The 69,405-nt window shown below is 47.5% G+C and overlaps 4 protein-coding genes across 6 annotated transcripts; all 4 read left to right on the top strand.

Annotated features, from left to right (window-relative positions):
• The first annotated feature begins 1,015 nt into the window (after positions 1 to 1,015).
• On the top strand, positions 1,016 to 13,443 carry LOC108962547 (uncharacterized). 3 transcript variants are annotated; one of them, XM_018918051.3, is made up of 4 exons: positions 1,016 to 1,491; positions 11,129 to 11,272; positions 12,294 to 12,397; positions 13,288 to 13,443. In XM_018918051.3, the coding sequence occupies exons 1-3, from the start codon at positions 1,098 to 1,100 to the stop codon at positions 12,392 to 12,394; spliced, it is 639 nt and encodes a 212-aa protein (XP_018773596.2). In that variant the 5' UTR covers positions 1,016 to 1,097; the 3' UTR covers positions 12,395 to 12,397; positions 13,288 to 13,443. The 3 variants fall into 3 exon arrangements, with proteins under 3 accessions (XP_018773596.2, XP_018773595.2, XP_018773597.2); XM_018918050.3 differs by having other exon boundaries at positions 13,284 to 13,443; XM_018918052.3 differs by lacking the exons at positions 11,129 to 11,272; positions 12,294 to 12,397; positions 13,288 to 13,443 and adding an exon at positions 1,663 to 3,294 and having other exon boundaries at positions 1,017 to 1,491.
• Positions 13,444 to 29,717: 16,274 nt separating this feature from the next.
• Positions 29,718 to 40,614, top strand: LOC108962546 (D-beta-hydroxybutyrate dehydrogenase, mitochondrial-like). The gene is made up of 4 exons (XM_018918048.3): positions 29,718 to 30,073; positions 33,964 to 34,116; positions 36,831 to 36,961; positions 39,471 to 40,614. The coding sequence occupies exons 1-4, from the start codon at positions 29,734 to 29,736 to the stop codon at positions 39,816 to 39,818; spliced, it is 972 nt and encodes a 323-aa protein (XP_018773593.3). The 5' UTR covers positions 29,718 to 29,733; the 3' UTR covers positions 39,819 to 40,614.
• Positions 40,615 to 51,491: 10,877 nt separating this feature from the next.
• On the top strand, positions 51,492 to 62,716 carry ANKEF1 (ankyrin repeat and EF-hand domain containing 1). Its single transcript, XM_009093792.4, has 9 exons — positions 51,492 to 51,886; positions 52,311 to 52,510; positions 53,539 to 53,688; positions 54,157 to 54,280; positions 55,124 to 55,922; positions 58,455 to 58,681; positions 59,898 to 60,064; positions 61,252 to 61,389; positions 62,473 to 62,716. Exons 1-9 carry the CDS (start codon positions 51,541 to 51,543, stop codon positions 62,596 to 62,598), a joined length of 2,277 nt encoding a protein of 758 aa, XP_009092040.3. The 5' UTR covers positions 51,492 to 51,540; the 3' UTR covers positions 62,599 to 62,716.
• A 2,128-nt stretch (positions 62,717 to 64,844) lies between these two features.
• On the top strand, positions 64,845 to 68,721 carry LOC103819307 (tubulin monoglycylase TTLL3-like). The gene is made up of 13 exons (XM_050972701.1): positions 64,845 to 64,865; positions 64,920 to 65,069; positions 65,188 to 65,297; positions 65,343 to 65,538; positions 65,683 to 65,811; positions 65,890 to 66,004; positions 66,107 to 66,214; positions 66,417 to 66,582; positions 66,655 to 66,803; positions 66,874 to 67,120; positions 67,202 to 67,634; positions 67,707 to 67,879; positions 68,328 to 68,721. The coding sequence occupies exons 1-13, from the start codon at positions 64,845 to 64,847 to the stop codon at positions 68,719 to 68,721; spliced, it is 2,391 nt and encodes a 796-aa protein (XP_050828658.1).
• The last annotated feature ends 684 nt before the right edge of the window (positions 68,722 to 69,405 follow it).

Here is a 69,405-nt window from a genome sequence, read left to right as displayed (position 1 = left end):
AGACCCATGCTCCCAGAGCCTTTCCAGCTGGAACAGGGAATGAACACAACTCCCACCTGCAACACAACCACACCTTCTTTGGGGGGGCCCACAGCAAAAATAAATAATCATAAAAAATATTATTTATAGAGGAGGTTCTGATGCCGAGGGTTGAGTGGTGATTAGCAGCACTTCCACCATGACCAAGAAGAGACAGAAAGGCCTTGCCTCCAGCCTCGTGAGAAAGCACAGGAACTGGCAGCATCCCTCCTGCCTCTCTTCTGGAAGTCAGCTGAGTCTCGATGGTGCAGCATTCACCTTTGCTGGGCTCTCCCCAGCTCTGCAGAGGCTACAGCTGCAGCAGGGAGCCCTGCTCTGTGCCCAGCAGTCAGAGGTAACTACACCCTGTGCCATGGCACTGGCTCTGCCTGCCTGGGGAACAGTCGAACCCTCCCTTCAAACTGTTGTCATTACAAAAAGCTGTTTCTGCAGCACCCAGCTTGTTTCCTGTCTCTGAGGTGAGTGACCCCCCTGGACTGGCACAGTCCCTAGCCCAGCAGCACAGTGCTCCCAGGGTGGTTTGTTTTACAGCACAGCAGGAGCTGCTTACACAGGGCAGGGCTTCCACTCCTGTGCCCACTTGGATCCCTGCCCAGACTCACCGAAACCTCCTGCATTTCAGCAGTAGGAGAGAGGCAGATTTAAGAGGCTCAGAGTGCCAAGCAGATATGGGAGATTATTTCAACTTCATAGTTTCCCAGTGCTACACACACACTCCTTGAAGAAATCCCTTAAAACTGTCTGCTTCCAAATAACCTATACACATCACTGGCCCCAAAGAAGACCCATGATGAAAGGGCCTTACAAAACCAATCCTCACATTTCAGCCGGCCGAGCCAAGACAAACAGAGCACAGCTTTAGCCTGGGAGCGAGCGTGGCTCGCAGTGCCCATTGTTGCTCTATCCAGAGAGTGATTCACCCTCCCCAGGGCTGTGCCTTGCCTCCGCACGTTTCGCAAGGCTCTGCCTTTATAACAGCGTGGTGCTGCACGCAGCGACTCCTGGCAGATTGCTGGGCTGCCTGCAGAGCGGGGAGGCAGCAGCTAATCCTCCTAAGGATGATTTTCCTCTTGCAGTATTTCTTCCTGCTGGCCACAGACCTAGTGCTGGCCATGACCCTTTCCTGCCTCTTTTATGCCTTCGCGTGCGTGTCCATCGCGCTGCTGACCTGCTGCGTTATCGTCTTCTCCTTCGGCACCGCGGAGAGGAGCGCCCACGTGAAAGGGAGAGCAATTGTAATTCTTGTGTCCAACAGCTCCATTGGGAGGATGTTTGCGAGGAACCTGGACAGAGCAGGATTCGGGGTGTCTGCTGCACACTGGTCTGCTCCAGAGGAGAGGACAGTGACAGAAGAGTGCTCGTTGAACAAGGAGGTAGCCCAGCTGCACCTGACTGAAGATGAGTATCAGAAGACAGTGAAAACCTTCATAGAAAGCCACTTATCCCTGAAAGGTAACTTCTAGGGCAAACTTGTGGATTGTGCCTACTGTAGAAATTAAAATGCACAGGATTGTGAGATCGTAGTTTGGCAAATGAGGAAGGCAGGAACGCTTTAGCAAATGCTAATAACACTCTAACTGCAATGCATTTTGTTGTGCAAAACAAAAATTTTGCTTTTTCCAGAGGAAAGAGCCTGCTTTGGTGGCTGTGAAAGGCCCCAGCAGACCCCAGTCCCTGAAGGAAGGCAAAGTAGGCCAAGGAAGGAGGGGGAGAAGGTCCTATCAAGGCACAGAGGGCTGGACTTGCTGTGAGAAGAAAACACAGAAATGAACAATGGGGAGCAAAGCCCAGACAGTGACCTGAGGTGATGGAACGTGTCTGACCTTTAACCTCTTCTGGACTACAAAGGAACTCAACTGAGCTCCCTCTTGACTTCTTGGCTGCTGTGGGATTCCTAAGAGTCAGGCCAGAGCTTTGTGTGGCAGGCTGGGACAGTGTCCCTGAGCCATGCTGCCATTGTTTCTGTGGGAATACAGGCAGCCTGCAGAGCTCACCTGGGACAGCAGGGACAAGTGTCCTGCCCAGGGCAGGGCTGTAAGCACTGCTGGGCAATCTGCCCAGCCCTTCCCAGCTCAAGGTGCCAGTGGGAAGGCTGGCTCATGCCCTGCTGAGCATGAGGAGGGGATCCCAGCACACCCTGCTGGGATCCAGGAGTCCCTGTCCCCACAGCCATCCTTTTACACCTCTTGGGAGTGACAGAGAACTCAGCCTCAGCAATCAGGGCTGTACCCTCATTGCCCTCAGGGTTACAAGGGAAGAGGCCAACCCAAGGGCCCTCTGAGCTGCAAAGCTCTCTCCTTCCCCATACCGCCTCCCTCCTTCTCCATCTCCATCCCTCTCCTCCTTGCTCCCTCTCTGTGGTGTCTCCAAGGCTCCCTTTGGGCTCTCCCCAGGGCAGCCTCTGCTCGCTCACACCGAGCTGGGATCTCAGAGAGCACCCCATCTCCCCAGGCCAAGTGAGAGCCTTGGTACTGCTGCCCAGCACTGCAGAGGAAGGCCCCTGGCAGGTCAGAGCAGGCAGCAGGAAGCCTCCCACCCTGCGGACGCCCTCGGAGGGGCAGTAGGGACCCCCATGCTGTGCCTGCTGCTGCCTGCAGCTGCTCAGGACAGCTCCCTCACAGTGCCCTTCTCCTCAGAAGCACCCAGCACACCAGCAGTGCCTCTGCAACTCTGCACGGGCCAGGATGCATCCCCAAGTCACTGCCTGCCTGCAGGCTCCACAAGGGGCTCCCTGCACCCCAGCAGTGGCTTTCAGACCGAGTGCTCAGCTGCCTGCATGAGCATTTAGGCTCCTTTACCCCAGGAAAATTACTCTGGTGAAACCTTCTCGTGTGGACAAGGCCTAAAAGCTCCCCTAGCTGAGTATCAGCATAATCCTGCTCTGGAAATGAACAGCAGAGGCTTTCTTATCCAGTAATGATCTGTGGGAGCTGGTGATGTCTGTGGGCCTGTGCTGCTCTAATTGAATGAGGCTCCAGCACAGTGATACCTGTCTTTTTTTGCTCTTGACTAGTTTGCTCCCCCTGCTAGTTAAAGGCTTTTGCAGGTGTCATGTTGTTTTGGCAGGGTGATCTGTCATAGGATCCGTGAGGTTTTACATTTAGGATCTCCTGCATAATATTCACATCACAAATGTGGATGTTGAAATGTATTTCCCAAGTCCTGACCCAATTGCATGGCAGATCAAAGCAGTAAGTTGGGAGGGGAAAAATAAAGAAAAATAAGAGAAAAATAAAAAAGATAAAGAAAACCTCACTGTTTGCTTGGGTTTCTTTATTAACAGTTTTGAGTGAGTGCTGATATTCATTTTGCAAAATTTACTGTGGTATTTTTGGCATGGGTTAAGTGAACATGAACACTCACCACCAACTGACTAATAACAAAAGAATTTAAACCAAATCTAGAGCCTATATTGGTGGGTCCCCACATGCAGTTTGGTCAGCAGGATCTGGACAAGGGCAGGAGAAGAGTTAGTGCTGTAGGGCAGAACCATTTCACAATCATTGCTATTTAAAAACTTCTCGTATGCACTTTGTGTGTGCAATTTTTAGTTCCTAAAGAAAGGAACCTTTGCTAGTTTTTAAATCAATTTTGGTCTTTTTTTTTTTAATTACTTGGTCCCTATAGGACATTTCTACCATTGTATCTTTGCTATTGTTAATAAAAATATACTTGTTCTATATAATCAAATCTTTTGAAATTCATCCTAATTACCTTTCAAGGTAACACAGTGAAGACAAAATCCCCCAGTCATGGTTCCTTCTAGAATTAAAATACTTATGACAGCTAAGAAAATCTACTTTTCATTCTAGTACAGGCCCAGAACCCAAATTTTCAGGAAGGCTAGCACCTTTTTTTTTGCAGTGACTGTACAAGTTAATAAGATGCTACTGGGCCTAAGGAGAATGTAACAAAGACACAGAGAAATGCAAGCCAGCCCCCTTCCAAATTCTTCCTTTGCTGTGTGATAGCTTAGCTTGGTTCGTAGAAAGCCTTTGGTTCTTCTGGCTTTTAGCCTTTGGTGCCTTTAGATCAGATATTCAAACTTTCTCTGTGACCAAGAGGTCAAAGAGACAGAGGGAAAAAGATGAGAGAAGGAGTTTTATTGCTCACCTCCAGTAGCTGAGCCTGTACTATCAGATACTGCAAGAGCCCCTGGCATCATGTCCAAGTCCTCTGTGATCTGCTGCTTGAGAAACTGCTGTGCTGTGCTGCTCTTTGGGCAGGGTGCCTGGAATGCTGGCAATTGCCTCACCAATTTCAGCACTGACTGCAGGGAGGGTGGGGTAGGGCAAGGAGGAAAGAAAGTAGAGCCGGGCAAGACCCAACAGACAGCATCCTGACCTGACTCAGAGAGTTCAGGCAAGCAGAGTGCTCGCCTGTTACCTGCTGGAGCCCCTGCTGTCACAGCTCCTCGGGGTTCCCCTGGTCACACACAACAGTCACAGGGCTAGGCAAAACCAGCACTGGCTGTGCCACAGGATCACACAGCCCTTTGGCTTGGGAGGGGCCTTAAAGGCCAACCCCAATGGGCAGGGACGCCTTCCACTAGACCTGGCTGCTCCAAGCCCATCCAGCCTGGCCCTGAACACTTCCAGGGATGGGCATTGTCTGTAATCTCTCAGGGTCCTGCAGGAGACATGATCCTTGATGTGAGCAATGCCTCACACTGGAGCAGCCTCCTCAGTTCGTTCAGATCTCTGCCATGCTGTAGCTGCTTACAAGAGTTCTGTTGGTTTTCACTGGGTCAGAATTTAATTTCTTGTACCTGGATCTCAGATATGACCTGACAGCTGCTGGACTCTTTGGTGCTTACCACCTTCCCTCTGTCCCTTTCTCTCAAACAAGGACAATAACTTCTACACAAACAGAGAAATAACTGCTGCAAATTAATAACATTAATTCCTAAATCCCGTTAGGACCTGTGTCTGAAACACTCTCTCACCACCCCACTGCACCATGTAGTTTCAGACCAGTAGCAAATGCATGTTCCAAGCCTTGCTCTGCAGCCTCCAAAGGGCCTGGAAAGAGCTGCCTGAGCAGACAGCTAGGCCAGTGGGAGACACTGGACTGTCATCCTTGGCCATCTGCTCCCATCTCCATGTTGCTGTAGGCAAAGCAGCTCTCATGACCTCTCCCTAAGTGAGTGCAGATCACCTTATCATTGGATCAGTTTAAATAGGTGTGCTAAGCCGTGTTAATGCAGCTCATTACTCTCCTCTGTGCACCGTGGGACACTGAAGCCATCTCTGTGAGCAGGGCTGGGAGGGCAGGCACGCCAGCCTGGGCAGGCACAGCTGATCCTGGCCAGGAGGGTGCCAGCAGCTGCAGGGACCTGCTCAAGGACAGGCTGGCCCAGCTGATCCTGGCCAGGAGGGTGCCAGCAGCTGCTCAAGGACAGGCTGGGCCAGCTGATCCTGGCCAGGAGGGTGCCAGCAGCTGCAGGGACCTGCTCAAGGACAGGCTGGCACAGCTGATCCTGGCCAGGAGGGTGCCAGCAGCTGCTCAAGGACAGGCTGGCACAGCTGATCCTGGCCAGGAGGGTGCCAGCAGCTGCTCAAGGACAGGCTGGCACAGCTGATCCTGGCCAGGAGGGTGCCAGCAGCTGCTCAAGGACAGGCTGGCACAGCTGATCCTGGCCAGGAGGGTGCCAGCAGCTGCTCAAGGACAGGCTGGCCCAGCTGATCCTGGCCAGGAGGGTGCCAGCAGCTGCTCAAGAACAGGCTGGCACAGCTGCACGCAGCAGTGGCTGCTGAGGCTCCCATGCAGCTTCCACCTGTCCCAAAGGTCAGGCTGCTTTTGCACTTCTGCTGTGCAGCAGGTAGCAGTGGTAGATGCTCTCCAGGTACTTCCCCTTTCCTTGCACCTCTCCTTCAGCATTCCCAGGCTTTAGTTTGCCACAGTTTGGTCCAGGAAGGCTCTCTTGGGATAGGGACCCAGAAAGGAAGACCCTACAGTGAGCCTGAACAGGAGACAGAGGCATTGGCACTGCTGCCTTGTGTGGTGTTCACACTGTAGAAACTCTCCTGCTTCCTAAGGATGCCAGTGTGGTTGATCAGGTTATAGCATTAGAAGGTAACCCTTACACTGTCCATGCTGTGCTTTCCTTAGGATAAAGGCAAGGCTATTCCTACACTCAGAGCAGAGAGAAAGCTCAGCTTTGGAACAGCCTAGCTCAGTGCATGGCACGAGCAGCCGTTCCCACAGCTGCAGAGATGGATTGAACAGATGCAATAATCATTGGCTGCAATAAACTACAAGGGAGTAGGAATGAATAAAGCAAACAAAATCATACACTCATGCAATTTTAAAGAGTACTACATTATTTAACTTCACTCAGCTACAACAACTGCAGGCCACCTTGGATAAATCAGCCCATTTTCCAAGCTGTAAATGACCACGTTTGGACTTACAAATGAAATGAATAATTTTTGCAGCTCTGCTTTTGTACCTTTCATGGGGGTTATCCAGAAGTTTTTGAAAAACTGGCTTGCAATTATATTGCCTTCCTGTCTCTTGGGGATTTATCAAAACAAGAGAAGCACTTTGATACAGCAGCATCAGGGCTATGAAACAATCCAGAGAGAGAAAATAGAGCTCATTCTGAAACTATAGGCTGGGAGGAGTTATTTATTTTCAGACGAAGGGGAGCTCCCCAGTCAAAGCATCTTTTTAAAAATAGGAATCTGTGTCATCTAGAGTCAAGGTGTCTTTTTCTTTTTCCAAATGGAGCCCTGCATCCAGTAACTCTGGGCATTTTATGGGAGGCCAATTCTCACTTCCTAAAAGCAGTTTGTAATTCTCCTGTTCCAACAGACAAGTTCTCCAAGCAAGGATCACCCAGGCCATGCACATAGAACCTCCTGATTAAAGTGTTGCACAAGCCAGAAAAGCTGCAGCAACACTTCCCCTCTGTCCCCATCCCTCCCTCAGTGCCAGTGGGCAGAGCCCATTTGGGTTCCAAACCTCCATCCCAAAGCTTTGCTCCTTGGTGGCCAGAGGACCACTGCTTGCAAACCAAGACCTTTAAGCCATCCTTAGAAGTGCCTGCTGGTCTGCCCTGCGTTAAAAAGAGGGTTATTTGTCTGGGTGCATTCAGAACACACTGCCATGCTCACCACTTATGCCAGCCACGAGTACAATATGGAAAGAGGAGGAGGTGAAAGAGCCACGCACTGCCAAGGCCCTTTTTATCTTTCTTCCAAATTTTCTGTTTGCAGACAGGAACAGAAGGGGATCATTTCCCAAAAAGAAACCAAACAAAGCCCAGGCAGTTGGATACTTATGTTAGACTGGCTTCTAAATTCTGCCAGGAGCCATTTTTAGCATCCTAAAACAGCACCCTCTTCACACTGCCCCCGCTGAGCTCATGTGAATTTTAGTCCTAAACCATAAGTTTTTCTTACAACAACCCCTAGACAAGAGTTTGATTTCCAGGCTGCATCAATCATTAAACCACACAAGACTGAAGAGTATTTTTAGAGATTGCCAAAAAGATATCTATATTTATGATATGTCATTCTTTAAACAAGTGATCAACTGATTTTCTCACAACTGCAGTGGCAGGATTGGAGATCCTGCAAAGTAAAATAAACCCAAAAGTATCTGGGAAGCAATTTATTTATCACTTATGCATGATCCTAAGCTAATCTCTGATTCTGGAAGTCATTGGAAATCATCACAGGTGTAACATAACCTTTACACTGATTTAAGAACTTTCCAGACAAGAGCTTAGCTTTGCAGCTTGGAGATGTTATCTTTCATTAACCAGAGCTGGACAGCTTCTGACCAGAAAATGGTTTTGAAAAGTACCAGGACTGAAGCCCAAAGAGTTGGACAGATCTGTGTCTTTTCCAAATACTGCAGTTTGTCAAAGTGTGTGTGTGCACCTGGATGCTTTTACTCTACCTCAGTCCTTCTGAAAAGTTTTCTAGAGGTCTGTTTTAACAGGGAAAGGGAATCAAGGGAGAGAAAATATTTCTGCAGCTCTGCTTTCCCATATTACAGTGTTTGGAGACAGAAACCTGCTGAACAGTTCTTCCACATATGCTCAGAGATTTAATTTGAATTATGTGGTAAAACTGAATGTGCATAAAAATGGACCACTTCTGTATATGATAATTAAATACTTCCCTGATACAAATAAATTATCTTTGTGATTACACAATGTCTGAGTAGATTATTTATTTTAAATCTACTCTTTTCATATTGCCCATTTAACAGACTGTTTTCCCAACACTTATGCTGCAAACTCCAAGGTAACACACAAGGATTGGGTGGCATTTTCAGCAGGAAAAGGGGGACAAGAGCAAACTCTCATGTGGAGTTCTCCTTGCAGCAGGACAGAGCACTTGGCCAGGTCTATGGTCAGCTCAGCCCCTGGAGCTTTGCTTTGGCACTGCACGGATCCTCTGCTTTCCTGGGGAGGCCCGGAGGGGAAAAGTCTGCCAGGGACAGCCTGAGGCACTAAAGCTCTCAGAAATCCCAACACAGAGCTGAATTTGACCTCTTGGTAGGCTGACTTAGTAATACTGACTTCAAAAAACATGGCATCAGTTTAGGCCAGGCAACCATCTGCCGCCAGAGGATTAAAAATCAACCTGTTTTTCACATCTATTGAATTATAAATGCATGCGGTGAAAACATTTTAGACTGGATGCTTCATTATCATTAGTCAAATAATTTGTTCTATGTCATCAAAAAAAAAAAAAAAAAAAAAAAAAAAAAAAAAGGAGTACCTTCCTTCTGTTCTTAGGTGCTTTTTCCTGGTCTCTAGAACTATATTTATTCTTAAGTATTCACTCCTCTGGTTTGGTCAAATAGCTCAAAATCTATGAGCTGTCTGATAAGGAATTACCCTGCCACGCAGCACAAATTTCTAACCCCTGACTGGATGTGAGTAACTTTTAAAACCAACAGACTGAGGCACAACAAATAGTTATTTTCAATACTGAACAGTATTCATATTTCCCCCCATGAAAACACTTCTCACCAGAGAACCCTTCCAAGTGGTTAATCCATGCACCTGTATGTGTCTAGCACACCTGGCTGCTTCTCTCATTCACTTTTCCCTCTAGATCTCATCTGATTTCCATTCTGCCTGGTCCTCAGTGTAGACACTTAACAGACACCACAGAAGTCCATTTAAACCTTAGAGTAGAGCCAAAATAAAGTAGCCCAGAAAGTTTTTGATTTTTCTAATCTGTTCTGGATCTGAACTGCTCTTCTCCTGGGGGAGTCCAGGTACCTGTACTTCATTACAGCCTTGTTTTGCCCACTCCCATTTTAACTGGCCATTGTTATATTAACCGGGATGCCACCAATCTACAGCTAAAATTCCTTTCAGGTCACTTGCCTTCCCTTTGGCCACCTTTGTGGTTTCATGTTAAAAATACTAAAAATGCATTTTCTCTCTGTTGTTGCGACCCAAGACTTGCACAAAATCAGAAAGCTTTTAGTCCTCATCAGAGATTTGAATTTCCATCCTGTTTTAAATTATGGAGGGCACATTTTCCAATGAATAAACACACTGATGGAAAATTCCCAAGCATTTCCCATAACCATGCACACAGCATTAACTAATTTACCATGTATCAAACTACAAAGGGAGGGACCAGGTCCTTCTTATCCATCCATTCAAGGACAGCAGACTCCAGTGTTATTTAGATAAGGTCCAGAAAATAAAAATACAGGCAGAAAGATGAGAATAAATTACAACCTAAAAATAAAAAAAAAAGTCTACAACAATACAACAGAAGCCAAGCCCCCAGATGTTTGGGTGCCAGAAAGAGAGGTGACAGGAGGAACGCTCCCATCATCCCTTTGCTCTCAGCAGACCTTTATTCATGGCACCAGCTCCAGGGCACAGATCACGTCTGTGTGCGTCACTCGTGTGCACACTGATGCACAACAGGTCGATGCACTGACTCTGCCACTCAGCCATGGCAGCAGGTGACAGCAGACCTGACTCCCAGCTCTGCTTTCTGAGAGCAGCCAGGCCAAGTGCTGAGAAGGACAATCCTTGGCCAGGAAAAAGTCACCTGCAGCTTTTACTGGGCTCTTGCTAGAACACTAGGGAGGTGTTTTCCTTCACACCTAGTCCTGGCTCTCTCTCACAAGGCCTTTCCTCAAGCAGGAAGGCACTGTCTCCTCCAACAGCACCCAGCCTTCCCCCTCTCCCATGGATGCACTGTCTGGAGACAGCCTGGAGCAGCCACCAGGTTTTATAGAAATATGGCTCCTGGGCAGACACTGCATTCTTAGGGGTCAGAGCCCTGTGGCTTCTATTTTGAAGTTACACAAGCAAACAGAACAAAATCCGCTCTCAAACACTATTCACTACAGCACAGACAGAAATGCCCCAGTTCTGATTCATTTTGTTCTACAGAGTAAAAAACTTCTGTACCTGAATATGCCCCCATATGATATTTGGATGTAATGGCTTGGCATTACAAAGGGAGTAAGTGCCTTAAAGAGAACAGGTCTCATTCAGTGATGGTTTCTAATAAGTGAAATTCGATTTTTCCTCGTGCATATTTCTTGCAAAATACTTCCCTTGCTGTGCTTCTAAGAAAAGCAATTTGCTAACGTTTGTCTGATCATAAAATGGATTTGACCTTCTGCAAATACTCTGACTTCCCAGTGGGCTGCTGAGCTTTCTGAAGTGCATTAGGTTGTTCACAGAACACAGCTTTCTCTTATTCTGGATAGCCTCTTCGTATAACTGATGGAAACACTGCCAAAGCTTTTGCAAAAATAACTTCAAGGAGCTGATAAAAAAAAAAAATCTGAAATTCCAAGGGAATAGGTACTCCACATTTTAGTGGACACTAAAGGGAGGAATAGCTACCTTAGAACCAGCTCTGTTCCTAATGCTGGGAGTCTTGCACACTATGGCCCCTCCTTGCCAGCAGGGACTGCTGCTGCTGAGCTCGTTACCCACGGGTTTTTAATGAGAATGAGTTACAAGAGGCAAGATTCCATCTGTGGCTGCTGTGTCTTTGGAGAAACATGCCCAGGTAGCTGGGGAATGCTCTGGGTGAGCTGGCTGAGCTCACAGCCTGTTGGTCTGCTCTGGTTTGGTTGGCAGGCATGTACGGGAAGATGAGGAAGCCGTGCATCCTGCTCTGGGATGAAGGGGCTCCGGACACGCGCGGGGTGCCTGACACAGAACCCTCCTGGGAGGGCAGGAAGGCTCCCAAGGCTGCCCGCAGGAACTGCTTACTGCAGACAGGTACAGCTCACACCCTGCCCTTCACTGACAAGGTCTGCACCTGGGGAAAGCGTCTCTGTACAGCCTGTACAGGCCTTTTCTCTCAATATTCTTTCTAACATTTCAAAACAAAGCCCTTGATTGTGGCCACTTCCCACCAGACAGCTTAAAGTGTGGGTTTAAAGGTTTTAGCTAATATTCTGGAAAAGTGCTGCTCTTTCAGACTGGACTTTAAAACAAGACTACCTGGGTAGGACCGAGCCAACGTGTACGAAATGAGCTCTGCAAAGCTCCCAGTGTCCCAGGGACCAGCTGAGCTCCCTCCTCCTGACACAGCAAATAAAACCCTGTGGCTCCCATCAGCAAAATGCAGTTCAGTAACTGGCAGCACCGGGCCCTTATCAGATGGCAGAAATTCTCCTCTGGTTTGCTCCTCCTGTGGAAAATACTGCTGCTTTAGCATCCACTTGGAAGAGCTGTGTTGTCAGTTGTTTGCAGGAAGGAAGACTTCCTGATTAGAAATAACCCTCTAATTAAAGCATGGCTTTATTTATGTCATATTCATTTGTAGTTACTTATTCAGTTGTAAATGACAAGCAATAATATTTAATTTTAGCTGTGTGTGAAACCTCCTCTGTGAGACTGCCACCATTGAAAGGTGTTCTCCTGGCCTGTACAAGCCTCCACAACACAGGCAGGTTCTGGCCCTGGGGAAGGGATGGCTCTGGCTGTGGTGTCCCAATGCACTTCGTATAAGAGCAGTAACAAAAATAAAAATGTAAGAGCAGGCAGCTAAATACTCCTTCATGAAATAGCAGGAAAAAGTAGGCATCTCCTCCTTTCCCAATGATAAGTATTAGATGTGGAATATGTGCCAGAAAGATGAGGTAAACAATCAAGAAATACCCAAGTACCTCCAGGGTGGTCACTCTGGGAATCCAAAGCCCATAGAGGCTGTGCTAAAAAAGCTTTTTTTGATGCATTAATGTTATCTTTAGCTATTGAGTTAGTGATTGAAACATTGTCATTTTTCTATTTGCAGCCCTCTGCATCTCAGTCCTCTGTCACCCACTGACCTGTGCCCTGACGCTCCTGAAGAGGGGCCCACAGCTGCTGGTGCCTCTGCTCAAGTCCAAAAACTGACAGGTGAGGCAGCACCCTCCCAGCTCAGTTACCTGCCAGAGGGAAGCAGCACCTCCTGTACCTCTGCTGGGGCAGGGAGGGGGTCCCAGGTGGCGGGAGAGGAGGACAGCCCAGGAGCAGCCTTGGGCAGCACAGTGACACCCCAGGGACGCTGCCCCTCTGTGCCAGTGTGGCCCTGAGGAGTCCAGCCCTGGGCACAGCAGTACCCTCACATCAGCAGCAGACACAACACCAGCCAGCTCAGCCTCCAGCACCAAGAGCATTTACTGCTCTCCAGCACCTCCCTGGATTTTAGGATGCACAATGTCACCCTTAAAGGGCAACCCCCCAAATATCCTGAATCTGTGACTGCTGGATCATCTCTCCCCAGCTCCTGTATTCTCACTGCTGCAGGCTCTGAAGGCCCTTGAACTCCCTTTAATCCAGCACATGGCTGGAAGAGCAATCAAAATGGTGTTCCCCAACATCCCTGCTTGAAAGGAAGCACCCAGAGCACCCTATGATTCTCTGGCCCAGGCTTTAGGACAGGAGAGAAAACAGAAAAAAATTTAAAACCAGAAAATAAAAAGCTAGACAGTTCATGATATGACCTGCCAGTGTCCCCAGTGGGCACTCTAATCTTTTCTTGCTAGAGGCCAGGGGGTTCCTGGCTCTCCACCCAACACTGCTGCAGGTGCCTGGTTCTCAGTAGCATCTTTACCCTGCTGGGTGTTGGATCAGGGCCACGGAGCAGGCTCTGCTGCTGCAGGGGGCACAGAGCTGGGTGCAGCCTGTGTCACCCGTGCCCGCTGCAGCAGCTGGGCTGAGGCAGCACGTGCAGCAGCAGGAGAGAACCCAGGGAAATGAGCAAGCAGCACCAAAGAGCTAAAACTCTCCTGCTGTCTTCCAGCCAGCAAGGAAACCCACGGAGCACTACACACTGCCACTGTCACACCACATGGAAAAAGGAGCAGAGCTGGGATCAGAAGTGACAAACTCCTTGCAGCACGGGATTATGAGCAGTGACTTCAATCGCAAGCCAACAAAAAACCGTGGATGAAGACAGAAAACACCTTCAGAACCATGACCCAGGTCATGGTTCTCCCAACTCCCTTGCAAGTCTAATCTGTAAGGAAGAGAACCCCAAGACGCTGAAATTTTGGGTTGTTCTTTACAATGCCATACTGTGCACACAGAGGAAAAATCATCTGAGGTGCAAGGAAATAAAGGAAGAATTCTGCTGGGAAGCAAAATGCTAGGGCTTGGCTTTCATTATCTAAAGCCACAACTCAGAACTGCCTGACTGATGATAAGAGATGTCACCCTCCCAGGGAGCTGGATCCAGGGAGGAAAAGGAAAGCTTTCAAAACAGCTCCTGTAAGACATTAAACCAGCTTAATATCAAATCATACTGAAAATAAACATTTTAATTCTGTAACATCAAAGCACTGAGAGAGAACATGCTAAAGCAGAAAATTCCTGAATTATAAGCTGGAGGTTTTAGTCTTTACACATTTGGCAAATAACCAGTTACATGAATAATGCCAAACCCATATATTCTGCAGAACATCCCAGGAAATGTCTCCTTTAGTCAGAACCCTGCTTTGAGCCAGTGTTGTCAACTCCCTCAGTGCAAAATCCCATTCTGTGCACATACCCCTGTAAAATTGCAGCTGATAACCATTATTTTCTCCTCCAAAATATGGCAGGGGACATGTGTGGGCTGCTGCTTCTCTCCCAAAGTGACCTTCAGGCAGAGGATGCTGCCTGCTTGTGCACACTGCAGTACTCATGCTCTGAAACTAGAGACATTATGTGAGCAAAGCTCCTCAAGGCCTCACTGGAAGTTTTGCTGGCCTGAGGACTTGGGAATGGCCTACATCTGTTTATAAAGCTTTCCAGTCTGCTGGGATACAGGGAACTACTGTGTGCAAGCATAAAATTATCACTGTGAGGCAATACCACCATGAGATAAATTATAATATAACTGCCCTTAAAAGTATGTTTAACACCAATTAGTGATATCAAACCAACACCAAAGTTATAGACTGCTGAAGCTAAGGGATCTGAGTGCCCAGATACTTTTAATTTGAGTGGCAATGAGGGATTTCAATTCCTTAAATAGTGTTGAATGTCTCATTACTAATGTGTAACACAAAAACATGAAAGCAACTGGCTTTTCAAGCCTACAAACCTGGCCAAAAGATTCTGGCAACATCTTTTTAGACACATCTCCCCAAGCATACAGCCATTAAAATTAGAGATTCAGAAAATCCTGAAAGTATTCCAAGCCTTAATAAATGCTTTCAGGAAAAAACCCAACAATTCCAACATGTTTTTCAATAGATCACTTTTATAGCCCAATTGCATTTTTATTAAATGGATCAAAGTCTGCTAGCTTTAGCACCAAATCCCATGTCCTGCAACTCAGAACAGAAACAATGGACACCTAAGACCTGTCCTTTCACTTTAATCTCAACTGCAACACTTCCATTTTTTGAACCTTTTTAAGAAAGCACAGAATTGGACTTCAAATAGACCAGATTTTCCTGGGCAACACTGTAAAATTATTTCCCAACAGAACCTAAATGTTAGTGGTGATGGAGAACCAGAGGGAAGCTGGTTACACGATCACATCCTTTTACCACTTTAAATTATGTTAATAACTAATCTCCTGGCACTTTTATTCCTTTATAGATGTCTGCATGCCTGTCAAAGGATACTAAGAGAGCATCCCCTTGGGTTGAATCCTCTGCAGCACTGTGACTCCCCTAGTAACACTCTCTCTCTATTTTTGGGGACACTTTTCTCCTGACTTTCCTCTCCTGAGCAGGGGTCAGACACAGAAACAGCTCCACTGAAGCCAGAGCAGTATGCCCACCTCCACTCTGGATATTGGGAGCTGTTTCAGACTTCCTAAGGTGAAAAATTTCCCTTCATGTGTTTATTGTATCCAGGGCAGGACAAAGAGGGAGGAGAAGGCAGGGAAGCAAAATAATGATTAATGTAATGGGATTAGCTATTCTTGTTAATAGTTTAATCAATAGAAACATATACAGAACCCTCTGCCATGCTTGCCATGCTCAAGTGTCTCTATAATTAGCTCAACACTCAAGCCACGGTTTGTATCACCTGAATCTGCACTACTCACTTCAGCAACAACAAAAAAAAGGCAGGACTGGGATTTCCTGTGCCTAAACTCAGCCATGCCCAAGTGACCCTGCCGTGATGTGTCTTGGCTGTGTTGGATACTCCAGACACACAGTGTGGGTGGGAAAAGTCTCAGGACAGGTGGGACTTGCTCAGTCTGAGCAGGATAATCTCATGGGTGCCAGGCCCCGAGGCTCTGCTTGCACCAGACCTGCAGGTGCAGCCGCACGTGCCTCTCACCTGCCCTGCAGACAGCCCAGCCCCAAGGCTTTGCAGATCCTGTGCTGTCACACAGGGCTCCCCTGCACGAGTAAGTGAGCAGCAGCCCCTGGCTGGGGAGTTCATCAGGGAGGTGCTGAAGAGATGCAAAAGGTAGGGAAGCAGAGAGGCAGAGTAGGATGAGGCAGAACTGGGGCCGGGCTGGGACAGCACCAGGCCCATGGAGGTCACTGCAGAGAGGCTGGTGCTGCCACACAGGCTTTGCTGAGGGTTGCCCTGGAGAAGCTGTATTTGCAATTTGTACCTTGTCAATTATGGGATGCCACTGCTGGCATACCTCAGGACACAGCATGTGTTCTAAGGAGCCACAGGCATTCCTTACAATCCTTTACCTTGATTTTAGGCAGAGAGAAAGTTCGTGTTAACTTTTGCTTTCATCTCTCTAAATAGATAGTGCCGAAAGCATATATAAACACCCTATTGGTGTATCAGTATAAAGCTCATTTAAAAGGCTTAAAACTGACTTTGAAATAAGATGAGACAATCTCCAAACTGACAAGTGCAAGGCAGGGGGGAAATAATCTCTCGGAGCGGCAGATTTCCCTGAGGAGCAGCTTTCCCCACTGCCAAGCTGAAGGGGGGCACTCCTCCATCCCAATGCCTGTCCCCACAACCTCACGAGAGGGAACTTGTCCCATTGACAGCTGCTCATCTGTGAGCAAGCACAGCACTGAAAGAGTGACTGCCACAGGCAGCATCTGTGCAGAGAGCCTGGATTCCACCTCCCACAGCGCAGGAACTCCACACGTGAAGTCACAAGATTAGTTTGCTATAATGTGTCTAATTTATTTTGGCATTCCCTAGGGATGAAAAAAAAAGCCACAAAAAATAACTATGGGCAGTGCTGTTGTATCAGCTCTGGGAAGCATGAAAAACCACAACTGCAAACAGCAATGTCTTATGGGTAGGTGAGTTATTTTAGCCTTTTAAATATTTTTTTTAATAAAGAACAACTGACAAGTTTCCATTGTGCCACTTGGATGCACTTTGCACTGGACTGTGTCACAGGTCAGCCCAAGGCAGAGCCTGAAACACCATTCCCCACTGATAAGCTCCATGTGCTTCCAAGGAGACAGAATAACAACCCTCTCTTGCCTAGGGCCAGCAGGCCAAAGCTCAAACACCGACCAAACCCTTAAATACCCACTGCTGTGGCTGAATCCTTTTTCAGAAGGAGGCTCCCACTCCTCTGCCTCTTTTCCAATGGGTGTGAGAACCCGTCCTCCTGCACAGACAGGGCAGTGAAACTGATAGGAGCATTACAGAGTCTGACCTGGGGAAAAGAGAAAGCCAAGGGCTCTGGGGTCCTAACCCAGAGTTCCAGGAGCCATTTATATGCCAGACAGGATTTGGATAATGTGCTAACTGATCATCCCCCAACATGTGAACTTGAACATTTCTGTCAAAGAAACCTTAACATTTTTGAGAGCTTAGGTTTAGGACACTGAGATCAAGCCCATTAGACATTGGCTGCTCCACCAATTAGTTCTCCTAATGAGGAGAATTCAGTGAAATAGCTTTCTTGGCAGCTTGTTTAAAAAACAAAGCAAAAAATCCAATTACCTTGGTTATTCCCTATTTGTAGAACTACTTCTGCTGCTTGGAGAGCTGTCAGAAATCTGCTCTACATTACTGCTCTCTATCAGCCTCCAAAACCATCACTGAGGGGCTGAGGCAGAGTGGAACAAAATCAACGACTTGGACATCACTCACTAATTATCAAGGGAGTTTCAGGTTAGATATTGTGATTTCCTTGCTGCTGCATGCACCCTCCTACCCTGTCCTCCTCTGCACTCACACATTTAATACTTGCTACCCAAGTGAGTTACACTTACACATTCAATACTGCCAAAATGGAAAACCTCTGGGTAACTAAAGCTGCATTGCTGAGAAGACAAGGTTCCCTTTCCATTGAGATGGGATTACTGGCTCTGATTTAGTTAAGTCAACCTGGATTCATGCTGGTAGACTGGTGTGAATCAGCCCTAGAAGAACCAAAGGTCTAGAATGAATTTCCAGAGATTATTTCATCCACTGGCCTGGCTAGAGGAGGCCATGCATAGGCCATTCCTCACAGGGGGGGCAGATTTTTTTGAAGGACTCACAGACCTCTCCAGGAAATCTGCTCCAGCCTTCACACTCCCTTAGTACCAGATTAGTTACTGAAAACCAAGTGCCCTGATTTTCCCTGGAAGCAATTTAGCCCAAAGATTCTTGTCTCAACTGCCAGGGTCAGAAATACCAAATTATTGCCTTTTTCCTGCGCAGCAGCTGACAGTGTTTTGGGGAGAAATAGTCTTCCCCTCAGCCTCCCTCTCCTGAGGAGGAGACCCCCTCTACCTTCCCTAGCAAATCAAGCCTTTTGGACCTTGCATCAGTCTTCCTGCCTTCCTTTCCATACTCACCCCAGTCCAGCTCAGCTTGGAAGTGCCCTAGGCAAAAGCAAATGCTCCTGCTTGCTGGATTATTGCCTTTGCACAGGGGAACAGTCCTGCTCACACCCTTATTGTGCCTCTTCTGTAACAGCATGGTGCTGTTTATTGATGATCAGCTTGTGAGACATCCAAAGCTTTCATCCTCATTGAGAAGCCAGCTACACGTGTAGCTGTTGGTGCCAATCCTGTCATAGCTAGAGAATGACCTCTATGAAGAGTTTATTGCAACACATAAATCTGTATCAGCAGAGGGACAAAGCACAGTCCCAGCTGGATGGCAAGCTGATTTTGGTGGGGTTCTTACCACCCTTCCACTTGCGAGCATCACACTGAATTCTAACCCTGCCCAGCAGGCTCACAGCCTTTCCAAAGTGTGGCCAGCTGCAAGTTTAAGTTGCATGCTCTCTTGCCTCAGCCATTCCACAGGTGTAAACAAAAGACAGATGCAAACACATCCCTATCAATTTTCCAACCAGTTTAGCATTCAGATATTTTCAGCCATCTAATCATTATAAAGGCACACATGAAGCAGCTTCGGAACTCAAACCTTTGAGTATGTGTCTCAAAAAAAAAATTATGCTGCTCATCCCCTCAATTTCTTCTAGGTGCACTCCAATAGTTTGATTATTTGCTCCAGTGTTTTTCCAGGAACCAAAGCTAGGCTGACAGGTCTATAACTCTAGATGTGCTTGTTAGCACCACTTTTGGACCTGCAGCTCAAACCTGCACTACTGGTCTTTGCTCACAGTTAATTAAGAGGGAGAGGCATCTGTGGCTGTAGAGGGGCTGAGTCACATGCTTATTGCTACACATGTGCTTAGATGTTTGTCTAGTTCCTAAGAATAGATGCACATAAAAAAATCCAAACAAACAAAACCCAACAAGCCAAACCCAAGCAAAATGGAGATGTACTTTCATACAGTGCTTATGATTTTAAAAATGGAAATAGCAACAAATACTAAACACTGACTTTTCACTAATCCTAGGAGATCATTCTCCAATGCCCTGTGATCACTTCTTTTACTGCTGTGCTGCTTCACTCTCTTGTTTGGTTAGATTTTTCTCAAATCTCTCATAATACCGCCTACTTTATGCCTCCAGCACATTCTTCAGCCTTATTAGTCCTCCCTTTTAGGGAGATAATGAATTGATTAGCTGTCTCTTAGTCTGTCATGAACTGCTATTGACACCTCTTGCAGCAGCTTTCTGTACATTCCAAGGGTGTTTTTATGCTTCTGAAAGACAGAGCACTGACAGCTCTGGAGAGCAAGACTGATCTCACTCCCAGGCTAGCTCAAACCCACAGAGCTATTACATCTCCTGTAGCAATAGAAGGAAACAGCAGACAATGCTGGAACTCACCCAGACTCCTCTGCTGCTCCCCATCATCCCCTCCAAGTTTAGGAAGCCTATCCTGATCCCTGCCTCAGGCAGTTTGCTTAAATACAAGCCGACCTGCTGCTGCTTAGCAAATGAAGCCCTTACAGCTGAGGGGTGGGCTGGACTCCCCTGCTGGTAATCCCTCAGCCCTGCCAGCCCAGTGGATAACTGTCCCTGGAACAGTCACCTGGATCATCAGGTGCTGAGCCCCAGGCCCCAGCTCCCACCACTTCTGCTCTCAGGGCCTTCCCTGTTTCTGCTGCTGCTTCCAAGCCAGGATGGATGTGGTCAGTCAGGTTTTCTCCCACACCTCTCCCAATTTCTTCATTCTCTCCACATGAATCATTTCCCCAGATCAGCAAAGAGACCTCAAACACACTGCTTATTCCAGACTAAATTTATCTTATGCATACAGAACTGGGGAGGAATTCCAGCTACCAGAGCTCTCTTGCAAACTAATTATTCTTCAAAGAAGTTTAAGGCAGTCCCAGGGAGCATCTAACTATTGATTTTCTACTCTGTATAATTTCCCTGAAAAATGTAATCATTCTCCTCCTGTCTCACACTGTCACTTGTCTCTCAGAACAACCTGGGAACAATAAAATAGTGAGATAGAGGGCACCAAGAAGGGCACCATCAAAAAGATATATCTCTGTACAAGCAGAGTCCGTAAAAGCAAACCCAAGAAACGTCTGTAGACCTTGTTTAATATTCATCAGCCAGTGTAGGGTATAACTGAAACCCAAATGCAACTGTTATGAAAATTCAGGCTAGAAAGAAATCCAATGGAGACAGTGCTCTCAGTATGCTGCCATTTCAGAGTTTCTCATTTCTGGATTTCTAGCATAAATGTGCCACAGAGAGAAATGCTATCAAATACACGGTTGCTTACAAATGGCTACATTTTTATAGAAATTCTCTTATGGGGAAGGAAAAAAAAAGAGAAAATGATTTGGCAATTGGAGACTCTAAGAAACCGGCCTAGTATAAATCTATTCCTAACACACAATTTTATGGAACAACAAAATAAAAATGGAATTGAGACCAGCACATCTTAGAAACCCTGTTGTGCAATATTAAGCTGGGGGGTTGGGGTTTTTCCTCCATGTCCTTGCACAAGAAAGCCCTTGACACAATTAACTTAATGAACACTAAGAATGCCTTTTGGCCTGATTACAGGTGTATTTAAAGGTGCTCAGAAATGTAGCACCTTTAAATACACCTGTAATCAGAATTTTGAAGCAGACATTGAGTTCCCTGCTGCTGCTTTCCTCCTGTGTGTTTGCTGTAAGCTCCAGCCTACTTAAGGACACCATGGAGTCATGCCTTGGCACTGCCCAGTGAAGTGCCTGCTGAGGGACAGGCAGGCTCTGGAGGGGCCAGAACCACCTTTGTCATGATCAGACAACAGAGGCGGGGAGATCAGGGTTTGTGAGGAGGGAACAGGGAGAACAAGGTAGGGCAGTACGGCTTTGCCCTCGTCAGTGCTGCCAAGACTCTGTGATGTAATGCTAAGCCACTCCTGAGTGTTTGAACTGGGACAGAGCTGCACAAGGCCAGCTCCATGAGCTGCCTTTGGGTCTCTGCTGACCTTTGTAGGGATTTGCTCTTCCCTCCTGGTACGGCCACGACAGGGTACAGAACTGATTTTGATTTCTTCCACACCTGGGATTAAAACTTTGCAGAACGTGGGACCGATGTTGTTTCTGAGGCTGTGCCACCCAAACTCGAGCCTGGCTTAATCAGGTTTGGCCACCCCCTTTCCTCTAGATGTCAAACCACAATTCAGGAGGGGAAATGAAATGCTTTGGAAAGTAGAACACACAATTACCCTTTGAGGTAGGTTTTTTTTACTCATTTTTTTTCAGAGATTTCCACGTCTTTCCTGTTTCCCTTGGGAAAATAAATTCTTATCAGAAGCTATTTAATGACAGAAAAGGAAAAGCTATTATCAACTTAAAGAAAAAAAAAACCAGCTGAGCAAATTTAGGTAAACTGTGTCCTGCTGCTGCCAGGCTGAGAAGCTGGTGCTCAGAGCACAGCTCCTTTCGTATGCCAGCACTCAGCTGTGCATCCTGGCATTCATTATTAACCAGCCCCCATGTGACACAGGGCTCTCAGAAACAGGATATTCTCTAGCAACCCAGATAAGAACTCGGCCTCCAAATGTTCCCAGTGCTTCAGGAATGGCTTTGATTCTCAGAGGTCTGAATCACAACTGTGGCCATCCCTGTCCACTGCCAGAGCAACACCAGTGGGCTCTGCTCGAAAGGAGGGAACACCATCACAGAACCTGCTGCTCTGTGGCACATTGTCTGAACCTGAGTCAATTCCTGATCCCTGATTGTCTGGCACCCTTGGAAATATGCCAAAATTAAAAAGGAAGTGCAATACCATCAGAGGAAGGGAATGGCCAAAACCCACGTGCAAATTTTATCACGAAAACCTTAAATCCAAAGTTCCAAATATAGAGGCTTAAAGCTATGCTGTGAGCCCCCTGTGAGGAGCATTAAAAATGACCCAGTTTAGAGTGCTGCCAGGAGGCCTTGAACATGCCCTGTGCTTCTCCAAAGCATCTCTCTTCCATTTGGGGGTCATTCAAAAAGCAGGAATTTGCATGACAGCAAGATGTACCCTGGCAAGATCCCTTTAGGATTTAAAATACATTTATTTTCACTTTCCCAGCATTAACAAGAGCACTGCCTTCTACACCTTCAGGCATCTGCATGCCAAGAAATGAGGGCAAGATGCACAGATGCTGCAAGCCAAAGGAGAAGACAAGCTGGGAAGAAGCCAAGCTTCACCCAGGAGCAGAGTGACATTTCAGAACATTATGCTTGGGAAGGTGCCAGTCCAAATGATCTGCACACTGCCTGGGCTGGAAAAGCGAGCCCCCGTATTTCTGCAGTGGGGCAGTTGCAATTTCTTACCACTGAGGCAAAGGTTAGGGGAGGCAAGAATCCCAAGCCAGGGAAACTGCTCAGCTCAGGTGTATAGGAAAACACCAGCTGTAAAAAAATGGGTCCTGTACGTTCTCATAAAAGTAGGCCTGTATGAGGGGGCACCAAACAGTAACATTTCCATCCTGTTCTCCTCACAGAGGATCCCTGCCAGCCAGGTGCTCCCCCTCTGAGCCCAGCACTTGGCTGTCTGTGCTGTCCCAGTGCAGGCACAAGGAGTTAACCCCACGCAGGTGTTCAGAGATGTCAGGCTGGACAATGCTGCCGGCAGCTGGACCTGGAACTGTGTCAGAAAAGCCAAGCCTTCTTTCCTGTGGGCTTTCCAGGAAGAAACCAGACCTATGGCTTAATTCCTTTTGCATAATGTAAGTGAGGTTTGAGATCGGAGGCATCAGATGGGTGAGTGGTAGCTGCTGTCTTGAGTCACTCTTAAATTGCGTCAGTGAGCTCAGCAGCAAATTTCAGTATCTCTGTTTCTTCTATTCAAAGCCTCTCTGCTGTCTACGATACAGCTCCTCTCACCCCTCCAACTCTAAAATGGAGTTGGCTTTTGACTTCCAATTTAAAAAGTTTTATTTGACTTCTATTTTTAGAAATGAAAACCTTCACGTATCCTTTGGGCTTTTACATTTCTTTTTGAGGGGGCATCAGGGTATTATTCTTGTCCTACACACAGGACAAAACAGACTTGTAAATAAGGAAACCAGGCTTCTCTGTCACATTTGTCTCTGATTTGATCTGTTCTCTCAGACCACTTTTCCCAGACTTCCTTACCCATCCTTGCACCCTCACTACCAGCTGATACACTGCTAAGGAAAGGCAAATGATACTCTACAAAATTGCAGAGTAATTTCCAATACAAATGGGTGTCTTGGCTCCTCTAGCCTGGATCAACTGGCACATGATGTGCCACTCTCTGGGCTGTCCTTGCACACAAGGGCAGCAGGAATGTCAACCACCCAGCCTCTGATTTATACCCTTAGCTGGAGAGGGATGGCAGTAAAACCATCCACACCTTCCCCTGTGCCAGCATTTTGCAGGGTGACAGACCTGGGTGCTTTTCCAGCAGACTGCTGGCTGTGCTGGTTGTCACCTCAAAGCACAACCTGTCCTTCACGTGAATGTCACTTTACTCTAGAAACAGGCAGTGATCTGGGGTTATTCAGCAGCTGTATCCCCACGGGCTCTGTCCAGGATGAACACACACAAGCCTTCCTGAGGCCTGTGAGCTGATGGCACCACGGGGCAGGGAAGAGAGATGCTGCCTTGTGCTAAGAGAAAGAGCAGCACCCTCCTGTGCTCATCTATATTTATTGCACTGCAAACTCGGAGCTCTTTCGCTGCTCATCAGCACGAAGTAACTTTTGGCCATCAGCCTCCTGGGTCTCTCTCACTGCATCCCCCTCCAGACTGTGTCTGCAGGGATGGAACTTGCCCGCTATTCCTCTAAATCATCGGCCTGCCTGCTTTCCCCGGGTTTTTCCTGCCTGTCAGTGCCTCAGCTGCTGGCTGCCCGTGGGGTGCTGCGGTGCAGGTGAGGCTGGCCATGACCCGAGCCCCGAGCCCTGGAGCAGGGCAGAGGCAGCCTCTGCCCGCGCAGGGGAGGGGGAAGGTGTTCCGGACAATCCCTGCTCCTGCAGGTTTCTCCCGCACAGGCTGCCACCTCGTGGGCATCGACTGGCACTGGATTTTTCCTGGAAATACCAACTCCCAAGCACAAAGTAAGTACCCGTTACTGCCAATACTCTGCACTGATGAGCCAAGGAAACCGCAACCCCTCGGGTCCCTGGCTTGGGAAAATTGTACAAGTGCAGAGATGATAAAGTTGTTCAGCTTCTAACGTGCTTGGTGGGATAGATTTTCCATGAAAATAAGAGCTCTGACAGGCAAATCTACAGGTGCCACAGTGGAATGTTAGTTGGAACCAGCGAGATTGGCACACTTTGTACTCAAAAGCTACACCCCTGCTGGCTCTGTCACTCGTAGGAGCTCCTTGTATGAGTCAGATTTCACATTTCTGTCTCTTGCATGGTAAGAATCTGCAGTCAAATCAATGCAAATATGTCCTCTGCTTCTTCAGGCACTTCTTTTACAGCATTAATCTAAATTACCAAAAGCTAATTCTGGGCAGATCTGGAGTGGGGTATTTAAGGCCTGTGTAAACTTCTCTTAAAATCTGCTAATTCTGACACTGATCAGCTTATCATCATTGAACTGATTTTGTACCTACTCTGACACCTCTGGAATTTCCCAACAATCTTGCATTGCAAGGGCTTTTCATCATCTGGGAAGAGCCCCTGTGTTCAAACACATGCTGTTTCTCAAAAAAAAAATCACTTTTAACCAGAGATAAATCCTAATTTCATAATGTTGTGCTCCTTCTTCAGTAATCCTCAGGTTCAAAACTGTTTACCTGATGAATCTGTATCTGCACAGTGTGCCTAAGGTGAAAATATGTGCTGGAGGAGACCATTTGGATTTCAGCACTCTCCAAACCTGGTCACCAGGAAGGAGACTTGATCTGCCCTCATCCTTATCCTCCACCTCCAAATGAAGTTCTCAGTATGCTGAGGTAATCCTTCCATGACAGAAGTGGGTATTAGGCTGTGTGGAGGAGCGGCCCAAGCATTTTTACTCCCTTGGGATCATTTTGCAGTAGCCTTTGGAAGTCAGAATCATCCCACATTTGTCTTTCAAGTCAGAAATGAGACACAACAGCGTTTAATTTTTTGTTTGTTTTGGAATGTGCTGTTTGGAAGGTAGAGGGTGTCTTTTCACTTTCCACGCTGCCCCTGCATTTCCAGCTGAACCATCTGTCCCTGAGCCAGGGCTGTTCCAGTGGAAAAAGGATCAGTCACTTCAGGTTAGAAAAGACAGCAAATTTTTCGAGGAGAATTTTCTTTCCATCTCTCTCTTTTGCTTTGTTGCTACTCCAGTACTGCCAAAAAGGACTTAATCCTAGGGACTTACTAGAATAATTCCTGACAAATGGACAGCTTAATCTCTGGAATAGTCTGGACACCGTCTGCAGTGACAAGTATTTGAAAATGTTTCATGGATAGAGATATTCCTGCCTTGCTTTTTAAATAGAAGCAGCCTCCCTTTTTTTGACACACTGAGCAATACACATGGCGTCCTAAATCTGTTTTGTCAACTGAGTCCAGGCTTTTTAAAAATATGCAGCAAGATTTTAATACAGCTCATCCCATTATACACAACCAGACATCCTGCTTAGTCCTCAAAGGCTGGATATTCCCCATGCACAGCCCACATGCCACTGCTGCTGTCTAATTCCAAGGAATGACAGCCTCCCATGGGCTCCTTTCCTTTGACACCACAGCACAGCCTTCTCTGCCTGGATCCCAGGGGAGGACGTGCAGCTCACCAGCTCTAAAAACTGCAAGCCTTTCTGTTCACACTGTCTTTGCCTGTCCGGCTGCACCAAAACCCCACATTTTGATTTTCTTCCTGGAAAGCCACTTTTCCCAGTCCTGAAATGCTTGCCTGCAGATGCAAATTCAATGTCAGCTTTTTGGACAGTTGCAGCAAGCAGTGTCACTTGTGTGTTAGCATTAGAAGTAGGAGCCTAATTTCCTGAACTTCCAGATGGGCTGATCAAGATTAATTTAATGGGGTTTTTTGGTCAGATAAGCATAATTTTCACCAGCAGCCTGCTATGCTATTTACTGCACAATAACAAAAGGAGTGCTACATGGTCTGGGGGCTGAGCTGACAAGACATAATGGATGGCAAAGAAAAGTCACATTTGTTGGGAATTGTGTGATACAGCCAAAATCCTGATCCTGCACCCTGAAAATCATGAAATCTACAAAAGCTTAAGAATGTTAAAAAGAGGGGTCTGTATTTCTTGTTTGCTGGCTTATTTGGAACTTTTAGGAGGCACTGTCACATTCTCAGCATTTTTCTGAAGCTTTGACAAAGTGGTGCTCTGCACCAAAAGGGATTCATGTGAAACCAGGGATGGCTCTGCAGTTCCCTCAAAAGAAATCAGGGTTTCATCTTTGCTTTAGAATACAAAAATAACAATGGCTTGCACACCATGCTGGAGAGTTGAGCCTGTAAGAAAGACATCAAAGATCTCACTGCTCCTACCCACAGCTGAGAGTGGGCACCACTGAGCATGGCAGATGGCAAATGCTGAGACAGCTCCAGCGTGCACAAAGGCTGCCAGGAGGGGTAGAGGGCTGAGGGAACAGGACCAAGAGAATGGAGAAAATAAGCAAAGCTGAGTAGATATGAGAAGAGGGAAAAATGTAAGATGATTAAGAGCAGAGAAAAGCTACACTGCCCCCTCCCTTCCCTTGTACCTTCATTTCTGCTGGAGCTATGCTGAACAAAGATCTGTTCATATTATTTAAATATGAACTTAATATTAACATATCGACCACAGCAAGCTCTGCTACCCACAGCCACAGATCCTCCACTCAGGAATGAGGTCAAAAGGAGATCTGTCTTCCCTGAAATCAAACTGGAAGTCCCAGGGTGCAGTAGAGGAACACAGCCTATTCCAGCTCTCCTTTGTCCTGGTCCTTTACAGAAACTTGACAGTCCTTTAGAAAAGCAGTTTGTGTTTTTAGGGTAGGGACAACATGGCAACCCAATAACAAAAAAAATATTATGATGCCTTCCCAGAGCAACTTATTGTTTTACACTTGTCCTGGTTTGAGAAACACTGTAAAATTTACAGCAACACAGAATAAAGCTTTAAGCTCTGAAGCAAAAGCTTCAGACGTTGCTGTTGCCAGAAATGCTCTTAGGAAGAGTTGAAGGTCCCTGGGCATATTCTGGAAGCAGAACTGTCCAGATCCCCATCAGTATCAGGCTCTAAGTGTCTTCCTTTTCCTCATCTATTTCCTCAGAATCCAAGCCTTTACTTAGACTTGTTACAGTTAAACCACAACTAACTGGAATTGCATAAGGGGTAGAACTGATTGAGATAAAAACTTCATTTTTTAAATTAAGTCCTAAAGATGGAAAAGATTTCAGAAACTAGGCATTGCAGAGTCATAAATTAAAAGTACACACTACCATGTGAGCATGTGTACACATATGTGTATATATTTGAGTTAGGAACAGAATACTATAAACCAGAGGGAAATCATTCCAAGAAATAAATAAATTTTACTGCAAATGTGCTGCACTGGAGACCTAAGTGGCCTCATTTCCTGGACTAGGTAGTCATGAAGTTGTTTTTAAGTGTGAGGGACACAGTTGTAATCCATAATTTTCAGCCTAAATGATCGCATTGCTCTGACCACATACTGCTCTTGTTCTCAGCTGGAAGTGTGTCACATTTGTGTACCACCTTTTTAACACCTTTTTTTTTTTTTTTTTTTTTTTTGAACAGAGACAGCATAAAATCCAGAGGTTGGCTGGGTCACCTCTTAGTTTTCAAAAGAATGGCTTTGTCACTGCCTGTGATTCTTCTGTTATTAGCAGGACACAAAAGCTGAGAGGAGAGACTGGCAGACGAGGATGAGAGGTGGGTAGGAGGTATGGAGGAGGAGAATTTGGAATCACTCCCTGTCTTTTTATGCCGGAGGAACCAGACAGGGAAGCTGGCTAGAGCACAGGCTGTTACCAGCTCTCATGATTTTGCGGGTTGCATAATTATTTTGTTAATATAAAGACAAAACTTTGTGACTCATGTAGTTGCAGAAGACTGAGTGATCTTTTGAAGGCTAAAAAGAGGCAGCATCTTCCAGTGTGATGGAACATGATCAAATAAATCCTTCTGAGGACAAGTATCTGGTTATCTTTGGGGTTTACCACTCCATGCCCTACTTTGTCTCCCAGCAGCAAAGCTTTCCCAAGCCACTTGAGGCTTTGAGTCCTATTATGCAATGCCTATGGAGAGCTCAGCAGTGCAGAAGAGAGCACTGGACAATTTAAAGCTGAAATAAACCTAGGCAGAGGTACAGCCAATGAGAGTAAAAACACAGGAATGCCTTGGCCTCTGGAAAGCAAATTAAACAATAATTATTCCCTATCTCCTTTGGATATCATAAAAAACTCTATGTCAATGCAAAGGTATCCACAGGCAAACACAAAACACCCTACAGCTGACTGTAGGGACCATGTGATTTCTGGAGACTCCTGGACAGCAGGGCAACACCAGTTCAGAAACCCATCTGCCACAACCAGATACAGGTTGTTCACTAAATGTAAACAGGGCTGAACGGAGAGACACAGTAGTTTAATATTTGGAACCTTCTCTGTGTGTGTTAAGACCTGCTGCTTCCCGTGCTGCTGTGTATATGTCAATGAATGACTGCCCTCTTTGTATTTTTCACAAGCCAACGTTAAATCACAATTAATAAAGGCATCTGGTTCTTTCAGTCATTTCATTTTACTCAGAGGAGGCAGATATGACATAGTGTCACTTTCAATAGGTGCCTGGAGAGTTGCTCAGATAAAGGAAGGGGCAGAGAAAACACTGCCTAATCACATTTCTCCTGTAATGGTAGCTCTCAGGGATCTTTTTTTCAGCAATGTATAACTGTCACTTTAGCCTACAAGAAACAGACATTTTCCTTCACCATGGGCTAATGTAGGCACCCTTGAGAGAACAACAGTCATAGACCTGAGTCATAAGAAACCCAACATCAATTTAATACTGCCATGTAATACATAGCGTAAGCTACAGCAACTATAACATAATAATGCAGCTGTTTTAGAAATCCCCACCTGACCGATATAGAAACACCCATGGCTGCTTTCATTTGTGCCCTGCGGCCAGTCTGTAGTGGCGGGACGGTGTAAACTCAGCTGAGCAGGGAAGCTGAACCGTCCATACCGCTGGATGCCGGCATAACCCAGCTCCCTTCCGCCGGCGCAGCTCCAGCTGGCCATGATGCAGGGCACGATGCTTGCAGGAGCCTGCGCTTTCTTTTGGAATCTAGACCTGGGGTGAGAGGGCGGTGTTCCCGCAGCACGCCGCTCGGAGTGGCGGGGCCGGCCGGAGCAGAGCCGGAGCGGAGCCGGGCTGGCCGTGCAGCGCGGGGCGTGGCGGGGCGCTGCCTGCGGGCGGGCGGGCGCGGCTCTGGGGAGGGGCTGCGGGGCGGGGAGGGCGCTGCCCGCTCCTGAGCGCTCCTCCCTGGCTGCCAGACAGTGAGGGTGTGGCGGCGCGGGCGGCATGTGGGCAGCGGTCCAGCTCCTGCTCGTGCTCCTGCTGCTGCTGCCGCTGGCCCTGGCGCGGCTGTGCCGGCGCGGGGCGGCGCGGCTGGAGCCGGCCGGGCGGGCCGTGCTCATCACGGGCTGTGACAGCGGCTTCGGGCACCTGCTGGCGCTCCGCCTCCACCGCCTGGGCTTCACCGTGTTCGCCGGCTGCCTGTCTCCCGGCGGGCCCGGGGCGCAGCGGCTGCAGCAGGAGGCGGGCGGCGCGGGCCGGCTGCGCGTCCTGCGGCTGGATGTGACCCGCGCCCGCGACGTGCGCGCCGCCAAGGAGCTGGTGCTCAGCCACCTGCCCGAGCGAGGTGAGCCCCGGGCGGCCGCGGGAGGGGGACCGGCGCCTCAGGCGCCGGCGGACACGCTGTCGCCAGGAGGGCGGCTCGGTTCGCCCGGGACTGCTGCCGGGGAGCTGCCTGAGAGGGCCGGCTGGGCTGTCACAGCCCAGTGAGGGTAGCGAGCACCGTCACCGATGGGCTGGGTGCACTCACGGCTATTGGTAAGGACGGCGGGATTTTATCAAAAATCCCGTGGTGCGTTCACGGAGCGGAGCCTGCCCGAAGGTGCCGGCAGTGTAGAGCCGGTGCGCTGCTCAGCGCGCCACCGGCGAGCTTCATCTTTCCACCGGGAGAGGAACTCCCCGAGGGGGGCGTCCCTGGAGCCCCTCTGCAGGTACCCAAAAGCACAAACAGCAGAGAAAGCGCAGCGCAGAACAACTGTGCAGGCATCGGAGGGATAGGACTGATGCGTTTCTGGGCGTGACTTGTGAAAGACGAAATAGATACAAGAAATACAGACAGGGCAGCTGCCGTGCCATACCAAAGCAGCTGCTTCTTGGAACCGCTTGAGGTTTGTCAAGCTAATCCCTGGAGAGGTTACTGAAAGGGAAACGTGTCAAGTCTATACCGTACAGAAGTGTGCACCCAGGAGAATGGACAGACTTAGCTCCACAATAATTGCAGACAACCTAAATCCTGGGTTATCCCTTCAGCACACGTGACACAGTGCAGGTGATGGGGCCGCAGTTACCTCCTTTCCCACTGGGACTGCAGGGTGGGAACTATCCTGTGAAATTCTGGGATACGCTTGGTGCAGAGCAGATTTCCTCAAGCTCAGAAGTGAGATTCCCTCCAAGTCACAAACATTTCCTGCTCATCCAGGGAACAAAAGTGGAGAATGGGGCATGCAGAGAGATAAAGAAATGCAAGGCCTCTGCCTGCCTGGCTCATTAGCTCATTGGGAAGGGGATGGAATGAGATGTGAAGGGAGAAGAAGCCTAGACATTGCTCATTAAGCATATGTATTTATGGTTGATCTTGACCTTATCTTATTAAGAGGCAGAGCTTTCCCCTCTCAGGCCTTTCCTCAACCTCCAGATAGACACAAATATCTCCCAAAAGCCCTTAAAGGCTTCCTTTTTCTGATTTTCTTCTGTTTCAAATAAGAATTTCTCTTCATTTCCTTGCCTGCTAAGAGTGGGTGACATTAGCTGGCTGGAACAGAGGGATATTAGTTTTAGTCCCACTTCCTACTCAAAGGTTATTAAGTACTCTCTTACACATAATTATGATTTTGTATTCATGGAATTCACACATGGTACAATATTTTAGCCCAGCCTTCCTATAGAAATAGATTCTCCTTACAGCAAAGAGTATTTCATTATAATATTCCAAGCAAAGGATGGTGACTCATGAATGGATGTAAATATAACTCAGGAATCTCACCTGGCCTGCTAGCACCCTGCACTCTTAGTTTCCTTTAGTATTGGTCTGGAATCTATCAGCAGAGAGCCTGTAATTTTCATTTGGGCTCAGGCTTAGAGGAGAAACTCCAAAGATCAGTGATCCCAAGAATCAAGAACCTGTTGGAATTACAGAGTGTGGTAGAATTCAGGTGTTAACTGAGTGTTGGCACCAACACGGAAACAACCTGATTTTCAAAAGGTTTTGCAAACCTGCAGCTGGGCTAACTCAAATAGGAAGAGGATTTAAAGAGTTTCTGGAAAAGATACCAGATATCTTTTGGGCCTCAATAGGGACGTTGGATATGTGCCTTTTGGTCACCATGTTGTGAAGTAGAAATTATTGGGGAGCTTATGTGAGAGTTACTGTTCTCCAGAAAGCCTCACTAATCTTAAGTTCAGTTTCCTAATGTGATTCTTAGATCCATGGCTGAATCTTTGTTGTCAGGATCCATTTTCCCAACACAGAGATCAGTGAAAATCTCTGTGCCATCCAGTCCTACTTTCCAGTTTATTTTTTCCCTGCCTGCTGTAGCATAGTCTAACACCTCTCTTCATGAGCTGTGTTTGGACTGAGTTCTGTTTTGACAGTCTAACACACCAAATATCACCTGCTTTTTCCAAATGTGGCTCTGCAGGGACACTGAGGAAATGCAGCATCACTCTCCTTCAGACGTTTAATTCCTGTACCTTGTCCTTCAGGATTTTCATCTGTATTTTTAAGCTACCTGAGCTGCATTTGGCTAAGCAAATTTACAATATGTTTTGAATGCACACTTAGAGCATTAATGACAGGGCTCTGGAAGGACCCATGAGAAATGGGCATTTCAAGGTACCATGAAATTATTGCCGTAGTTGCATCAGAGAAGAACAGAGAGAAAAGGATTCAGCTCAAAGCTTTCTGCAGTGCCTTGACTAATGTGATCAAAAGTCCCCTGAGAATAATTCTGCTGCCACAGGTACAGGAGGCTACAGCTGGGTCAGCATCACCCCTGCCCCAAACTCATGTGTCCAGAGGAAGAGAGACACTAAAACCTGCTCGGGCTCCACAGAAACCCAGGATTGGAGGTCCTGGAGAAAGCATGACACAACAATTAATTGCCCTGGACACCAACAGGGATTCCTTAAAAGAAATGCATGAGCAAAATTGTCAAGGGTGGCAAAAGTAAGCTGTGAATTCAGCTGTTCCAGTGCCAGTCAGGCTGCCCTGCTACTCCTGAGTTATGCTGCTGTCACCCTCGATATGCTATCAGGACTGAGGACAGGAACAGAGATGTTTCCAGAAGCACTGTGTCATTCCCTGCTTAGCTGGCCATCACAGCTAGGGGCTGTGCAGGCAGGCACCATCACAGCTAGAGGCTGTGCAGGCAGGCACCAGCCAGCACAGCTCCACCAGCACTTGGGCAGCCTGTGAGCTGCAGCCTGAGACTGCTCCCTGCCCCAGCAGAGCATTCCATGTGAGCCCTGTCAGGGCTGGGAGTGCTCCCTGCCCCAGCACAGCATTCCATGTGAGCCCTGTCAGGGCTGGGAGTGCTCCCTGCCCCAGCACAGCATTCCATGTGAGCACTGTCAGGGCTGGGAGTGCTCCCTGCCCCAGCACAGCATTCCATGTGAGCCCTGTCAGGGCTGGGAGTGCTCCCTGCCCCAGCACAGCATTCCATGCTGAGCCTGCTGGCACTGTTAGTTAGCCCTGCTGTGCCTTTGGGCTGAAGGCCTTCAGCTCCCTGTCACTGAGCTCGGGCACAACAACCCTCACTGCCAGTACCTTTCTGCTTGTGAACGCTGACATCTTTCTCCTTAGCAGCAAAACCTGTCATTACATGGGCAAAAATGGTGTTCAAAAGCCACTGACTGTTCTTGATTACTTTACCCAGTGTTGCAGCCATGTACCTGATTCTGGCTGATTTCAGAAGAAATCAGAGCTCAAAACTTGGAAAAAGATGCAAGGCTTGGGCTCTTAAATTAGTCAGGCACTTTGAAAATAGTACCCCTTAACCTTTAGACTGCCTAATATAATTTTCACAAAGCTGCTCATAGCACACAGTGGGATTACAGTAATTAAAATATCACGGTACACCACATTGGCAGTAAGATGTAGTCTCCCAGATCATGTTATTCTTAAATATCTTATAAATATCTTAAGGCAACCGTAGAATGAGCAATTATTAAATATCACTGAGACTTACAGGAAAGGTGTCCCTGACCATGGGAGGGGGGGTAGAACTGGATGATTTTTAAAGGCTTTTCCAACCCAAACGCCCCCGTTTAGCCCAGATTATGGCCACAGTGGCATTCCTTCACTAAACAAAACATGCCTGCACTTTAAAGTGGACAAGACAAAGGTGTTACACAACCCCACAGTTTCTCTCAAGGGTCTGAATCAGTGGTGGTGCTTTGTTATCTAACAGTGGCTGCTCTGCAGTTAAAGGTGCTTGCTGAGTCATTTCTCTTCCATAGGTTTCTGGGGCCTTGTCAACAATGCAGGAATATCGACATTTGGTGAGACAGGCTGGCTGCCAATGGAGACATATGAAAAATTTGCAGATGTGAATCTCCTTGGGAGCATCAGGACAACCCTGGCATTTCTTCCCCTTCTAAGGAAATACAAGGGTAATGCTAATCCACTGTTATTTAGAGTTGTAGAATAATTAGCTTACTATAATCAGGGTAATGTAACATCTATAAAAGAGGCTTTAATTGTCTTTCATTGAACTGAAATGACAGTCTCCTTCTGTGTGGCCTGAAAGAGCAACTTGATCCTGAAAAGAGGCTGAAGCCATAAAGGGAAAAAATATCCTCAAAGATTTTGTCTTTGCAGTACATAGAGGGAAAAAAAAAAGTATTTATAAATAAGGATTTCTCGCAGTGTTTGACTCAAAAAAGAGGAAGAATGTTTACCATAGATCATTAAGCCCAGGCAAGCCTTTTTAAGCACTGACCACCAGAAAACACAAAGTTCCATAAACTGCCTAATTTTATTATTTAGGCTTTACAATTTTATTGTTTGGCAATTAGGAGAGGAGGAATGACCCTACAGAGGTGAACTAGAGACATCCAGCTTCCAGTTCCAGCTCTGTGGAGCCTCTGTGACCTTGGGCAGGAAACTTTAAGTATGTAGAGGTGCATGGGTATCCAGGGGGATAAATGTATTTGCATGAACCTCCCTACATGTGGGCTTTATCCTTCTTTCTGAGAAGGAAATGTTTAATAGCCCTCTGCAACATAGCAGCATGCCTTGCAGTTTGTTTGTGCTTTGCAGTTTGTTCCCTACCTGTCTCATCTGTGTTTGGGGAGGAAGATCCCCTCTCCCTTGTCTGTTCTGGCTGTAGGCTCTTTAGGGTGAGGATTTGTGCTCTGAGTGCAGCATCAAGCACAGGAAGGGGTAGGTTTCACCTGGAAACCCCAGGTGTCACTGCTGCACAAACTGTTGGGAAGAAAAGTGCATCCCTTTTTTTGGGCTGTTCTGCTTCTTTCTGCTTGGCTGCCTTTGGTAGATGATATTCTGACAGAAGAAGAAAGAAACCTTTAAATACTGCAGGCTGGATGTGTTTTTGTAGCAGAATGTGCTATTGTGCGTACCCAGTGAGTGTGTTATGTGGCCCATTACACAGGGAGACATCTCTTTTCCCTGTCATGTCCTACTTACTGCTGGAACTCTGTGATGCTGATCCACCAGAGGCATTTCTCTGACCCCATGAATTGCACAGCCTTACTTTGAAGCAAAGGGGACTAACAGTGCGTGCAATATTACACACATGCATAAACCTTTAGAAGGCTTGGGTCTGGATGGCTGCACACACACCTTAGCTCAAAGGAACATTCTGTCAGTGTTTTCCTGATTAACTCCTGCACTCCGTTCTCAAGTACCATCTATGTAGGAGAGGAGGCCAAGGCTCTCTAGAAAGAATCCCAGGAAGAATCCTAGATTTGCTGTCACCTTCCTTGCAGGAACAGCCAGGACAGCTAAAGCTTATGTGTTTAGGGACATCAAGTCACCTCTCCAAGTGAAAAGCTTGACTTACAGACATTGGAGCATTCTCTTGGGGAAGCTGAGTTTCAATTCCCTTAGGCACTTTAAAGAGAAGTTAAATGAGGTGTGCCACATCCTGGGTGTGAGCCCCATCCACTCAGCTACTGGACAAAGGAGGCAGAGGTCATCCTACCCGTTGCTTACTGCCATGGATGTGCACCTATTCCAAGAAACACTTCAAAATTAAAATACAAGTATTATAATACTTGTAAAGGGAGGTAATGCCCTCCAGCCTAGGACTTAAACATTCTGCCCTGAGGAGCAACATTTCCCCATATCTTTTCTAGCTGGCCAGGCCAGCTGATAGAGCATGTTGATCAGCATCTGGTAGTTAGTTTCCTCTTACTCTAGATAAGATTTATTAGGGATGCTGTATAGGAAGGCAGGGAACCTAGTTCAGAATGACAGATTTCACTGCATTCCTGTGATACCTTTTGATATCCCCCAAGCCTATTCCATTTGGTGAGATCTGGGGCCCAGATGTTATCTGCATCTGTGGCAGCAACAGGAGTGCAGCTGTGTTCTCTGCATTGTCAGTGACAAGACCATCTTCTCCCTCACCTCTGGTATTTGTATATCCACACACAGACATTCCTTACCCCATGGTTGGACTGTGTGACAGTTTACAAGGAAACAATGGAAATGAACCACAGTCCAGTGCCTCACATGAGGAATCTCTGCTATTTAAGGCATGCCTGCACACAGCAGGAGTTAGAAAGGAGGGAAAGCAGCACAGATCAGGGAAATCATTGTGAGGAATTGTAAACCTGCACATATTTGGCAAGTGACATTTCCTTGGTAAAGCTTCTCACTGTACACTGGAATTTATTTGCACAGTTACAGAACCTGGTCTCAATGCAGAGACATTATTAGCACAGAAAAAACTGATATTAGTAACCATACAATCCACCTCAGGGAATATCACCTCCCCTCTCCTCTGCAGTCCTATTCTTTCTAGCACAGTCTCATTACTATTTTTCAGTCTTTAGGTCCCTGCTTTGTTTCCATCCTTTTCATCCTCTCTCAGGCTCAGAAGGATAAGTGTTACAGTTTGCCTAGTCCAACAGCTGTCACTAGGTGGAAGGTTTTTGTGGGAAGTTTTCTGCTCAGCAGAGCTGAGTGCCCGTCTGTGCTGGGACTGCTCACTGACACTGCCCAGTTTTGGCACAGTGTGCAGGAAAACAGTCTCCTGCTAAACACCACATTCTTAGCAGCTCAAGACTGAGGCAAATCAATTCCATGTTAAAGACTGTTAGAGAGTGAAGTTTTGTTATTTGCACTGTTTTCTCTCCAGGACGTATTGTTTTCATGTCCAGCATCATTGCCTATTTTACTCTGGGAAATGGCATTTATTCTATGACCAAGGCAGCTATTGAAAAATTTTGTGATGCTTTAAGACTGGAAATGAAGAAGTTTGGTGTCCAGGTAAGTGATGTAACAAGAACCTGGAAACCAGGTAAGTGATGTAATGAGTTATGTGAAACAAAGTAACAAAGATAAAAGCCCAGAAATGCATTCATGGGTACAGTTTCCTTTTGGAAAGAGGTGGTTTCTCTGTGGCTGGAAATCACTGAGAACAACAGTCCTGGGGGATGTTTTTGGTTCTGAGCAACTGCTGGGTAACAGTCTGTGTGTCAGCACTGAAACTTCCACATCCTCTGCAGTGGAGAAGCTTCCTGACACAGGCCTGCCTGAGCTGCCACCAGCAGTGAGGAACCCAAATGTTCCCTGGGTGACTGTAAAGAGCCAGACACCGAGTGCTGTGCAGCCAGAAGGAGGCTCTCACTTGCCTGAGGGGTTCTTTCTCTCCTCTTACACACCAACTCCTTGCTTTTTTGTGAGAACAGCAATGCTGCAAGGGGCAGCATCATGCAGAGTGGTTATGTTTTTATTCTCTTAACCTAAGAGGCTCTAAGAGTGCTCTTAGTGCCCTAAGCAACTCTAATAGTCAAACCTGAAGCTTAGATCCCTAAGTAGCTTCACTGGGTTTTTTCCTTGGAGTCACTCTACTGTTGAAACACTTTTCTCAAACACTCAAAGTCTTCCCTGCCAGGTTTGCATTGGTGCACTGTTCATGTACACAGACTTACAGCATTGTTCAAGCTTTGTGTGGGAAAATATTACAGCTATGCATCCATTAACTACCCCGTCAGATAAATATGAGGGGCTGTAAAATACAAGTGACTTTACACATCCTAATACCACACAGCATGATGGGGATTTCTGCTGATTAGCTGAGGATAATCTCAAATGCATGGAAGGGCTTAGTTTAACAGGTTAGCTCCTCTGGTTGTTTTGGGATTTTTCCTGTTCCACCTCTGCAGTAGTCCCAGCACATAACTGAGTGAGCCAGGCTGACAAGCATTTCTGGAGTATCTTTGAGAGGTATTTTTCTGTTTCTCACTGGAGGCAAGATGCTGGCTGGCACATGCCTGAGTACCTGCCCTGTGCAGAACCTACAAAATACACAGTCCCTTTTTGCTGTGCTCCCTTGCACTGCTCTCTTGTCCTGTCTGTCCTTTCAGGAGAAAGCTGCACAGAGGTGGCAGGGAGCAGATGGAGCTATGGCTCCGTCCCACTGAACTCTGGCCAGGCAAGCTGACAGCCTACAGGAATCAAAGTGGGTGCTTCCCAGTAGAAAGGCTACAGAAACTGTGGGAAGGGCAAAAACCAAGCCATGTCTCCTTCTCTCCAAGCCAACTCCAAAAAAAGGAAGCTTCCAAAACCCCTTTGTTAACAATAAACGTGGGAAGTTAATTATTTGGCTGATACCAAACACACTTCTAAATAGCACCAGAAGAGAGGGCTCCCGAGGATGCTGTGTGACAAACCTGCTTGAGGCAGCATGAAGCTGTTCCAGCTGTGCATGCCATCCCTCTGCTGGGGTTTGTCTGCATCCCTTCCTTCTCCCTGTGCACAGGACCTGCACCCCAGTCCTCCTGAGAGCAGTGAATCCATCACCATGCAGGCCAGCAGGCAGGGACTGACACAGCTGGGCTGGGTGGCTGAGTGAAGACATCAGGGTTTTACAACATCACTGACTTCCCAGAAAATGCCTGTTAGATCCCCAAGTCTCTGACACAGCTCAGCATGGGTTTTCCTCACCTTGTGTTGCAGTCTTTAGAAATCAGGTCAGTTAAATGCCATGGAGCTTTTAATGTTGCATATCTACAAACAGTTTGAACAAGGCTGCTGCTAACTGAAGAACAGCACGTGTGCTGTGAGTGCTCAGCCCGCTCCAGAACTCCCTGGAATACTCAGAAGGGATCAGAACAGCAGCAATACACAAAGAAGATGTGGAGCAGCAAAGGACTTGTGTGCTTTCATTTAAATCTATATGTACAAATCTACAGAAATCTGCTGATGGCTTCAGTGAGAGGCAGAGCAGGACCTTTGGTCCCCCTGTTCGTTGCTGACAAGACCTAGTTTATTTTAATTACACCTTCTTGGGGAAAACAGCACTACTTTCCCCAGGACCTGATAATTTTCTTTGATTACTCCTTTTGTCCAAAATTGGGTCAAAAATTATCAATTGCAAGGTTCTCCACTGAGTGAAAAATCCAAAGTATTCCACTTTGGAGACATCAAAGTCATACTGAAATGCTTTGTCTCAGTATTGTCAAAACATTTATACTGTTAAGCATTGTACAGCAATCAAAGATGCTCTATTGCATTCTGTGAGAGTCTGCTGAGTAGTCAAAACAAGAACATTAACATCAGAGCAAAATGAGGAAGTCAGAATAAAGCACCTCTACAATCTTAAATATTTCACAGGAATACATTGGATTTCAGTCAAGTTGCCAGGGTTAAAATTTCAACAAAACAGCATTTTATGGCTGTCTGTAGAGAGCTTTTGGTCTGTGTTACTGACTATAGTATTTAATTGAATTCAATGACTGATTGCACCTTGGTAAGTTTTACATCTGCCTTTCAGGTCTGTATTATCCAGCCAGGAAATTATGCACCGTCTACAAAAATTCAGCCACTGCTCAGTGCCGAAGAGATCTGGAGTGAACTGAGTGAAGAGGAAAAGGCTGTTTACAACAAGGAGTATGTTGAAGAGCGGGCAAACTTTTTCAACAGCATCCTCAGTGAGGGAAGCACTAATGGCAATGAGGTGGTAGATGCTATGGTGGATGCTCTAACATCTCCTGCACCCAAGGCACGTTACATGGTGGCAAAGCTGAAGGAGAAGGCCCTGGTGTTTGTGTGTGCTTTGTTCCCAACTGCTGTGATGGATTCTGTTATGTCTTATGCTCTGAGCAAAGTAAAACTTGCATAGAGTGGTGCTATTCACTGACTCAGGTGAGGAGTTTATCAAATGTGAAAGTCAGAGCTGAATTGAATGCTCCTATGTGTCAGTACAGTGGCACCAATTAACCAGTGCAAACTCTGGGGAGTCTCCCTAGTCAGAACTGTCATTGATTGCTACAGAAAAACAAAGGACCCTGTGTAAAATTAAATAATTTAAGTAACTTTATCTCTTCCCTGTGGAAAAACCCCATCCATATAAGCTGCTTTAGTTATTGCCTGGAAAATTTAATGCACCATTTTCTACAGCAATAGCAGGTTATTGTGTTCCAGACATGATAGAGACAATGGAGTGCATCCTACAGGGCAGCTGTACACCTGAAGTCATTACAGCAGAGGTGAAAAGCCCTTGCTTGTAGAAACCTGAGTAGTCATTTATTCAGGGGTAAAAGGAAGAGGTTAATGGAAAAGCCATAGAAATGAGCATTGAACCTCCAAATACTTTGAATGGAGATGAACGGCTGTAGCAAGTTAGGAAGTCTCGAAGTTCTGAGCAACCTGGTTAAGTGAAAGGTGTTCCTGCCCACAACAGGGGAGCTGGAATTTGATGATCTCTAAGGTCCTTTCCAACCCAAACCATTCTATGATTCTATGAACAATAAAGTTGTAATATGAAAACATTGTCTTGGCTAACTACAGTTCAGCCCTTTTTCATTTGTTCTGGATAAATCTAACAAAGCAGATACATTACAGACTTCAGAAAACAAGTTACATATTCCATTTAGAAATGAGTATTTATTCCTAAATAAACTCTATCCTTTATCTAATGTCTGGATTAATCAATGTATTGACCTGAAGGGTAGTGAGAGAGCTAAACACCAAGGAGCCATATCAGTAGGCTTGGAGCTCAGAAAGAACACACTCGGGTTTGGCTGCTATTGTAAGGAATAAGGTCTGAAGGAAAGAATACCTACTAGGAGGAAAGGGAAACATTAGTAACATTTTCTATGAGAGTAATTGATCACGGTAGCTCCATTAACACTCTCCTACTAATTGTCATGGCAAAGATTGCTGGGTTACACATACAGTTTTAAATTTGACTTGGTTATGGTATGGCACAAAATCTGAGAACTCTGGGAAGTTCCCAGAGAGAGGAACCCAGAAGAGCTGGGGAAAACTGTGGTGGCAGTGATATATCCAGGGCAGCAGCACTGAGCATTAGCTTCCCCCATGCCAGGTCTCCCTTATCAAATCTAAGACTCTTCTGTAAGTTGACACAGTTAACTTTTTCATCTGAAGCAGAAGTTGCACCCCCTGTACCTGGGAAGTCTTTCCTAACATATTTAATGAATTGCTGAGAAAGTTTATGCTCTCTCCTGGTAGGTAATTTGGGCAGTGTGAATCAGAACACAGGCAAGATGAGCCCACAGAGTGACCATTCCAGGCTCTCTCCTGGTAGACTCAGCAGTGGAACAGCCGCTGCACCTGTCAGAGATTGTGGAACATGTTATTTCTCTTTCCAAATGCTGAACCCATCCCTGGAGCTGGCACTGGCAAGAGGACAAGCCTGGGCTCCCAACTGTTCCCCAGACTGTCAATAGCAGGATAATCAGATGATTATCATCCCTCTCCTCATTTAACCACAACTGAGCAAGGCCAAGCAAGGGAACAGGAATGAGGCTTATTCCAACTGAACCAATCAATTTCTTGCATAGGAGTTCCCCCTGCTTGACCTCAGGGATTTCAGCAGCCCTGCATTGCTTTGGAAGTACTGCTTTCATGGCCTTAGCTGTTCTTTGTGCAGATTGCCCTTCCTCACAGTAAGCAGCACTGGACTCCACAAGCAGCTTTGATGCCCAGATGTTTCTCCATCAGGCCCAGGGTACAAGTGCTGATCGCTGCCCCATTACACTGTCTCCCTTCTGTTTGCCTTCCTAAAAGCTACTGCACTAAGTTGCTGAGAGCCAGCACCATCAAATCTGCCTCAAAGACACTAAATAACTTTATTTGCTGGGTATGGGGTGAAGCATGTGATCACTATTTCAATAGCCTCATGTAACATAAGATGAGAAAGACTCCAGAACATTTATTCCCTCACCTTGAAAACTGAGAACTTGCAGTGCATAGGATTTTAAACAGGATACAGTGACAGGGTGAGAGACGATGGGACAAATAAGGCAGTTTGTATTTTCATTGCCATCTAACCATCAGCCTTGAAGCTAACTGAAAACCAGCTACAAAATTATCATCTTTATTCCTTCACCTCAGCTTTTTAGCATTATGAGCTGCAGATAAAGAACTAATAGAGTCAGAGCTTGTTACTAACATAACATCACACTGAAGTCATCTGGAATCATCCCACTGAGTTCTGTGTGTTCCAAGCCACAGTGTTAGACAAGTAAACATGAAAATAAGTAGCAGAAATAATTTCAGAACCCCTGGGCTGAGCAGAAAAGAGACCCTGATAGGAAATGGTGATGGAAGGGGTGCAGCATTCCCTCCTCCACAAGTGCCACAGGGTACAGAAGCTGCAGGTTCAGTAACTGAAGATTTTACTGAACAAACCCTGCTAACCAAGCCAGTGATGAACTCTGAGGACTCCCAGAGCTGTCAGCTCTGCAGTGAACTCCTGCCCTGCTCTGTGGTACTGGAAAGCTCCCCTGACTCTAGGGATCCCAGCTGTCATCCTGGGGAGCACATGCTGGGAGTGCAGAGCTGCTGGACTGCCCCACCATCCCCTTTTACTTTGCCACATCCCTGGCTGAGGAGTGCCTCCCTCTTCCTCAGTAACTCTGAAATCACCTTTACCTCAAGTCAAGTTGAACTGTAGGGGCATACAAGAAATCTGTATTTAGGACATCCAAAAATGAAACACTTTTAGGAAAAAATTAGGTGACAAAGATGAAAAAAACCACAAAGAAAATCCCTCCCAAACCCTACAACCAAACCTCTATTGACATTACTCTTATACCTGAAACACCCCTCTCCCAAAACCCAGCTAACCTGCTGCAGACCCCTTCCCGAGACTGTTTTTCTATGTAGTGTTCATCTGAGCTGCATTCAACAGAGAACTTCTTGGCAAAACGCTTCAGTTTTTGTCACTGTTTGTCTTTATAAACCTTGCTGACAATTTGGGATTTTTTTCCCTTGAAAACAACCACACCAAAAGAGACTCAGCTTTCCTCCCAAGTCTCTTCTCTAAGGACAAAGTATCAGGGACCTAACAGTTAATTAATGGATTTTTTCCTTGAGGAAAAGGCCATTTCCTAAGAGTGCATATTAATTGGTAGAAAGAATCACTGTTGGTTTTGACAAAGCAATTATAGAAAGAGTACAAAGAAGAGTGAAAAAGCCTAAACTAGTTTAGTAAATTGTACATCGCTCCGAGTGATACCAACAGCTTCATGCAGCAGCATCAAAACCAGAAACAGAACAGATCCCAGGAAACTCAGGAGGAGGAGCTGGGGGTACCTGCCAGCACAGTCCTGAGGAGGCTGTCTCAAGGAGCAAACTATTTACCTCCCTTGAGAGGGCACAGTTGGAGCAATGCCCCCACAACAGCTCCCAGGAGGACCTTCAGAATTAGCCAAATGTGTACATTTGTGTCATTCTTCCAAGCTGGCAGGTCTGAATAAGGAAATTTTGGGTGGAATGCACCACACAGCAGATTTTTTTGCAATAGCATCAGAATCCAGAGAGATGAATAGCAGTGATAATTACTTCCCCAGTACTAAGGCTTAAGGAAAAACCAGGCAATCCTCAGGCACACCTTGCAGCTGAAGTCAGGCTGACACCAGCCCAGCTCCCCCTGATGTCATCAGGGCTCCAGGGCCATGCAGCCCGAGAGTCCTTGTGGTGCACAGCCTCCCTCCAGAGGTCAGCTGCGAGACAGCTTGGGCTTTGACATCCACAGAGAAAACCCAGCTCAATGCAGAGACAGCAAGTGGAAGAGAGGATGGCAGAGGATTGTTCCACATGTTCCAGGAGGGACTGAGCAATGCTCTCAGCCTGGAACCTTCTGCTAGCACCAAACAAAACTTCACAGCCTTTGTATTTTGAATATTTGGAAGCACCCATTCAACAGTGAAACATTTTCATGTGTAATTAGATGATTTTGGAGCTGCAAAGTGAGCATGTCAGTAATGGGGACTTTACTCATCATGGGGAAGAATGTATGTTGCAGGAACAATTGAGGTTAATGTTTAAGAGTACATAAAACAAGGGGCAAACAGTAATAAATATTCTTTGGCATAACTTTGATTTAGACATGATTTAACGATGATCTCATTATCAGACACAGTGGGCAAACCCTCTCTGCTGTGGGCTCCACAGATTGCATTCATCCAGGGCACCCTGAAGCCAGTGGAGCACCTCCTGGATTGTCCCAGAAGCTCCTTCCTGGCTGTGAGAGATGTCCCCGTGGGAAGGGCGGGGAGATGCTTTCAGCAGCCAGGAGAGAGCAGCCCCAAGGCTGCCCTAACTCACAGCACATGGGAGCTCTGGGCAGTGCACACCTGGGGCCGTACCAGGGCACGGGGACACTGCCCCACGTCCGGGCTCTGCCGTGGCTCCCGCGTTTGTCTCTGGGAGCTCCAGGGCATGCTCAAAGCTCGGGGCAGTGCACACCTCTCCTTCCTTAGGGCAGTCGATCACCACTTCCTTACTGTTGTCAGTTTCTACCAGCACCATCCCACTTGCATTCCTGCAGTAGCTTGCCACTCCTCCAAAACTGAACTCTCAGCCAAAAAGAGCCCAGCAGCTTGAGGCTTCAGACCTTAGAATAATTTTCTCTGGTGAACTTTATTTATCTGTACAGGCAGGGAATACTCTGAATTTCTGTAAGAGGATTTTAATCCTATTTATTTTGGAGATGTGGCAGTACCCTAATACCAGAGCAGCACCTCTGCTCTTGAAGCCACATTGCTTTGAACCATCCAATATGATGCTGAGCTGCTTCCTGCATCATGAATCCTCATTATCACTCTCAAAAAGCTCATGGAAAGCTGATCACCATAAGAAAATAAATCAAGCATAAAAATCTAAACATATACATGCAGTTACATGCACATTCACATTTGGGGTGAAATACCAAGTACCCGGAGTGGTTATAGTCTGGTTATGGTGTTTCCACAACCTCCAGAGAAAAAGCATGCAGATGTTTCAGACAGGATATTCAGTTACTTCCACATTGGACTAAAGTTCAAAATACATCTGCTACCTTTTCTAATGGGAATTTAATGCCTGCTGCTTAACAAAGTGAAAAAGGAGAGTTTTCCCTGGGCCTTTGGCCAAAACATGTGCCTCCTTATTTGTGGCAACAGCAAAACTCTAACACAGAACAGGCTGGGAAACATCTTCTGCTGTGCCATGTCTACATCAACCATTTAGTGCAGCCAAGGAGAAAGAGAAGGGCCTGGATGCTATGTTTTCCAAAAAGGAAAGCAATACACCAAGGCACGACAGTGCATCACTACCAGTCCAGCCAATTTGCACCACAGAGTGCTAACACCAAATAGCTGCTGTACAAATGGCACTCCTTGCAGGGTAAATAATGAAACTTTATGCTAAAACAATGTTTTCTCTTGTTGTGACTCACCACACAGTCCCATGGCTTTCATCAAACGCCTTTCCATGCTGTTGGACATGCATCCAGCTGTGTCACCACTTTCCTGGCAGAAGAGATTTCACATCAAAAAACATTTTTTTTTAAAATTTCCTAATGCTAGAGGTGACTTGCAAACAATTCAACAGCCAGGCTTGGCAAGGAACAAGACAGGCAGTTAGGCAGTTATCCCATACATACATGGCTGCTGGGCCCGGCAGGAGCACTGAGGGCTGGGCTGTGGCATTTGGGAATTCGGACTAAAGGAAATGGATGAAAAGGAGATACAGAGCTCGGGCAGTCCCAGGGCTTACTGCTGCTGCCTTTTAGAATGACTTCACTTGACAAGCTCTGAGAGAGTTTTTCCCCATTCACAGGCATTTTCTCCTGTTAATACAGGTTTCTTTGTCCAGCTGACTGGGAACGATCCCATTTCCAGCCAAGCTCATTTACATTATCGTGCTGCAGAAACCCTGGGGGAATGGCCGGGCAGATGGGTGATAGAAGCACCTCGCCACTCCATTTTTGTGGCAACTCCAGAAAAGTCTGGAGGTGAAACAACCGCACAGCGTTGCTTCCCATGGGGGAGGAAAAAGAGGCTTGGCGAGTAAGTCAGCTACAAGAAGAGAGAGCCCACGACACCCAAGTCCTTCCCGAGTGCCCGCCTCACCCCGGCGGGGCGCTGGTCCGTACCGAGCTGAGGGCAGCCACTGGGGCTCAGGGGATCCGGTGGCCCTGAGGGCACCGAGGGGATCCGGTGGCACCGCGGGGATCCGGTGGCACGGAGGGCACCGAGGGGATCCGGTGGCACCGCGGGGATCCGGCGGCACCTCACTGCTCCCAACCGCCCGACGCCGTTGCCAAGGAGACAGCGACAGCGGCGATGGCGGCCGTTGAGGAGGGCGAGGGTCCGGCTGCGGCCGCTGAGGGTCCGGACGCGACCGCCGAGGCGGGCAAGGATTCGGCTGCGGCCGCTGAGGGTCTAGATGCGGCCGCCGAGGCGGGCGAGGGTCCGGCCGCGGCCGCCGAGGGTCCGGATGCGGCCGCCGAGGCGGGCGAGGGTCCGGCCGCGGCCGCCGAGGGTCCGGCTGCGGCCGCCGAGGCGGGCAAGGATTCAGCTGCGGCCGCTGAGGGTCCAGATGTGGCCACCGAGGCGGGCAAGGATTCGGCTGCGGCCGCTGAGGGTCCAGATGCGGCCACCGAGGCGGGCAGGGATTCGGCTGCGGCCGCTGAGGGTCTAGATGCGGCCGCCGAGGCGGGCAGGGATTCGGCTGCGGCCGCTGAGGGTCTAGATGCGGCCGCCGAGGCGGGCGAGGGTCCGGCCGCGGCCGCCGAGCCCTCGGCGCCCGCCGGCGTCTCAGGTGAGTGCCCCGGGCTGCCGAGGGTCGCAGGTGCCGCCGCCGCCGCCGCCGGGCATGGAGGCGAGAGGGCGGCGGGACTGAGCCGCCGGCTCCCGGCGCTGCGGAGGGCCGGGGCAGAGCCGTGAGGGCTGAGCGCAGCCTCGCAGGACACGAGCGCGCTGTACATCGCCCCCCTCACTGCCCGCACCTCTCGCCGCTGGCATTTACCTCCTGTCCGCACAGCCAGACCTGTGCGTCCTTAGCAGGGAACACTGTTTGGGTCATCACCGGCTCTCCAGCATCCTCCCCTTCCAGCAGTTTCTCTCCCGTTAAAGGCAGTCTCTTCTACAGGCTGCCCGCTCCTCTGAGTCGCAGTCCAGGGAAAATAAACCAACCGCTGCTGCTCACCCTGTTCTTTGTTCCTGGGCCCAGCAGCACCTCATCCCCGACTCCACAGCCCTCCAGAGGCTTCCCTGGAGCCCAGCTGGGCAATCAGGGCTGCCAGGTGCTGGCAATCAGGGCTCCAGGTGCTGGCAATCAGGGCTCCAGGTGTGAGCAATCAGGGCTGCCAGTGATGGCAATCAGGGCTCCGGGTGCTGGCAATCAGGGCTGCCAGTGATGGCAATCAGGACTGCAGGTGTGGGCAATCAGGGCTGCCAGTGATGGCAATCAGGACTGCAGGTGTGGGCAATCAGGGCTACCAGTGATGGCAATCAGGGCTACCAGTGATGGCAATCAGGGCTGCCAGTGCTGGCAATCAGGGCTCCATTACACCCCAGTTCCAATGGATACTGAGGTGCCTGGAAGGAGCAAGGCAAGCTGAAGACAAAAGGATGCACATCTTTTGATCCAACCCACTGGGAACTGCCTTTACAGCCCTGAGGACTGGGCCCCATTTCCCAAAGGACTGGATCTGGGCTGAGAGCTCCACACGACATTGAAACCTGCTCAGTTCACACCCAAGTGCCCATCACTGTGCCCAGCTGTGCCTCAGCCCAAGGCAAGGCATTGTTGGAGAATTAACACCAAAACCCACAGCATTATGGGCCATTCATGATACTGGAATTCAGTTTTAGGAAGATTTTGCTGCATCCTGTTAGACATTAGTCACAGCCAAAAATCCAGTGCAATTATTCATATAAAGCTTTAAATATAGCATGGCACTGTTACCATATTGGTTCCTTTTATACTGACATGTAGGGCTCGTGCTTATCTCTGTGCCCAGCCTGCAAAGGGATTAAATTTAGAAAGTGCTCAGCTATTTTCTCCCACTAAAGATAAAACACATGAAAATTTTGTTTACTGGTTTGTGAATAGTGATAATTACATGGATGTTTTCAACTGGAAATGTTGAAACTGACAAAACTTTTGCAAACTTTTAAGGCGGAGTCACAAGTGCTTCCAGCAGCAGTCAGGCAGCAGGCTTTGACTGGGAGACAGGGAATGAGATCACTGGCTAGAAGTTCCCTCTCTATCAATCTACCTCCATCACAGCTTGGAAAGCTTTGTGGGAAAACAGGAATCTGACTAAAATAATTTTCTTAATGCCAGGTGTCCTGAGAAAAGGATTAATGTGGATTTGAAATGAGTTCATGTTCTCCATCAGAACAATGACACAAGCTGGCAGAATGAAGGTAGCGAGTCTGTTGATGCTTGTCAACAGATAAAATTGTTGCTAAGCAAATGCCACAGGCTTGGAATTTGTGGTTATGGCTTCATGAAGCCCTCCCCAGAGGACGACTGTCTCAAAGCCACACTAACAATCCCTCATTTTCCATTAATCCATCTATTACAGGTGAAGTGATAAAAAATCTATGAAATACACAGGGTTGGTAGCATTTACTTAATGAAAATTGACAAGATGTTGCAGTTTTCATTTTAGAAGCCTTTTTCCTTGCTTATAACCTTACATGACCCTGGACAGAGTTTCTTATCCTACCTGTGTTTTTTGATGCTGCAACTTTAGAAGCTTCTAATAAACTTGATCCAGTCACTTTCACAAAATGCTGCAAAGAAATATTAACTGTAACAGTTTAAATGTTATGGTTGTTTTCTTGTAAATTGTTGGTTCTTAATGCTTTGAAGCAAAGACTTTAAACTGGCTAAGGACTCAGTGGGGGCTGAATTATGATAGCAACAGACTTCACTATTGCAATAAAAATAATTTCACTTCTGCTCATGGAAATAATCTTATTGCTGCATGTGATATATTAAAAGAAATACAAAAAATATTGTGATAAGCAGCTGAAAAGCACCAGAAAAAATCTGATCAGAACTAAAATGGTAGTCAATTGTGCATTACACTGTGAGCAAAAGTGAAAGTGTGCAGTAAGTATAAGGTGTGCCATCAGTCTCATGTCCAGCATGGGGCAGAGGTTATACGGAGCAAGTATCTCAAGGGATCTCCAAGAGAATCCATGAAATAAATCCAAATCCATACGTATTGAATGTTATATCCATTTGCTCATGTTTGTTCATTGAAGGTTAGTTACTTACAGGTTTTTACCAAGTGCAGTTCTGCTCATGCTCTGTGGCATTACTAACCTATGTCCAATGAGAACGTATGTTTGCTGCTTCAGGGGGAGAAAGAAGGGAAGAAAAAGCAAGTCTTCATCCTAAATAAGCTCCTGAAAAAAAATCCAGGTGCAAGTCATGAATAACAGTGGGAAGAAAGATTTTTGGAAGTAAACCCAAGTTCCTTACTTCTGCAGGATGGTGGGAAGTGACACAAAAGCATAAGAGAACATTTAAGCTTGTCAGTTCATCTAAGTATCTTTCTCTTGCTGAATTTCAGTGGTGTAAGTACTGTAAGAGCCTTCCTGCAGAACCATCCTGCTGCTCCTCCTCACAGCCCCTGCAGGGTTTGCATCACAACTTTTCCCTGTACTCAGTAGCCAGAAAAAAAACTTCCTGTATTGAGGATTTGCTCAGAAATTGCTTCAGGCTCTAAAAGGCAGGCTCTGTGGGGACTCCAGTGTTCACTTCTAGCAGGACATTTCTCTGAAGTACCCTTATTTCTCAGCTCTGAGCTTTAGGACCACAGGGTTGCTACAGGTGTAATTCCTGTCAGCGGGATAAAAATCTCTGCATTTATTCCCTTTCACTGGACAAAATGTCACAGGAAGAACAACATGGTAGGGATGAGAACGAACAAGCCACAGGTGACAGATTTAAGTTATTGCTACCTAAAGATTTAATTGTCTGATGTAAGAATATACTTGTTTATGATCAGAATGAGGGTTATGTAAGACCTAAACAGAAAAGGATTTAAGTAATGCCGTGTTTAAATGGAGAACATCTGAGAGCAGCTGACCTATTCAGACCGGGTTTTATTGCAAAGAGAAAGTCTTTGCATTTTAGTAGCCACTTAAACACTTCTGCAAGGGAGCAGCTTCTAATAACAACACCTTCAGCCAGCACAACTGGATGCACAGGCAGGGAGCTGAGGGCCTTGTCTGGCAGGGAAGACAAGAGGCACAGTTCTCAGAGATCTGCCAAGAGCTGACCCAATCTCTGTTCCAAAACTAGGCTGCGCACAGAACTTCCAAAGAAATGAAAGGCAGTAGCTACAGAAAGTACAATTGGCAAGTTGTACTTGTGCTACAAAAATGACCTCTCTGTCCATTCCCAACATGATTCACCTGCAGTCATCTTTTTCTACTTTTCCTGCAGTTTTCCCTCAGGCTTCCTTCCCAGAATGGGAGGCCTTGCCTCACAAAGTTTGTTGGAATTGTGCATCCTTCTGCATCTCTCTTCCATCTCCCCTTCTCACAGACATCCACAAAGCACCCAGCAGTAGCCAGGCAGATGCTAGTGGTCCCATTTACGGACTACATTGCAATAAGTAAGAAACCCAAACAAACCAAATGCCAAGTGTTCTCTAACAGATGTTCCTTCACCTTTTTGTGTTGCATGTCCTGTAAGAGTTCCGGAGGACAGGCTGACCCAAGGCTTGCTGAAGCTGATAGGAAGCTTTCCATCCACTTAGGAAAGCTTCAGAAATGATCCCTACAATGTCTGACCCTTCCTGACTCTCCAGCTAAGACTAGCTAAAAGAGGCTAAAAAAACTGAAAGAAAAAAAATGAAAAACATCCAGAACTGAGGCAAGTGCAAAGTCCTGCACTGAATTTTTTTCAAGAAGCTTGTGATGCATGACCTGGAAGAACCTTTTCCCAGACCAGTGTGCTGCTATCTGTATTTTTTTTTTTCCAAGGGTTTTGTTGCAGAGAATTTTGACTTATTCTTTTATCTATATAGCCCAGCAGGAAGTTCGTGCATCAGCTACCAGAAAAAAAAAACCCAGAAAACAAGGAAGGTGCTCAGGCACTGATGAGGTGATGTTAATGTAAATTTTAGTATCAATTTTATGTTTCAGGAAGTGCAGAGGACACGATGTCTTGTGACTTTTTCCCCCGTTGAAAATAACAGATGAACAGCCTCCCCTTAGGCTTCCAAGTGACTGTAGATTATAACAGTTCCTTGAATGGAGAGCAGTTACCCTACAGCTTCTTAACTTAATTTTCTCCTTGAATGAGACCTCTTCAGAACAGTTGGATGACTAGAAAGAAAAATTTTGTAAGGTGCTACTTAGGTTTATATAGTCTCTATATGTGCTGTCCACAGTAAAAGATAAATTAGTTCAAAACCTAGTGTTCTGTCCAGGTAAAGTGGATATTTTCATTCTGTGAACAAGGTCTGATTCCTGATTTTACTGGCATGTCATTATACTCTCCTCTGTGAGATCACATGTTTCTTTTTTGTCTGTGCAGAAAGTACTTCCTTGAAAGAAGAAAAGCTTCCCTATCCTGGGATGCTACCAGTAGATAAAAGGCTTCTAAACTTACAGATCTACAAACTTCTTCAGTGTGTTCACGAGAAAGACAAGAAGCAAATAGAAAACCTGATTGAGAAAGGATTCCCAGATCTCATTAATTACACCGAGCCCAAGGAAGGATACAGTGCCTCCCACGTGGCCGCCATGAAAAACGACATTGAGATGTGCCGCTTCCTGCTGGAGCACGGAGCGCGCCCCGACGTCCGCGACAACATGGGCTGCACACCAGCCATGAAGGCAGCTGAGCTGGGCTTTGAGGCCATTGTGGAAATATTAGCAAAAGCTAACGCAGACATGACTGCCGTGGATAATGAAGGCAAAGGTGAGTGAGAAGGAAGTACCACAGAGCAATCCCTTAACTGTGGGGCACACTTACTGCACATGGCGTGTCCTGCCTGCGGAGAGGAGCTGTGCTTGAGGGTTATCCTTACAGCCCAACAGAAGCTGTTGGCCATAACAGCTTTGATGAAAATGGAAATAATTCTAGGCCTTTAAATCATAAGTCTCCTCAGCAGAGAGCTGAGAGGTAACTTAAAATTGAGACTCACATTCCTCCCATGGCCTGTGACATACTGAGCTCTGGTTTTCTCCTCAAGCAAAGTCTCTGAAGCAGAAATCTTTTTTGCATGGCTACACTCTCAGTGAAAGGGTCTCTGCTGCAGCCTGGTTAGCTGTAATGCTCACGGCCTTACAACTCTTGTGGTAATTTCCTTTTGCACCCTAATCCCCACTGGTTTCCTTTGCAGGTATTTTGTTTTACTGCCTTTCACCTACAGTTCGCCACACCCACTGCCTGCAAATTGCCTTGGATTATGGTGCCGATATTAACAACTGTACCATTGCTGGGAGGTCTCTGCTTCTACAAGCCTGTGAGCAAGCTCATGAGGTTAAAGATATGTGCCTGATTTTCTTGGAGAAAGGAGCAGATCCCCATGCAAGAGATCCGGTAGGAGCCTTTCTGTAACTAAGAACAGATACAGGAGTAGAGAGCAGAGTACATGACCTTAAATCCTCACATTAAATAATAAAGCAGTGAAAATTGCTTAACTATGTGGCCATACCTCTTCCCCTCTTCTGTACCACCCTTTTTTGGGAGGAGAGGGATTTAAGTGTTCTTTTCAATTTTTGTAGGTTTAGAGTGCAAATATTTCCCCAAACTTACGTGTAACTGGGTCAGCTGTTAGGAACTGCAGTTCACTGTACTTCAGTGGAGCAGTGCTGATTTGTATTTGTCTTGATGTGTCCTTAGATTTTCAGAGTTGAAATAGTATTCATTAAAAGTTATTTTAGTGAATAATATTCACTAAAAGGTAGGGAAAATTTGATGAGCAATAAAGGCAGGAACAAGGCATGAGAAACTTTTTTCTATTTTGTACGCCTTAATCATTTATTTGTTTGCTTCTTTAATTTGACAAAGACCTGAAAGACTGAAGCTCTGTGCTGTTGATAAATCAAGAAGCTCAGGCTTTCCCTTGGAGTTATCCAAAGCAAACATCCATTATTATCTAGGAAAAGACAATATTAATGTATTTGAGTGGACTTTTCCTCATAGAACCATAGTGAAATTCCCTGGTTGCGTTGCCTTCCCCATAGCACTCTTCCAGCCACAGCTCCTCATGCTCCTGCATCCATAATGCGAGGTGGTATTTTGCGTTAGATGTTGTAAATACGCATGAGAAGATACCCACAGATTGCAGGATTCCTTAACTAAGGAGTTGACTTTCATGGGCATCACTGAAGGGACTCAAGCCGTCAGTGTGCTTGAGTTGCTGGCATCTGGCTGCTCTCTCTTAGCAGCGCTATGAGCAGATTCCGAAAGCTCGCCTGCCGGTATCTTTGAGGCTGTGCGGCTCGTGGGTTGCCGCCAGTAACAGCTGAAAGGAGGCTCCCAGCTGCGGGGCAGCCCGGGGCAGGCAGGTGCCCGGCTGCAGCCCTGCCCATGGCACCAGCCGGGAGTGCTCTCTGCTCCTGCAGGCCACCGGCCGCACGGCCGTGATGGAGGCGGCCAGGGAGGGCGCTGCCGACGTGGTGCTGGCTCTGCTCCGGAGGGGAGCCGACGTCAACCTCTTCGACTTCGAGAGACACAGTGCCGCACATTTCGCCGCCAAAGGAGGCTTTTTAGAGGTATTAACGTTTGTGGTGTGAAAGCATTGCTGCAAAGCCAAACCTGGCTGGGTTTTTTGTTGTTACAGGGTTTTGCTTTGGGTTTTTGGAGTGTGTTTTTGTTGGGTTTTTTTTGAGTCCGTTGTCTCAGCTGATCAAAGCATAATGATCAGTAATCAAAAGCAGATTCTTTGTAAGCATCAAAGGGATTCCAGCAGTGATAGACAGGCCAGACGGGGCTCACAATGAGCTGGCAAGAAGATTGTCCTTGGTGTCTACAACTACACAAGGTTTCTGTTTCATCAGTTAAATAAGCATAATACTATAGAAAACATTAATGTTATATGTGCATTGATCAGCTGGACATGAGAGAGAATTGTATCATTAGAATGGGAATGTAAAATATTGCATTTATTTGTAAATCAATCTCACATTTTCACGTGTTAAGAACAGACAAGATGTTTTGTGGGACTCTGTTTGTTTTTCTAGATTCTGACGATTATTTCAGGTTATGGTGCAGACTTGAAACTAGTTGCTATGAATGGTAACACACCACTTCATTATGCTGCAGAGGGAGGATTTACAGATTGCTGCAGGTATATAGGACAAAGAGGTACATTAAAACTAAATTACTTCACAACTATTATCTGTATTCTATTTCTGTGCTAAAGGAAAGATTTCATTTGGGTATCTCTCAAGGATTTGTCTCTTGGGCACCCTGTGGCAAAATTCTTATTCAGAAGGGCCTAACAGAGGCTCTTATCTCATGTGGATGAGAAAACATTTCTCAAAGAAAGCAGCAGAAACACCAGGAGTTTGCATAACTTAGTGTTGGACAGTATTGGGTGGTTCTGGGTTTAGTTGGGTTTGGATGTATTGTATTGAACCTTCCAATAGAAAATACATTTTTGATTTGATGATCACTTTAAAAAAATCTCTGTGCAGTCATGAGGAAAACTTCATGCCCATGGGTACTGAAACATGCCCTGAAGCAGCTGTGATCTTTCCTGACTTGATCAGATGATCATGGCACTTCAAGCTTTGATCCAAGAGCACCATGCAAAATCCCACATTCTGTTCTTGTGATCAAACAAGTGATCCATTGCCAAATTGCAATGTTGGGGTATAGAAGTAAGTGACACTTTAATCTTAGTTTGCTTCTTGACTGTGCACACCACTTCAAGTAAAACTGTAAAGTTTTCACTGAATTCTCTTTATGCATATTCATGAGTAGATAAATAAATAGAGCACGGGTTGCTCAATGCTTCTCCCTTTGGGAAAAAAATATGGACATGTGGCTGACCTTCCAGCCTGGGATCAGTGATGTGGTTCCACCTACCACTGCTATTCATATGAAATTGTAGTCCTGTGGCAACGAGTTGCCTGTGTATTACAAGTTTCTTATATAATTAGGAATTCCACTGCACTATTAGCCATATTGTGTCCACATTTCTAGGCTGTGATCCTACATGGTCCAACTTGATCAAACTGACCCCAAGGGATGTTGCCAAGGCCGGTGGGTTTAAAGCAGCAGCAGCAGTGCTGCGCAAAGCTGAAAAAGCCTTAAAGAAGAAGCCAGATAAGATCCTTGCCTGGTACCTGCAGGTGTATGACTGGTCCTTGCAGCACGAGGATGACATCCGCAAGGAGTTTGAGATTGACGAGGAAGAAGATGAGATAGTATCCAAAAGTGATTTTATGGCAGTCATTCGGAAGCGCTGGGGCACCGTGGATCAGGAACAAATAGAAATTCTTGCTAAAAAGCATGAAGTATCTTCTGACAAGATCAGCCTGGATGACTTTTTTAAAGGCTCAAAATACCTGCAGAGAACCTTTCTGCTGTCCTCCTTTGGGCCCAAACCAAAGAAGAAGAAGAAACCGCAAAGAAAGAAAGGCAAGAAGGGCCTCCCTGTGCCAATCTGTGTAGTCCCCAAGAGTGAACGTCCCCTCAGGGAAGATGGCCTCCCTACCTACATGGTCGAGGCTGTCCCAACCCTCCCTGAGGAGCAGCGATTCAAACGCGCCCTCCACTCCGCCCACCCCGTGTTCGATGACCGCGCCTGGTACGTGGAGGAGCCCAGGAAAACCCTCATGGATATCAACTACCTGGTCAGAGAAGGAGACTTTGTGTCTCTGCAGAGAGCCTTCGACCAGGGCGTGCCAGTAGACATAAAAGATAAATATTACAAAACACCTTTGATGGTTGCATGTGCAAGTGGCAACATAGTTCTTGTGGAGTTTCTTCTGGAAAAGGGGTAAGATAATTTCAATTTAATTGCTGTTTTGGGAAGGCTTTCAAAACCATAAATATCCGGTAAATGTCTGGATGCAAAATGCTATGGTTTGTTTTTTGCTTACATAACGTTTAATATTCAAGTTACTTCCCTAAGATCTCAAGTCACAGGGATAAGGTTATTATTTTTCACAATTTAGTAGCATGGAAATGAAAACAACCAAGAGACAAGTTCCCCAGGACTGCAATTTTTGGTGTCTGGCTGTTGACATTTGGTCAGCAGCAGAGGTTCATAGCCAAGTAGTAGTGCATCAAGTAGTGCATCCTCACAAGTGAACTCTCAAAACTGGGAAGGGATTTTGGGGAAATCTGACTCGAAGGACTTGCCTGAAATCATCGAGGTGATCCTGGGCTTTCCTGTTCCACAGGCCTGGTTTAAACCTTCACTTCCTTCTGCGGCTGAGGCAGGCTGAAACAGCAGGATTTACATCAGAAGCCCCTGCTACTAATTAGCCAGCTCCTCATTTTAGAAGTGCTTCAGCAATTCTGTAGCCTGCAGACACACTTGTGAAAAATCTCAATGACAGGTTAAAAATGAAAGCAATTTTAGAAAGATTCAGTCATGCTTGTGTAGTAGCATAATCTCTTATTGTCAGACTGCTGTGGTCCTACAGTCCTTCACATAATTGCTTAAATGAACATTTTCAAAAGATATTTACGTTAACTCGGTTCTCTCTCTACTATACATAGATAGAATTCATGTTAATAGTAATATCTCAAGGAAAGGGGCTGTAAGCATTGCTCTGATTCCTGCAAAGACTAACAGCACATGGATCTTTCCACACCCTGATAATTAATTAACTGACATTCCTAGAGCATATGGAAAATTGGGTAATGTGTATATTCAGGTTTTCTGAAGATAAAGATGTAGAAGCTACCAAAATAATCCACCAGATTAATCTCTACTCCTTTTCCCGAGCACTCAGTAGACAGCACTGGAAACACAATAACTTAGCTTGAAAAAATAGTACCAGTTTTGAGATTTTTTTCAATAGACAGAAATGAAAATGGAGAGGAAAGTTATCAGTAGCATTTAGGTTTGCATCTCTCAGCACTGTGGGCTTGCAGTTTAGCATGGGCATTCAAATACCTTTTGCAATATAAGCTTTTCAGTACAGAACCACAAATCCATATTGAATGCAAAACAAAACATTTATCCAGCTGGATGGTTAACATTTATTATGTTTAAAATTAAATTGGTGGTATCTACTTTCTTTCTTCCTTTAGAAAGAATTACAAGCAAATGAAATTTGGTCTGATGGGAAATTCTGTGCTGGATGGGCAGAAAGTGCCAAGGAATTTTTAAATCAGTGCTGTATTGTCCCTGTTCCCGTTGAATGGTTTGTTTCTGATAGGATGAAGTTAGGAAAAAGGATTCAGGGACAGACAGAGTCTGAGTGCAGGCAAAGAGTTTGGGTTGAGAGAGAAAGTGAAATAACTGAAGGAGCTCATTTTAATGAGAATGAAAACAAATGAAAACTGCATACAAATAAACCATAACAGCTTAGTGACTGAAAGATAAGAGAGATAAACATGGTAGGTCAGGGGAATTTACTGTGCTGAGATCTCATCAAAGATAGAATTCTGAAAAAGATTAAAAATTTAAACAAGGGAAGAAGAACAGATTAATCCGTGCTTTTATTTAGACAATCACCTGACCTGAAGAGCAAACAGCTATCCCTGGAAGCAGCTTCCTTCATAACTGTTCTTTCTTCCTTCCTCCTTGTCTTTTGGGAAGACAGCAGCTTTTTGTCCACCAAGTAAGAGGGACAGTGTCCCTAACTCCCTTCAGGACCTCTAGGGTGGTAATGCTTTTCCTCCCAGTTTCATCCAAAGGCAGCCTGTTGCAGGGATCTCCCCTGAACTAGCCCTTGCTTTCTGCAGAGCATCCCAGTTTAAATTTGGGAGCAAACACAGATCCTAGCCCAGCAGCACAACAGATGAATAGTTTTTCAGTGCTCAGACTCCCAAGGCAGACCTTGTGTAACTCGTTTGTCAAAGGGAGAAGCCAGTGCAGAGAAATGGAGCAGGCAGAGGGTAGCAAGACTGAAAGGAAAGGTGAACACTTCCCTCCCGTGCAGGCAAGCTCTGCAGTGTTGCACATGTCCTGTAGCACCTGTTCTTAGCCCAGAAGTGAACTTTTGGAGTTCCCGAATCTGCTTTCTGCCATTCTAGGTGAAGCTGGAGCACTAGCAGCCTTTTACAGGACTAAGGTGCTTGAATGCCTGTGTTTTTTCCTGCGCCCATGAAAAGCTCCACGTGGAGGACACTGATGGCTTAGGGGGAGACATGAGCAGCACCCAGGCACACTTACAATTACTATTCCATGTCAAGCTCAGGGACTCAGATAGGTTCAGAATAGCAATATGAAAATAGCTGTTTACATTGAATATACCATTGCAGTGGGCAGTTCCAGTTGATTGCACTGGGAGCTGGGGCTGTTACTGTAGTACCCAGGTGCTTCAGCTGCCACAGCTGCTCTTACCCTGTGCAGGGCTGATGTGAACGCAACAGACAACTTCCTGTGGACCCCTCTGCACCATGCCTGCTACAATGGACACCTGGATATCGCTGAGGTGCTGGTGAAGGCGGGAGCAGCCGTGAACGCCCCTGCAGTAGGCGAAGCCACCCCGCTGATGAGAGCCGTTGAGGCCTGCAGGCTGGACATGGTCTATTTCTTAATCACTGCAGGTGCTGACCTCCAGGCTTTAGACAGCAATGGTAAATAGCAATGTCTCCAAAACAGGCTGTTTCTCTGTTAAAAACACCGGGAACACTTGGAGAGTTGTTCTGCATTTAGGGTTGCTGTCAGGATTGGGATGAAGGAACAGGTTCAGTTAGTTTCCTCCAGTCTGGAATAATTAATGAAAAAAGGCTTTTTTGGGCTTTGCATATCTAGAAAATGAAGTAACGTGATTAATTATTCCATTCAGGAGACTGTTACTCCTCACAAGATACATACAGAGTTATAAGTGGCTTTAATGAAAACATTCTATCTAGTTATTATTATTTGAGGGAAAATTAGATTTCAGCTGTGGCTCAGAGTATAGTCTGCCACTCATTTAAGTGGTTTATTTTTAGGCACAGGCAGCCCTGGTTAAAAAACTTCCTTGCTGCTCTACATGTAGATATAACTCCTGAGAAAAAAATATTTAACAGAAAACCAAATCTGAGCTGATACTGAAGTGTTACCTCCTCACAGCAGGTCCCTCCTTCAGAGTTATTTTCACTGTCTCCAGAGTAATTTAAAAGTTCACATGCATCAACTTTCTTGCTCAAACATAGGAAGCAACATTGCTACACAATGAGACTTTCCTAGCCAAAATGCTTAGCAGTGAAACCCTGCTTGTAGCAGGGATGTGTATTCCTTATTCCTTATATCTTGTGGAGTTGTGATTCACACAGCAGTTCAGTCTCACAGATACTTTATAGCCAGAATCTCCTAAGAACCAGGACAGATTTTTTTCCTTCATTAAGCACTGAAGCTGTTCATTTACATCAGGGGGCTTTCCCTTGCCAGCCACAGAGCAAGCACAGGCAGAAGGAGATGGCCAGCACAGCACAAGGTCAGGAATGCAGACCATCTCCTAGTGCTAAATGCTCTCAGCTCTCACAGATCAAATGACAACCTGCAGGACCAGTGTATTAAGCTGCAAATAGCAGAACATAAGAACAAAGCAAGCAGTATGAGAATTCCTGCAATATTCCTGCAATATTCCTGCAAAACAAGTCTCAGGGCTCATTTCTGCCAGGTCCTATTTCTGCAAGCAGTTCTGATGACCGCTGGTCCTCACACCAAAGTCAGGCACGCTGCTGGCACATCGGATGGGTAATAAAACACTGGCCATATTAAATTCAGTTGATTGTCCAGTTGCAGTAAACCAGTGCCAAAGTTAATTTTCATGGTTTACACAGATATTTATTTATTTAAATACAGGAAGGAGTGCTCTCGATCTTGCTGAAGTATTTGAAGATGCTACAATAATTGAACTGCTTGAAAATCAACTGCAAATTTTGGCAGAAGAACAAGAAAAAGAAGAAGCAAAGACAGCGAAAGGTGGGAAGCCAAAACCACCAGAGCCACCGAAATCTGTGAAAACAGAGGTATGAGGGATGGTAACAAAGGACTGATTGGCTAACAGTTAGCAGGGAGCTGCTTTCTTTCCTTTCTTTGCCACCTGTTCCTCTCTAACGCTGTAACTCGGGCAGCTTTGTTAAAGTGATTGTTTTCAGATGCCCATACTGTTCTTGTGAGTATTAGAACTTGTTCACTTGTTGAAATTTTTCTTGCTAATTAGACAAATTTCGTGTCTTCCCCAGACACACATTAGAATGATGTCCTGTATCACTAACGGACACAGAAAAAGATTTCCTTTTCTTTTTCCCTCCTTCTGAAGTATATGGTCATCCAGCTCTGTTGTGGTAAACACTGAACAACTGGTAACCATAATTTCTTAAAGGAAGAACCTCTTTTTTCACAAGATAAGAGCAATGCCCTTCAAACTGGTTAAAAGGTTTTTTATTCTCCTAGTTGAACTCACTGAGACAATACCAGGCATGCTAACTTCCTATTTTCCATTTTGTCCCATATCCTTCCTCTTCCACCATTTACCTGAGTCCTGTTTCTCAAATCCCACACGGATGTTTGCCTGTTTTATTTCTGAATGCTTTTCCTGCACCCTCTGGGAGTCTTGAGCAGCTCAGCATCACCCTATTCCCAAGCTGACACCAGCCTCCATGCCCACGTCCGGGTTCTCCTCCTGTGGATGAGACCTTCCTGATCACCCGTGGCACTTTCAGTCACATCCAGCATGCTATTTAGGGAGAAGATGAAACTGTATCTGCGTGGCTGGAGGTGTCCTTCAGCTGCCCTGGACAGTGCAGTAAATATGTCCCAGTAGCTAAATGTTGGCATCACCTTGCACAAAGGTTTTGAATGTCAGGGACAGCACAGGACTTTCAGAGGCAGGAGGAAGACAACCTTAGGTGCCTGTTTATTCCTCACTTGGAAGAGGATGGGATCACCAGTGGTACAAGGTGACTGTCTTGGGAGTCACCAAGAGCAGTTAATGTTTTAGTGCCCAAGGTTGAGAGGTGCCTTTTACCTTTCAAGAGGTTGGCCCTTGCAGTTTTTGATTTTAAAAAATCAGTTTTGACAGAAACAGGCTCTGAAGAGATTAGGAAAAATCCCCCCCCAGTAAACATGGTAGCAGAGTGTCAGAAGATGCAGGATGCATGCCTTGCTTGTGAACGTGATGTATTGGTACAATTGGTACCTTCTTGCCCTTCAGTCTCCAGATGCATCTCCGCCACCTGAGGAGGAAGCTGTTCCTGAAAAGACAAAGCGTTCCCATAAGGACAGTTCTGCTTATTGGAAGTCTTTGGCAGCGAGAGAAGACGAAAATGACATCTCCTTCAGACCCAGGAGAGTATGTACAGCAGCAAAACAGGAGTGCAGTTCCATGGTGACTCTTTTTGAGTTTGATGGTTTTGATCTCTTGCTGAGATCAAAACCCAGAACAATCCAAGCATTCATCTAACTTTGAGATGATGTGACACAACCTGGAGAGGTTGCCACCAAGCAAGAGTAAATTAAAGAGTTTGTGAATGTATAAGTTATAATTACACAAATATATATAAAAGACATATATTTGTGGAAATCAAATATTTGTTTTATATATCAAAATCTCTTATCAAAATCAAAATCTCTTATCAGATTTTAAAATTGGATTAAAGTGCAGCCACAGTAAAATAAAAATGCAACTACATTTATGACATGTATTTTTATTCTCCTGCTTTTAAAAGATAGGAGTCTATTTGCATAGCATGGTCACCAACTTCTAACTTGCCCAGTTGATTAGTTACCACATGATGACTTTTGGCAGTGACAGTTACTGAACTAGATGGATCACAGCACACTAAATATTTGCTGCCTAGAGTTGGAATAGTGGAAATACAGCTTTTCTGTCTGGGTCTTGTTCATACACACTTAAAAATAACTGAGAAACAGAACAACATAATCATTGTGAGGTAATTTTTGTAATATTTTTTTCCTCCTTAAAACAGAAAAGAACGCCACTGCTGGCTGAGCAGTTGTGTTTAGAGTTTGTTTATCATTTCCCTAACCCTGATTTGTGCTAGTTTCTACAATGGTCTCAGAGGACTGAGGCTGCATAGCTGATGACTCTACAGCTAATTACTATTTTCCACTCTGAGGATCGTGAGCCCAAGTCAGTAATTTTAAATAATTACCTTAAGATCTTCTTTCCTACATTATCTGAAATCAGAGTCCATGGCATGATACAGATTGAAAGGGACAACAAGAGAATGCTCTGTTTGTACACACACAGATTGTTGACCTGTGTTCTGCTGGGAGGCCACGCTGCTTCCTTTCTATGCCTCACAGTGGAAAGGAGTGCTAGAACGTGCCTCTCTTTGGCTAACAGTATCTTCTTAGTGCCTCTCTTGCAAAAGGCCCATCCACATTAACTACACAAACCTTTATTTTGTAGATATGGAGCCCTGATGCCACAGCAATGCAGCTTGCAGAACAACGAGAAGTGCTCCGTGAACGCGCTGCTCTTTGTGGTCACATGGAAGATTTTAAAACCATCTTTGATAGAAAATTTGAGAAATAAGCACAGCACCTGCAAAAAGCTACTTCAGCACATGTTTTGAGGAGACAAAGATGTAAAAGGCTACTCCTTCGTAAGGAAGGAATTGCGCAGTGCTCAGTAAATAAATCTCAGTTACCATAAAAGAAAATCTTATCAAGTTTTTCCTCTATAGATTATGTTGCTTACACACAATCTTTTGTTGAGGGTTTAGTCTGGAAAAAGATTTATCCTCGTGTGATTCTAAGCCTTGGAGCTGGCTCAGTATACTTCATGGAATAGCCACTGTTGTGACACACACATCTTTTGCAAAGGTGTAGCTTTAGAAGGCTTTCTTCACCCCAACACAAAACTTCTTCCTGGAAGATACATTCCCCTTCTACTCTATGCAGATATGAAGATGGTATTCAGAAATTAGCTAAGACAGCGATGTTCTGAGTTGTCTGTAGAGGCCAGAGAGTTCAGAATTTACAGCCAGGACTATCACAGTGCCTCCTGTACTTCCTTCACGTTCTCCCGTTCATTTGCCAAAGTGCGCGTGAGACCTGAAACTGCTTCCACCACAACAGGCACATGTTGTTTTCCTTCTGATTTCTTGAAAGGATAACAATCTCTGTATAATAATCTGTAATCCATTTGCCATGTCTCCCACAGACTGTTGTTATCTCTTAGATCAAGGAGGGGTCTCACAGAGGTGCTGATGGAAACCTGCACTGCAGAGTTCCAAGCCACTGAGATGCATCAAGTCCAGGCTTTGACCACTGTGTCACCCAGACCATGGCACTGAGTGCCACATCCAGTCTTTCCTTAAACTGACCTGCCTGCCTCTGCCTTACCTCCTCCACCACCTCCCTGGGCAGCCCATTCCAATGTTAACCCTTTCCATGAAGAAATTCCTTCTTCCTTCTAATGTCCAACCTGAATATGTATCTCTTCATCTGCCAGGTAATTTTTCCTAAGCTCTTCCAGAGGGGGTTATTAACAAACACTGTTCTGGGTCATCCAAAACTGACATCACATTCATTGTTCCAAATTTTTTGCTTCTCACTTCCTTCTAAGAGATTTATCTTGCTCCATCACCTCCTGGAGGACCATATGAAACACCTGATTCATTTCCCATTCCCTCTGAACCACTTCTAGTTCAGCAGCTCCCCGTGAGCCTTCCTGAGAGCTGCAAAGCTTTCACCAAGGATGACCCTCTGAGGGTTGTCCTGACGTCTCCTGGAGAAAAATGTTCCAGCAGGTCTGGAGCCCATCAATCACTGCACCAGAGCCAAGGGTCCTGTCTGTGATGCCAGTTTAACATAGTGACCCACCTCTGCAGCCGGGTTACTGAGGTTCTTGCTACCAGATCCCTCGGGGCAATCAGAGTGAAACAACACTGAATGACCAGTGTGTGATTTTTATCTGCCAGCATAAAACTGCTGCTGGCTGCAGATGATTGTAAATAACAAAAATAGTAGAGCTTTGGTTAACTCATAGAAGGCAGTGTGGGCAAGGAGCCCGTGAACAATCATAAATGAAACTGCATCTCTGAAAGAAGGAGAAGCAAAGGGGCAATTTGCTGAACAGTAGCCATCAAAATAAAATCAAGCAGCACTCAGAAATTATACTGTAAAATGTTTCTGGCAGAGCTCTGTCATGGAGGTTACCTAGGACAGTTTACAGCCTTCACATGTCCAAAGAGGCATTTCCTGGTTCTTAGTGCAAGGTTGAGCACTAAGAACCAGGAAATGATTCTTAGGAACCATGTGGAGCACACATTCCTTGTGGGATCCTCCATTACCTGTGTCAGGAAGGGATCATCAAAGCTTTTCAGGAACCTCCTGGACTGTCTGTACTTTGCTGTGTCACCTCTCCAGCTGTCAGGGTGGTTAAAGTCCCTCACAAGAGGGGAGAACCAGGATCTGTGTATTGAGGCTGCTTTGAGCACCCTGCATTGTGGCATCACAGTGGTGACAGAATAAGGAGGCTGTGTTTTGTGCAGGCACTCACTGCAGTCCCGAAGGGATGGGGGAATAGGAAAACCTGCTTGGCCCGGAGGAGGCAGAGCCACCCGCAGCTCCCCTCGCCATCAGGCTGGCCTGGGACAGCGTGACACAGAGCAGCCCTGCCGGCACACCGCCCCTCAGCCAGGGGCAGTACCTGAGCAGCTGACATCCCAGCTGCCCCTGGCCCAGCAGGCCAAGGACGAGGGAACAGTGCAGAATCCCGAGGCTGTGGAGGGCAGCTGGGATGCCAGCAGAAGGCTTGGCACGTCCAGAAATGCCATGGCAGGATCCCCAGACTTGGTGAGGCAGAGGCAGACAGGTCAGCATGTTCTCCCCCTCCCTGCCCACGCCCAGGCTGGGGACACGGGGACAGCGGGCTCAGGTAGGGCTGTCCTCACAGGGCAGGTGACAGCTGCCAACATCGGCTACCGCGATGGCCACCAGTACGCGGCTGAGTCGGAGCGGCTCAGGAAGGCCAGGCTGCGTGTGGAGAAGGCCATTAAGGTGAGGGGCTGATTTCACGCAGCCCCGAGATGGCACGTGCTGCCATTCGTGCGCCTGTGGCTCAGCAGAGCCGAGCCGGAGCTGGGGTGGGCAGGCTGAGCTCGCTGCTCTCCCGCAGGAGAAGAAGATCTTCACAGTGCACGGCCCCTACCCCGTCATCCGCCGGCTGCTGCGCGCCCGGGGCTGGGTGGAGAGGAAGCTGCCCCTCAATGGCAGGCAGCTGAAGCAGCAGCCTGGCGACCAAAGCAAACAGCAGCTGGAGAAGGGGGCAAGCGGTGGAGGTGATGAGCAGGGGGAGGCAGTGCTGAACCCGCCTGGTGGGGCACAGCCTTCCTTGGGCACCGCAGAGCCCCTGCAACACCCATGTGGCACAGCACACGGTAAGGAGAACAAGGAGGAAAAGGAGGATGAAGACAAGGAAGACAAGGAGCAGTGCAGCGAGGACTCGGAAGACATCCATGACCTCATGGTTAGCTAAGAGGGCTAGGGCTGAGCTCTGCCCCAGCTCCCCACGTCCTCCCCTGGGACCCTCAGGGGCAAGGCTCAGCTTGGGGAGAGGGGCTGGGGCAGGGTGGGGGCTCCCTGGCTCATCCCAGCCCACTCCCTGCCGCAGTCCTTCCTAGTGCAGGACCAGGTGCCAAACTTCCTCTGGACCATTCGCCTGAGCAGCGTTGACCAGGAGCTGCTGCCGAGGATTGAGGTGGTGAACCGCTATCCCCGGCTGGCCGCGCTTTGCACCAAGGTGGGAGCACGGGGGCCTCAGGGAGGGAACACAAGGGGTGCGGGTGTCCAGAAGGAAATTACAAGCTTCTCTAAACAGGAGGGACTGTGCCAAAGCCTGCAAAACTTGTCCTGGTTTGAGCAAGTCGACTTCAACACCTTTTTCCCCCGGTGCTACCGGCTGGGGTTCAAGGACGAGAAGGAAGCCTTCATTGGTGAGCCTGGGGCTGCTGCCCTCCTGTCACCAGGACCCCTCATGTTCCAGTCTTCCCATGTCCTGTGCAGGACTGGCTAGGGATGATGCTTCCCTCTTGCAGACGATTTCTGCCTGACCGCAGCTCGCAGCCTACTCAAACTGGCCCTGCAGAAGGGCGGGGACAGGCCGGTGGGGACAGAGCAGCCCTCAAAACCCGACGAGGTGCCACGTGAGTGCACAGAGCTGGCTGAGCGGGGCAGAGGCGAGGGCTGAGCTTGGTGGCTGAGCCACTGCTCATGTCTGTGGCTTGGGATCCCTTACTCCATCCCCTGCTCTAGCTCCAAAGGCACCCGTCGCACAGAAAGGCTCAGTGCTTCAGCCCCAAGGCTGGCACAGGCGTCATGAATCTCACCCCATGCTGTCCACAGCAGGTCTGTGCTCCCCCCTGTATTCCCTGCTGGTGGAGGAGGCCCTGGAGGTCTGTGAGCAGCACCTGGGAGTTCTAGGGCACCAGGACATCGATAGAAAGACCCCGTCGCCCTGCCGGACATGCATCAACTGGGACCGCTTCCTGCTGGAATACTACCGTGTGGCACAGTGGGTGCTGAGCGAGGCGGGGACAGGGGGGACGGTGGGGGGACCGGTGCTGACCCCCTTGTCCCCCCACAGTGAGGGGGCCGGGCTGGAGCTGGGCAGGGAGCAGCGGGAGCGGTGCCAGCACCTGCTGCAGCGCCTGGAGGAGAAGCTGCCGCAGCTCGGCATAGAGGGCAACCTCAACATCTGGATCATCAAGCCCAGTGCCAAATCCCGCGGCAGGGGTAAGGCTGGGAAGTGTGGGGCACACACATCCCCACAGAGAAGGGATCCCACCGTCCCTGTGTTGTCCAGGCATCGTGTGCACGACGCGGCTGGAGGAGGTGCTGGAGCTGGTGCAGAGCTGTGCGAGCCCCCCGGAGGGAGTGTGCGAGTGGGTGGTACAGAAGTACGTGGAGCGGCCGCTGACCATCTTCAACACCAAATTCGACATCCGGCAGTGGTTCGTGGTGACCGACTGGAAGCCACTGACTGCCTGGTTCTACCAAGACTGCTACCTGCGCTTCTGCTCCCGACCCTTCTCCCTGTGCCACCTGGAGCCGTGAGTGTCCCCCCCCGAGCCCCGGCTGGCGCTGCCCAGCCCCCCGGCACCCCCTGACCCAGCCCTGCTCTCCCTGCCCAGTGCCAGGCACCTCTGCAACGTCTCCATCCAGAAGCAGTACAAAACATTGCAGCCGGACCCCCGTGTGCCCCCCGACAAGATCTGGTCCAACAAGCAGTTCCAGGCCCACCTGGCATGGCTGGGGCAGGCGAATGCTTGGCAGCGAGTGATGGTGCCCGGCATGAAGGCGGCAATCCTGAACGCCCTGCGCTGCGCCCGGGACCAAGTGGGCTCTCGCAAGGGCAGCTTTGAGCTCTTTGGGGCCGACTTTCTCATCGGGGAGGACCTCCAGCCCTGGCTGCTGGAGATCAACTCCTGCCCCACCATGAGCCCCTCCTCGGTGGTGACGCGCCAGCTGTGCGCCAACGTCCAGCGGGACACGCTGCGCCTCGTGCTCGACCGCAAGGACAACCCCACCTGCTCCATTGGTGCCTTTGAGCTCCTCTACAGGGAGGTAGGCCAGGGGCTGGGGACAGCCACCCCCCAGGCACCCCGAGCCCCCACTGCCCCTTGTGTTCCCCTGCAGGCAGCCGTGTCCTCATGTCTGACTGTGGGGCTGAGGCTGATGGTCACAGGCTGTTCCCTGAAGAAGGCCCAGCCAGCAAAGCATCGATCCCAGGACAAGTCCCCCACCACCAAGGTCCCCTGGTCCAGGGCAGCACAGGAAAAGCTGCCTCCTCCTCAGGGGCTGCGGGGCAGGTGCTGCCTGCCAAAATCTGACCCTCCAGCACTGCCACCACCCCCGGACTGCTCTGCTAGGAGCCCGGAGCTGCCATGGCTTCTTCACCTGGATGGGCAGCCCGAGGAAGCTCAGTCCCTGATCAGTAGCTGTCCCATGGATAGAGTGCCAGGACCACCAACCCAGGGAGCCGCCAGGAGCTCTCAGCAACCTCCAGGCTACTCTGCTGGAGACCAGGAGTTGCCGTGGCTCCTTCACCTGGTGGTCGGGCAGCCCCTGGAAGCTCAACCCCAGACAGCTTTGCAGCCGACCACCAGCAGTCCTCTGCATAGGGGGCCTGTGCCACTGCCCCGGGGAGCAACCACGAGTCCCTGGCTACCTCCGGGCGGTTCTGCCAGGAGCCAGGAGCTGCCATGGCACCTGGTTGGGCAAGCCAAGGATGTTGAGGCTCAGTTCGCTCATTCCCAGGAAGCTCAGTCCCCGATCAATAGCCGTCTCCCGGATAGGTTGCCACCGCGCCAGGAAGCGCCCAGGAGGCCCAGGCGACCCCCAGGGCGCCAGGGATTGCCACGGCTCAGTCAGCCGGGTGGGCAGCCCCAGGCTGCTCGGCCCCACAGAGTTCTGCCCCCGATCAGCGCCCGTCCCCCGGTGCGGGGGCCTGTGCCACAGCCCCGGAGAGCGCCCAGCAGACCCTGGCGACCCCCGGGCTGTGCACCGGCCCCTGCAGGGTTTCCTGCCCGGCCAGCACGCCTGCCAGCACTGTAAGAGCACCGGGACCCCCAGCCCCCGCCGGGAACAGGAGAACACACCAGCTCCCCAGGGGATGCAGAAGACCTGGGACAGAGACACCGCCACGAGGTGACAGCGCCCTTCCCGTCCTGGAGGGGCTAACACAGCAGCACCCAGCTGCCTCCCGCGGGAACGAGAGCCCAGTGCTGTGCTGCGGTAGCCGCCTTAACCTGCACGCCTGCTTTAATAGACTTTCGTGAAAAGGAGCCTGCTTGGACCTTCTGTGTGTGGGAGAGGTGGATGCGGCTGGGGGTGATGCTGCAGGCAGGACCTGGGGCTGCCAGGGCAGCTCCTCTGCTGGCTACAGCCACAGGAGGCAGGAAAAGCTGCCTGCCCTGCGGTGGCCCCTGGCAGGCAGAGCTGTGGCAGTGCTGACATTGCTGCACCCCTGGGAAACGGTCAGACACGGAGTGTTGGCAGTGCTGGTGCCCCCTGACACGCCAGGGCGATGGCAGGAGGAATCCCATCCCATGGGCGTGCCAGAAGAGAAGTGGGTGCACAAGCCTGGCAGCAGGTGGGGATTAATGGGCTGGCAAAGGGAAGTCAGGTGTCCTCAGGGGTCCCCTGTGAGCTCCTGTGGCTACTCAGATGTATAGGAAAGGGGGAGAGTGCAGCGGGGCCCTGGGGCAGCACCAGCTCCTGCAGGTTCCTTTTGTGACAAGGTTACCCACCTTGTTACAGAATCCCAGAATGAGTCACTTTGGAGGGGACCACAGTGGGTTATCTGGTGCCACCTCCCTGCTCCAGCAGTGTGATC

Source organism: Serinus canaria, chromosome 3 (assembly GCF_022539315.1).
Source record: "Serinus canaria isolate serCan28SL12 chromosome 3, serCan2020, whole genome shotgun sequence".
Taxonomy (NCBI): domain Eukaryota; kingdom Metazoa; phylum Chordata; class Aves; order Passeriformes; family Fringillidae; genus Serinus; species Serinus canaria.
Note: the sequence above shows the minus strand (reverse complement) of the source record. Positions and strands in the feature narration are given on the sequence as shown.

Excerpts from the sequence above, each read along its gene's own strand:
- LOC103819307 (XM_050972701.1), top strand. The coding sequence starts at position 64,845 with ATGGCAGGATCCCCAGACTTG. Across the intron at positions 65,298-65,342 it reads AATGGCAGGCAGCTGAAGCA|CGGTGGAGGTGATGAGCAGG; the intron begins GCAGCCTGGCGA and ends GAAGGGGGCAAG. Across the intron at positions 65,539-65,682 it reads AAGACATCCATGACCTCATG|TCCTTCCTAGTGCAGGACCA; the intron begins GTTAGCTAAGAG and ends TCCCTGCCGCAG.
- LOC108962547 (XM_018918051.3), top strand. The coding sequence starts at position 1,098 with ATGATTTTCCTCTTGCAGTATTTCTTCCTGCTGGCCACAGACCTAGTG. Across the intron at positions 1,492-11,128 it reads AAGCCACTTATCCCTGAAAG|GCATGTACGGGAAGATGAGG; the intron begins GTAACTTCTAGG and ends TTTGGTTGGCAG. Across the intron at positions 11,273-12,293 it reads GAACTGCTTACTGCAGACAG|CCCTCTGCATCTCAGTCCTC; the intron begins GTACAGCTCACA and ends TTCTATTTGCAG.
- LOC108962546 (XM_018918048.3), top strand. The coding sequence starts at position 29,734 with ATGTGGGCAGCGGTCCAGCTCCTGCTCGTGCTCCTGCTGCTGCTGCCG. Across the intron at positions 34,117-36,830 it reads CCTTCTAAGGAAATACAAGG|GACGTATTGTTTTCATGTCC; the intron begins GTAATGCTAATC and ends TTTTCTCTCCAG. Across the intron at positions 36,962-39,470 it reads TGAAGAAGTTTGGTGTCCAG|GTCTGTATTATCCAGCCAGG; the intron begins GTAAGTGATGTA and ends TCTGCCTTTCAG.
- ANKEF1 (XM_009093792.4), top strand. The coding sequence starts at position 51,541 with ATGCTACCAGTAGATAAAAGGCTTCTAAACTTACAGATCTACAAACTT. Across the intron at positions 51,887-52,310 it reads CGTGGATAATGAAGGCAAAG|GTATTTTGTTTTACTGCCTT; the intron begins GTGAGTGAGAAG and ends TTTCCTTTGCAG. Across the intron at positions 60,065-61,251 it reads CGAAATCTGTGAAAACAGAG|TCTCCAGATGCATCTCCGCC; the intron begins GTATGAGGGATG and ends CTTGCCCTTCAG.